This window comes from Notamacropus eugenii, chromosome 4 (assembly GCF_028372415.1).
Source record: "Notamacropus eugenii isolate mMacEug1 chromosome 4, mMacEug1.pri_v2, whole genome shotgun sequence".
NCBI lineage: Eukaryota > Metazoa > Chordata > Mammalia > Diprotodontia > Macropodidae > Notamacropus > Notamacropus eugenii.
The window spans coordinates 147,990,963-148,063,051 of record NC_092875.1 but is presented as its reverse complement, the minus strand read 5'-3'; the positions used below and the strand labels follow the sequence as shown (position 1 = coordinate 148,063,051).

The 72,089-nt window shown below is 40.6% G+C and overlaps 1 long non-coding RNA gene across 1 annotated transcript; it reads right to left on the bottom strand.

Moving 5' to 3' along the window:
* Nucleotides 1–36,149: 36,149 nt before the first annotated feature.
* Nucleotides 36,150–51,545, bottom strand: LOC140498271 (uncharacterized). Its single transcript, XR_011965046.1, has 4 exons — nucleotides 51,148–51,545; nucleotides 43,506–43,632; nucleotides 42,006–42,054; nucleotides 36,150–36,880 (listed from the first exon to the last, which is right to left on the bottom strand). It is a non-coding gene; the product is annotated as an uncharacterized lncRNA (long non-coding RNA).
* Between the last annotated feature and the right edge of the window lie 20,544 nt (nucleotides 51,546–72,089).

Here is a 72,089-nt window from a genome sequence, read left to right as displayed (position 1 = left end):
AGTAACAGGAATTTCCTACTTTGGATGGGATTATCTAATTACAGGAAACCTTTCCAAAGTTACCCACTCTAAAATGTGATTGAAAGATAACCTGATCTTATGGACATCCTCAGAAAACAACCAACATGAAATGTAGTCATCAAAATTGATTGACAAATGGGGGAGGGGAGAAAGGTCATTCAAAGCTTCAAAGCCCCTGTCGCTCTTACAAGAAATGACTTTAACCTATTTTTTTCTCCACTTTAACCAAAATCAAAGAATTTTGGAATTGAAATGGACCTCAATAGCCATCTAGTATGACTTATGCCTCTGGGGGTGAAAATCTTCATTAAAACACTAGACAAGTGGTCATTGAACAATGAATGAGGGAAAACTCACTGTCTCCCAATGCCATTCTGATCTGTCATTTAGGACGTTTTTTCCTGAGGGCAAATGAGTTTTTTATGTAACTCAAGATCATATTACACTTTTTGTGATGCCATAGCTTACTCCTCACTGATGCTTATCTTCAATCCACTGAAACTCCCAGGATATACTGCTGTCTAACCTTATATCTTCCAACTTGTTGTGAGATGAATTTCTTTTATTTTATTTTTTTTACATCTTCACCTTAGTCATGTTGCATAGAAGAATTAAAATGAATGGGAGAAACCATGAAAACAAAACATAACACAAGAGAAAATGGTCTGCTTCATTTTGCGACCTAATTCCATAGTTCTTTCTCTGCATGTGGAAGGCATTTTGCCTCAAAAGTCCTTTGGGAATTATTTAGGTCCTTGCATTGCTGTAAAGGGCTAAGTCTACCAGAAAAATTCTTCACACACTGTGGTTGTTGCTGTGTACAAAGTTCTCCTGGTTCTGTTGCTTTCACTCAGCATCAGTTCATATAGGTCCTTCCAGGTCTCTCTGAAGTTTTCCTGTTCACCATTTCTTATAGCACAATAGTATTCCATTATATTCATATACCACAACTTGTTCGGCCATTTCCCAATTGATGGGCATCCCCTCTATTTCCAGTTCTTGGCCACCACAAAGAGAGTTGCTATAAATACTTTTGTACATGTGGGACCCTTTCTTAGTTTTATGATCTTTTGAAAATACAGTCCTATTTCTGGGTCAAAGTGTATGTGCTAGGGTTGGAAGCTCAATTCCATGTGGACAGTCTCGGGCGGGTAAAGGTGGGAACTTCTAAATCTTAGAGTTCTCACGAGACCCCCCAGGAAACAGCTGGGAATCGAGGTGAACCGAGCTATCTCGTGTATTTCCGCCTCTTCCCGTGAGAAACATGATGGGAGAGAGCTCTCCCCGCCCTCGAGATTGTCCCGGATCTGGGCACACTATTGTTATCTAACAGCACGGTATTCAGATGCAAACTATGCCGCTGAAGAGTTTAAGTAGGATCAGGAAAGCCTGAAAGCTCTCTTGGAGGGAGGGGCGCGGAGCGGACAGGACACAAGGCTCTGCTTTTCCTCTCTCTTCTCTCCGCTCCCCCTCTCTCCCCGCTTGTACTTCTACTTCCAATCTCTTATTGTAAGATCTTTGCTTCCTTGGGAGATCTTTCTCTTTCCCTCCTAAGGAAGAATTCCCCTGCACTTGTAACTAGACCCTGAAATAAAGCTCAACCCTTGTTCGACTCTGGAACGTCCTTTTTCTCATACGAGCATCCGGTTTGGCCAACCGAAGACCTCGGGAGGTGAGGTAAGAAGACTCGGGTAGCCCACAGGCCTCTAGGCCTGGCAAGTATGCACATTTTTGTAGCCCTTTGGGCATAGTTCCAAACTGCTGTGCAGAATGGTTGGATCAGCAAACAGTTCCACCAACAGTAAAATAGTATTCCAACTCTCCCACATCTTCTCCAACATTTATTATCTTCCTGTTTTGTCATGTTAGTCAATCTGATAGGTGTGATGTGGTACCTCAGAGTTGTTTTGATTTGCATCTCTCTAATCAATAGTGATTTAGAGCATTTTTTCATATGACTAAAGATAGCTTTAATTTCTTCCTCTGAAAACTCCCTGTTCATAACCTTTGACCCTTTATCAATTGGGGAATGACTTGTGTTCTTGTACATTTGACTCAGTTCTCTATATATTTTAGAAATGAGGCCTTGTTCACAGACACTGGTTGCAAAAATTCTTTTCCAGTTTTCTGCCTCCCTCCTAATCTTGGTTACATTGGGTGTGAGATGAATTTCTTGAACCCAGGTAGATGACCTTGACATCTAACCTTATGGAATTTCATTTCACTAGATTTAGCCATATTCTATCCAGATCTTTTTGGCCCTTGTTCTGTTCTACAGTGTTAACTATCCTTCCAAGCTTTGTGTTACCTATAAATTTGATAAGGGTGTCATCACTCAGAAATGTTCAGTAGCACAGGACCAAGCAGAGACACTTTGGGCACACCCTGGAGATCGCAAAATTTGAAATTGAACCATTAATGACTTCAAGAGGGAGATGTAACTTGTTTTGGGAGATTTGACTTGTTAGTGAATATGGAAGTTGGGATAAGGTACCTCAATTAGAGCTCTATCTCTATGCATAATGTTCACCTTTAAATTCCAAAACATGGGTCTGTTTAACTTACTACCATATGCAAGAAATTCCAACAGCTCTCATTTGTGTCAAAGGTAAAATACAAATCATTCTGTTTGTCTTGCAATCTGGCTCTGCATAGGATTATTGCACATAATCAACATTCCAGCCATATTAGGTGCTCTCCATGCCCCAGGTAACATCTCCCAGCTCTAGCACAAATAGTCTCTTTTGTTCGGAATGAGTGGTTTCTCTGCTTCTACCTCACTGAACCTTTTACTTTCTTCAAAGCTCAACTCATCATCTCCTGCCAATTACGTATCACTCTGACCTTTTGTTGACTCTGCAACTCTAGAATTGGATTTGAGGTGTTATTCTAAAGTTGTTTGGAGAGGAATGTTGGGAGAACTTGACTTGGTGCTTCCTCCATTCTGCCATCTTTGCTCTGACCCTAAAATCCCAATCAACAAGCATTTATTGAGCATCTTCTATGTATGTTGTGCTAGGTGCTGAAGACACAAATATAAAATATGAAATAATCTTTATTCTCAAAGAAATTATTCAATTAGGCATGATAATGAATGTGTGTATGTGTATAGATAGATAGATAGATAGATAGATAGATAGATAGATAGATAGATAGATAGATAGATAGATGAACATAAGGGATAGTGACTGGACTTCTGATTTCATAACTATAAGGAATTCCTAACAAGGAACTTCCTCCAGTCTCAGACTGTGCCCTTGGGCAAGCTACTTAAAAAAACCACCTTCCAGGGTTGTTGTGAGGATCAAAAGAGGTAGTTAAGTGCTTAGCACAGTGCCTGACACATGGTAGACACTTAATAAATGCTCATTTGTTTTCTTCCTTCTTTCTTTCCTCCCTCTCTTCCTTCCTTCCTTCCTTTCTTTCAACATTCTCTGCAATTTATAGTTGTCTAAAGTTACCTAGAGTAGGGCTTCTTAAACGTTTTTCCACTGGTGACCTCTTTTCACATTTTGGCAGCATTCCTTGGCGTTGCATAATATGATGGCACACACAGTGCAAAGTGTGCATACTTTGTGTTCAGAACCACAGTGAAGTTGCACAGTATAACACGGGCGAGTACTTCCATAAACACCTTGGATTCATTATGTGTTTGATTTTTTAATTAATTTTTGGTCATTATGAATTCAAAAACTTTTTACTGTAGCCAGATTTTTCATGACCCCATATGGAGTCATGACCCACAGTTTAAGAAGCACTACCTAAAGCACTGAGAGCCTAAGTGACTTGTCCAAAGTCCTGCAGTGAATACATGTTGGAGACAAAACTTGATCCCAGGTCTTCCTGGAAGTCTCTTGAACCACTCATTCTGCCCATCCTATTAGCATAAATGGAATAAGTAGAGTCAAATTCTCAAATAGATCTGGATCTCCTCCATTCCTGAGTTCCTGCCAACAATGTAGATCAGAAATCACCCTTACCTAGACAGTCTGTGTAACTCTTGCCCATGCCTTCCCAAGTGTTTGCATGGGTTCTTGTAGCATGCTACAATATCACCCTTTCATCCAGGGGTCACTGTGGGTCACTCTGACTGTCCATCCATCCATCACCCAGGTGGCCAACCCATCAGCTGCTCTTCCTGTCACACAATTCCTTGATTATATCTTCTGCTCCTTTCGCTCTTTGGAGATCTTCCTTGGTGACAAGCTGCAGCCTACTCCCACTTGTCTATCTGGTGCCTTTGGAGCGACATTTATCTTCAGCTTCTTTAAAGACACATCTTCTGGTAAAATGTTAGTATTGAGAAAGGTGCACCTTCACTTTCGTGGAAAGCTTGGGTCAACAAGAGAACTTTACAGTTTTCTAGTAAGAATCCAGCCCGTTCTCCTCCTCTAGTTCAGCCCTGGGTTCAACTCTTAGGTGGCATAATGGATAGAGTGCCTGGAATTAAAAAGTCCTAAGTTCAAATGCTGCCTTAGACACTTACCACTTATATAAATTTGGACAAGCCATTTAACATCTGTTTACCTCAGTTTCCTCATCTGTAAAAGGTGGTTAATAGTAGCAGTTATATCCCAGGGCTGTTGCAAGCAAAAAATGATATAATATTTGTAAAATGCTTTGCAAATCATAAAGCACTATATGAATGCTAGCTCTTATTATTATGACATCTATGCTGGCTTTCCCAAATACACTCCAGGACAAGCTCTATATGTATCCATCCAAATGCAGGCTGAAATCTGAGCAGGGCATGCCAAACTTTTGGAATGACTGAATAGCCTTTCCAGGAGGTTCTGCAGTGTCTAGGGGCTTGATTCAATTAGCCTAACGTCCATAGGGAATCCCTCCTCAAACTAAACACTAAAATGAATCTCCTCTGTCATAGTGGCAAATATCTTTGTCAAGCATGCACCTTCCTGGTTTATGCTTCATTTGCTATTTGGGGTCAGAGCATCATTGAACAGGGCTATTTCAGTTGTGATATCATCCAAGGGCTCCTGAATGATCATCAGTATTGTATATATTTTTGCTGAAAAAAGTCAGTCAGGAGATTTTGTTCTATTAAATCAAATGCTTTTTTATAACCAACATGCAAGGGACATGATGAGATTTTATGTTCTCTACCTCTTTCAAGTGATTGTGAAATAGTGACGGTGTGATCTGTTGTTGAATGAATGTCCATTGTGAAAGGCAGCTTATTCCAGATTCTTCTTAATTCTAGTATCTTACCTCTATTGATTATTTCATATTTATCTTGTATATATCTAGTTTGTGCTTAGTTGTTTATTCTGTATAAAACTTGTTTGTACATAGTTGTTTGCATGTTATTCCCTCCCTCCCCATCCCCCACTGGACTGTGCTTTAAAAGCAGGAACTGTCTTTCACCTTTCTTTGTATCCTCAGTGTTTAGCACAGTGCCTGGCACATAGTTGGTGCTTAATAAATGTTATATAGAGAGATTACATTTGCTGAGGAAGAATGCCCTAATCATTTATAGATTATTCTCATAAAGGTTTTGTACAGAAGGGAGAGTAGGCTTAGGTCAACAGTTATGAATTAATATTCTCCTACTCACCCTTTTTTTTTTCATTTTTTTGATATTAATAAGGTCTGAAATTTTTTTTCCCAAGTCTTTAGTATTTTTCCCTCTTTTTGACACCTTGCATATCAGCCCTTGATGCCCTCAAAGGTATAATTACCAACAGAGATCTCCTCCACACATACTTAGTCCAGTAGGCCTGTTTTTCCTGTCTTTGTCTTGTTAGTGACATTTTTACCTCCTCTATGTGCACCTTGGGTACCCTCATATGAGACTACGTATGGTGGTTGTGCTGTCTTTGAGATAAGAGTTTGCTAAAATGGCTTTTGCAAATCTTTTCCATTTTTTCTTTTGTTGTCTTGTCCTCTTTCCATCTAAATCCTTGAATGTCCTTGGGATGATCAGCTTGGTTGATCATCTTACCACTCACTCTTGTTACACTGGCCTTATCCTCCACTGCTTCTCTCTGCCTTATGAGGAAATACTGCTCATAATCATCCATCATCTTTTTTTCATAAGATTTTACAGATGATTTTATAATATAACCCATTTTTCCTTTGTTGTCCCTCTCTCTATTTGACAACTAAGATATTTGCTAACTAAGGTACTCGCTGAGTTCTTTTGGTTTCCATCATAGCAATTTACATTAGTTAACTTTCTGTATGAAATTATTAAATAACATCAATGTAGATATTTCTTCTGTAGTCCATTGCCTAATTTTATTTTCAAAATCAAATCAATCTGTTTCCACGGTCCAAGCTGGTTAATTATGAATTAATCACTGATTCATCACTATAACACCACTCTGCTGACCACCTGGTGATAATTTTTTGTCCTTAACAACTCACAGAAAAAAAATAAAATTTAAAAAATTATCTTCAATCTTTAATGGTGTCAAAGTGACAGGAAAGGCAGGGTAAATCATTCATTTGGGAGAGCATCAGTAAATGATTACTGGAACTCTAAATGTGAGCTCTCTCTCTGTTCAGTGATCAACAAGTGCTCATATTGCTAGTGTAGCTAAATCACATCACTCGTGACTGTTTAGTTAATTACAAAGCAAATCAGAACAGAAAATTGCAGCTGAAAGAAAGACTGACTCATCGTAACCCCTTGGAGAGACAAAGAAGGGAACTGGCAAAGTGGATTTTATTAGATGCCTGGAGGCTAGAAGAAACATTTCATGGAATATTTGGTTATCATGTAGTATGATATTAATAAGTATTTGTAAACAAAAACCATGTAAATAATTACACTTCGCACTTAACTTCAGTTGCTGAGAATATCAGGGTAGAGAAATTCTTGAAAACTTAAGACCAAATCAGCATATACTGTGATGTTGTTCATTAGTTTTCAGTCATGTGCCTTACTCTTCTTGACCCTATTTGGGATTTTCTTGGCCAAGATATTGGAGTAGCTTGTTATTTCCTTCTCCAGTTCATTTTATAGATGAAGAAACTGAGGTAGATAGAGTTAAGTGACTTACGGAGGTCACACAGCTACTAAGTATTTGAGACTGTATTTGAACTCAGGAAGATGAGCGTAGTCAGTGCACCACTTAGCTGGCCCATACACTATGATAGCTGGTGACTGATGCAAAGCTGGGAAAAGATAAAAATGGAGAAAGTATGTCTCAAGAGACAGAAATGAGAAAGACCAATGACTTGTAGATTATACAGAAACTTCAAGCCTCTCTTCAAGTGTTTTAACCCCTAATTATTTTAACTAAATGATGCATATTATTACATTGACATGAAAGCAGAAATTAAAAATGGATGAGAGAAAGATGAAATTATATTTGATCCTAGAGTCAATAGTAAGCCATTAAAATTTATTGAACAGAGGAGTGACATGATCAGACCTGTATTTTAGGAAGATCTGTTGGCAGCTGTGTGAAGGATAGATTGGAATGAGGTGAGACTTGAAGCAGGAGACCAGTTAGGAGTCTCTAGGAATGATCCCTCAAGTCCCCTGTGCTGGGCTCTCCTCTCATCTCTCTGTTTACTCTCCTTCTACAATCACTTCTGCTTCCATGGTTTTAATATAAGTTCAATAATGAACAATGCATGGATGCATCTCCAATCCTAAATTTTCTTCTGAGCTTTAGTTTCACTTTTCCATGTAATCTGAAGGACATTTCTACATGAATGACCCCTCCATATATTCAAAACTGAATTCATCAACTTTCCCCCAACTCCCTTGAAAAGATATTGGAAGGCTTGGATACTTTGAACTTTCTTATTTTTATCAATGGTGTCAACCATTCTCAGTCTTTGAGGCTCAGACTCATCTTTGATCCCTCCTTATCTCTCATCTCTTACTTCCAACCAGTTGACAATCTTTTGAAAAATTCTGTTTTTGGTAGGGAAGGTGGCCTAGCCCTGCCAGATCTCAAATTGTATTATAAAGCAGCAGTGGTCAAAACCACTTGGTACTGGCTAAGAAACACAGGGGGTAGACCAGTGGAATAGGTTAGGTACTCCAGACACCAATGAATACAGCAATATACTGTTTGATAAACTCAAAGACCCCAGTTTCTGGCATAAGAACTCACTATTTTACAAAAATTGCTGGGAAAACTGGGTAACAGTGTGGCAGAAACTAGGCATAGACCAATGCCTGACACCATACATAAGAATAAAATCCAAATGGATACATGATCTAGGTATAAATACTCTTAGTATAAACAAATTAGGAGAGCAAGAAATAGTGTATTTGTCAGATTTATGAAGAAGGGAGAAATTTTTGACTAAACAAGAGATAGAGAACATTATGAAGTGCAAAATGCATAATTTTGATTACATTAAATTGAAAAGTTTTTGCACAAACACAGCCAATGCAATCAAGATTAGGAGGAAAGCAGAAAACTGGGAAAGAAGTTTTGCAACTAGCATCTGTGATAAAAGCCTTATTTCTAAAATATATAGAGAACTGAATCAAATGTACAAGAATGAAAATCATTCCCCAGTTGATAAATGGTCAAAGGATATGAACAGGGAGTTTTCAGAGGAAGAAATTAAAGTTATCTTTAGTCATATGAAAAAATGCTCCAAATCAATATGGATTAGAGAGATGCAAATCAAAACAACTCTGAGGTACCACATCACACCTATCAGAATGGCTAACATGACAAAACAGGAAGATAATAAATGTTGGAGAAGATGTGGGAGGGTTGGAACACTAATTCATTGTTGGTGGAGCTATGAGCTAATCCAACCATTCTGGACAGCAATTTGGAACTATGCCCAAAGGGCTACAAAATTGTGCATTCCCTTTGACCCAGAAATATTGTTTCTAGGACTGTATCCCAAAAAGATCATAAAAATGAGAAAGGGTCTCATCTGTACAAAAATATTTATAACTGCTCTCCTTGTGGTGGCCGAGAACTGGAAACAGAGGGGATGCCCATCAATTGGGGAATGGCTGAACAAGTTGAGGTATATGAATGTAATGGAATACTATTGTGCTATAAGAAATGATGAACAGGAAGACTTCAGAGAGACCTGGAAGGACTTATATGAACTTATGCTGAGTAAAAGGAGCAGAACCAGGAGAACTTTGTACACAGCAACAACCACTATGTGAGGAATTTTTCTGGTAGACTTAGCCCTTCACAGCAATGCAAAGATCTAAAGAATTCCCAGTGGACTCTTGAGGCAAAAATGCCTTCTATATCCAGAGAAAGAACTATGGAATTGGATCACAGAATGAAGCAGACCATTTTCTCTTGAGTTATGTTTTGTTTTGTTTTCATGGTTTCTCCCATTCATTTTAATTCTTCTATGCAACATGACTAAGCTGAAAATGTATTTAATGAGAATGTATGTGTAGAACCTATATAAGATTACAATCATCCCAGGGAGGGAGGGTGGAAGGTGGGAGAGGGAGAGGGAAAAAATCTAAGGTATGTGGAAGTGATTGTAGAAAACTGAAAACAAATAATTAATTTTTAAAAATTCTGCTTTTGCAATATCTTTCACTTCAGTCATACTTTTCATTCTCCTTGCCACCATGCTAGTTCTTGCCCTCATTGCCTTTTCCCAGAATTAAATAGTATCTTTGACTCTTATCTCTCCCGCTATATTCCTTCCTGAATACCATATAGCCATAAAAACATAGCCAGAGTAATTTTGTTGTAAAACTCTAATCCTATCATTTCCATAGGAAAAATCTTTTGCTAGTTCCACATTGCTGAAAGGACAAAGAACAAGTCTTTTCTCTTTTCACATAGCCACATCACCTTTCACCTAGATTATTACAATGACTCAGTCACTCTACCTTCTACTCCATCTTCCAGATAGCTGCCAAAGTGATTTTCCTCAAACTCAGATCTGATCATGTTACTCTTCTATTCAATCAATGAATTCCAGTGGCTCACTATTGCCTCTAGAACAAACTAAAAACTCCAGTTTAGCTTTTAAAATTTTTCAATGCCAGACCTCTTCTTAACTTCCCAGTTTATCATTATACATTATCCCTTTCTACTTCTTTCCACATTTTGAAATCCAGCCTTCTCTTCGTTATTTAAACAGGGTATTTCATCTCTAAAATCGCATCTTCTTTCTGGCTGTCCCTTACATCTGTCCTTAATTCCACCTCACTTCTGCCTCCCTTTTCCTTCAGGAAACAGCTAAAACTCAGTATTCTAGAGAAAGCTATTCTTGGTCCCCCCGACCAGTAGGGCCTACCCTCCCTCACTAGCTTGTATTTATGTATCTATATTTATTTCCCTTTATCCTTAATTAGTTCCATGAGTACTTGTCTCACTGTTAGAATGAAAGACACTTAAGAGAAAAAATTGTTTCATTTTTTTCCTTTGTATCCTAGCAATATGGCTGGCATTCAAAGTCTGCTTTTAACCTGGCTCCAATTTATCTTTCCAGTCTCGTCTCTAATTACTCTCCTCTACATACTCCGTATTCCAGCCAAACTGGACAACTCTACATTTCCCAAATTAATCCTGTCCCTCTCTTGACTGCAGGCCTTTACTCACACCACATAGAATTGATTTTGCCCAATCTTTATTAATCTTTCCCACCCTTCAGGCTCAAATCAGATACTATCTACCTCATAAAGTTTTTTAAGATCTGCACTTTCTGCTTTCAACCAGAAGTGGCTCTTCCTTCTCTTACCACTTGGTTTATATCTCTCCTATACATATTCTACTATGTACTGTAGGCCTTTTTATTTTTGTTTCTTATCTCGTCTACTTAAGGACAAGGATTGTATCTTCTTATCTTCCAGTGTCTGGCATCTAACACAGGGTCTGGAATATTGTAGGCCCTACTGCTTCATAGCTATACCCATGTTGTCCTGATTCCACTAGAGACCCTGATAAATAGAAGTCCACAGACTGTAGTCCTAGGGCACATACACACACACAAAGCCTTCTCTGTATCCCCTAAAGGGATTAGACTAGGTTCTACCCCATAGGAATTGCCTTATTCTGTTCAATGGGAGGAGACTTTCATTGCCTTTTATTTAATTTAGATTCTGATATAGATCTTTGGGAGGGACTCCATTGATTCCTCGAGAGGATTGGTCCAGGAAGAATGGGAGGGCAATTCAGTTACTCAACAAATTTGGAAATGTTAACTTGAACTGTATTTTAAAATATCTTCTCCTAGTTCAAGATTCCCTGAATCTTATGTTACCTGAAGTCTTCTTGGGGGCCCAAGTCACGTCAGAGAGTATTGGTAGCAGGTGGACAGGAGGGAGGCTATGCCAGTGTGGACATCTCCGTTTCCCAGTCAATAATGACTTGGATACAGATTAACGTTAAATGAAATAAAATTGTTTCTAGTAGACTTGGGCCAAAATCACAGAGTCCAGTATTAGTATCAAGATTTTTCCTTTGACAGTAGTATGCTACCAACTACAACGTGTGCACAAGATGTTACATAAAAGACATTAATGAAGATATTTATGATCGGAAAAGGAGATGGGCTGATCATGTAGCAACCATGAGAAACAACAGATGGTAGCCCAAGTGTTTCATTGTTACCCACAAATTAGCATTGGGTAGTGTTCAGTGGGTAGAATAACAGGTCTGTGGAGGATTTATAGACAGATACAGAAAAGAATAGCACAGCACAGGAAGACGTGGAATGTTTGTAATTGGCATTAATTAAATACCCATACTGATGAAATCACAGATCCATCCAAATACCAACTCTCTGCCTCCTTTATGTGATTAATTTATCCACTTTTCACTGTGGAATCTGATTACAAATCTTAAATCAACAACCATCATAATAATAGCTGGTATTTATACATAGCACTTTACAAATATCATCTCATCCTATCCTAAACCATTCTGGGAAATAAGTGCTATTATTATCCCCATTTTATATATGAGGAAACTGACATATAGAGCGTAAATGACTGAGCCCAGAACCCAATAGTGTCTGAGTTGGGTTTGAACTTGGGCTTTTCTGACTTCAGGTCCAGTGCTCATCCCCTGTACCACTGTGCTGCTTTTTAAACAACTGACCATCCAGACAACATGCCTTGTGCAAGGGGTACAAAGATAAAAATGAATCAATCCCTGATCTCAAGGAGCTCAACTTTTAGGGGAGACAGCATGAACATCAATAACTGTAGATGTTCACAGATATACACAGAATAAAAATCAAGTAATTTAGGGCAGAAGGGCACTAACAGTTGGGGCAGGGAAGGTCAGGAAAACTGGGGTCTTGAAAGAAGTAAGGGATTCTACGAGACAGAAGAGATGAGGAAGGAAAGCATGCTAAACATGGGAAAAAGCAGGTGCCTAAGTATGGAGATGGAGGATGGGAGATGGAAAGCTATGAACACAACAGCAAGAAGGCCATTTTAAATGGATTGTAGAATGTAGGAAGAGAAGTAACGTGTAATGAAGCTAGAAAATCAGGTTGGGGGTCAAAGGATATGAACTGGCAGTTTTCATAGAAAGAGATCCAAATGATCAGCAATCATGAAAAATGCATTAAATCATAATAATTAGAGAAATGCAAATTAAACCAATTTTGAAATACCACATCACACCTGTCAGACTGGCAAAGATAATAAAAGAGGAAAATGTGAAATATGGGAGGGGCTGTGGGAAAGCAGGTACCATAGTGAGTTGTTGGCAGAGTTGGGACTTGGTTCAGTCATTCTACAAAGAAAAACCCAGAAAGACAGCAAACTCTTCATACAGTTTGACTTAAGTATATCATGACTTAGGGCTATACCCTCAAAGAAAATAAAGAAGAAAAGACTATATTTACAAAAAATTTTGGAGCAACTCTTTTCCATGGTAACCAAAAATTGGATGCTAAGGGAGTGTCCTTTCATAGTAGAATGACCAAAGAAATTGTGGTATATGAATGTAATGGAATATTATTGTACCATAGGAAATGATGAAATGTTCAATTTCAGAAGAAGACCTTTTATGCAGAGCAAAACGAGAAGAACTAGAACAATTTAAAATGATAACTTTATAGAGAAAAAACAACTTTAAAAGACTTTAGAACTCTGATCAACATAATGATAAATTATTAGTCTAAAAGAATGAAAATGGTATGCAACACTCTTCTCCTGAGGTGAGAAAAAAGAGAGTAAATAAATTTAAAAACATACATTTTGTATGTGGCCAATGTGGGAATTTATTTTGGCAGACTATGTATTGAGGAATTTGTTTTTTAGTGTTTTTGTTTTTGTTTTTTGTTTTAATTTGCTCAATGAGGAAGTGGGAAGGGTAGTGGGAAGGACAGATTACTTTAAAAATACTCGTTGAAAAATAAATTAAGGTGTTTAAAAAAAAAACAGGTACGTTTGGTCCAGATTGTGAGGGGCTACAAAAGCCAAGTAGATTTTCATATTATTCTGGAAGCATTAAGGAGACCCTGCTGTTTATTGAGTAGGGGAGTGACATACTTAGACCTATACTTAAAGAAAACAGAAGAAAGCATGAACTTCAAACAAAGAAATCTGTGAGCCAGAGAGGTTAGTAGGAAGCTACATGAAACCTATCCTCAATTCAGCTGAATCTAGTGCTGGGAGAAAACCAAGGACACCTTGAGAATGCTACTGTTGTATGATGTGAGATCAAAGTCAGTTTGAACCAAGAAGAGCTAACCTAGGCAGGGAGGAAGTAGCCATCTGGCAGCTTCTATTTTAGCTAATCATTCTTGCTGTAACTAGATGTTAAGCTCATTATTTGCCTGCTGCAAAAAACATTGCAAAAAACGACTACCAGCACCCGTGACATTGAAACACCTTGGGACAAAGTCACAATCATCAAGCCTAATTATAGTTCTTTAATGGACGATCTAAACTGAAATGATTTATATGACTGTGGGTTGTTCCTCCTGACTGAGATCAGTGGTACGTGCAATAACAGAAAAAAACACCGGACCGGAAGTCAGGAAACCTGGGTTCTAGACACAGTTTTGTCACTAACTCCCTGTGTGATCTCCAACAAATTACTTTTCTGGACCTCAGTTTCCTGATCTGTAAAATGAGAGGTATGGATCTTTATGTACCCTTATAGCACTAACATTCTATGAACTGAAGAATGGTAAACCAAACCATGAATATAATGAAATAACTACTATGCCATAAAAAATGAATATGAAAAGTTTGTATGAGGAATAAAAAATATGACATCTGAGGTCCTTTCCAGCTCTATATCTATGGTACTATGAATTTGGAGAAGCATGATTTATAATAACTGATGCCAAGTCAAGTAACTGGAACCAGAAAATATATATGTGTATGTATGTGTGTGTGCATATGTGTATCTATGTGTATACACACACACACACACACATATATACACACACACACAGATATACCTATAGATGATAGATAGATAGATAGATACCCCAGAAGTTAAGCTATTTGCTGAGGGTCACAACAAGATGTGTGCGCGCATGTGTTTGTGTGTGTGTGTGTGTGTGTGTGTGTGTGTGTGTATGTGTTTGGTATAGACAGTTTCCCTTATATAGAACTGACTTAGGGATCAGGAAATCAGGATATCTATCTATCTAGATATAGATATATACACATGTGTGTATAAATATGAATGTTACAAATTGAAAACTTAACTTATTTTCACAGCCTGCAGCTCACTGCTGAGCAATCTACAAAAAAGAAAAAAACCCCTCTACTTTTCAACCATTTTCATCACAGTCCTGGGAAAGGGATGGTGTTTGCTTTTTTCCTTCCTGTGTGGTCCTTGATTGTGAATGTTTTGATGAAGTTGGCAGGATGTCTCCTAGAATAAGTGGAAAAGGCCTCTGGGAACAGGAACAGGAGCAGCCACATCAGCAGCAGGTCTTTGGCCTTACCAGAGTGGAGAGGGTAGTCACTTCTGAGAGCTTTTCTAGGTAAGGTATTACTGGAAAAGGAGTCTGATGTGGTATTTGTGTGATGCAGGGTGTCAAGGAGCGGTCAGTCCTGGCTTTTTGCTTGTGTCAGCTACTCCGACAGAGTCAACAATTATGCGGCTGTTGGTTCACTGGTTTTCCCCCTCCCAGCCACTGGAAAAGACAGAAGGGACAATGCCTCCTTCCTTCCTAAGCCCCTGCTTCACTACTTTCTGTACAGATAGAGCCCCATGTAGTATATGTAGTGCTATAAACAAATCAAGGAATCAAGTCAGCTGTGGAGTGGGGAAGGGGATCCAGGTTGTTGATTGTCCTTCATTCTTTTTTTTTTTTTTTTAACTTTTAACATTTATTTTCACACAATTTTGGGTTACAAATTTTCTCCCCTTTTATCCCCTCCCCCCCCAAACCCGAGCTTTCTAATTGCCCCTGTGACCTATCTGCTCTCTCCTCTATGATTGTCCTTCATTCTTGAAGAAGACCATGACATCCTGAAGGTGATGCCATGACATGCAAAGTGAATTGCATTTAAGTGAGGCAGGGCTGTGCAAAGTCACCAGCCTCACTTTTTCCTCTGGGTCCAGTGACAAGATATAGATCAAAAGGGCTGGAGATGGCGAGGGATGCTGTGGAGGGACCTTGGCTTTTTTAAGAGAAGAACTTTAACAGGTGTCAGTTTGATTGAGGAAACACCCATTCAATGACCCAGGAAGAGATAGACCTTATTCCTGGAAGATCTCAAAGATATGTCTCCAACCCCTTCTCTTGACCTTCAGACAAGTATTTTACAGCTGCCTGATATCAGATGTCTCTCCAACACTTCAAACTCAGCACTGCCCTAATCAAACTCATCATTTTGTCTGTTTTTAATTTAATATTTTATTTTTCTCCCAATTACATGTAAAAATAATCTTAGCACTCTTTTTTTTTTTCAAATTTTGAGTTCCAAATTCTCTCCTTCCCTCTCTCCTCTCCCTGCCCCATTAAGAAAGCAAGCAATTTGACATAGGTTATACATGTATAGTCATGCAAAATACATTTCCATGTAAGTCATGCTGTGAAAGAAAACACAGACAAAAAATAAAATAAAAGCAATTTTTAAACTTCTTTTTTAAGTTATGAGTTCATGCATTTTTTTTTTTTACTTCTCTTCTTCCACCTGTCTTTGCCCTTTGCTACAGGGTTCCAAATCTATTGTTCTCTCTTTAGATCTTTTAGAAAGACCAAACATGGTGGATCAAGTTTTTCTATTCTAATTTTTTCTGTTGCGTAAGCCATAAATTATATTTGTTTCATTTATTTCTTTCTAATTTCTTCTCTCAAGATTCTTATCTCTTAAATCACTCTGGAACATTCTGCTGTGGTTCTATGATTTTGGAGGAATCCACAGGGTTCATTTGTTGGTTCATTTTCCATTGTCTTGAAAAAAATGTATTTGTACAGGTTTGTAATCTTTTGATTACAATAATACAGTTTTGATTTAATTACATGATTTTCTTTGATGATTTATCTGCTTGCGTTCTAGGTTTTAAATTTAATTTTCTTCCTTTTGAAATCTTTGGTAGTTTTAATCATTCTCCCAGTCCTCAAATTCCACTGTTGCTTACTTTCTGATCCTTTCACCCAGGCTGGACCACAATCCTATTCAACCTCCCCCCATGTTGACCACTCTCAGTCCCTGACCCAAGTAGCTTTTGTATGCGTAGGACTGGCCTCAGCTAGATTCTAGAAACCCTTTTCTTTAGGCTCACTGTAGCCACCAACTGACCTCCTGTTCTTTTCATTCTTTAGTTCTCTGACTGGGCTACATCAGTATCTATGACTCTTCAGGGTTAAGGGAAGGTCAAGTGGGTGTTCTGGGCAGCTTCTGACACCTTTGGGCTTCCCTAACCTAGGAGCCACTCCAGGCAGAGGAAAACATGCCTTTGCTCCTCATCCTCCCCATAGCTGAGCAGTTAATTTCTGCTATTTCCTTGCAATAGGATAATGGGGGAAGGTCAGCAGTGGGGTGTACCAGGAGACTATCTGTGACAGCAGGGAAATCCCCAAGTGAGTCCCAAAGCACATGATGATTGGTTTGTGTACCCTGCCAGAATATAGAGACTGGAAGCAGAAGGGAAAATGAGAGCATACCTTGAAGGGCATTCTCCACTGTCAGTTCATAAGACTGATGAGTGAATAAATGAATGAAGAAGCATTTATTCAGTGCTGACTGTGTTCAAAGCACTGTGCTACATTCTGTGGATATGACAAGTAGAAGAATAAGAGAGTCCCTGCTCTCAAGGAACTCACTTTCTAATAGAGGGAGATGACACATAAGGAAAGTTTCAGCAGCAAGTCAGATGGAAAGACCCCAGGGTCCTTAGGATGCAGTAACAAAACAGATGGTAATGCACCTTCTTTAGTGTCATTGCCATGGACAAAATCACATGGAGAATGGACTAGAACAAATACTTAGCACGCGCCTAAGGGTTAAGCCTAGGGCTAAGGCTTTACAATATTATCTCATTTGAACTTCACAACAACAACCCTGCAAGGTAGGTGAAGTTATCCATCTAGAGCTCGTTGTTTGTTCTTATTTTCTGAAGAGGACCAGTGACATCGGGGGTAATGTCTTGACGAGTGCCTGAATTAGACCTAAGGGAGGCAGAGTGGCACCACTGTCCACCTCACTCTCTCTTCCAAAGTCATTGAAGTTCATGGCAGGACAAAAGTAAGATAACTGGGGATGGTCTGGGATTCAGTGGAAGATCATGGCATCTTCAATGTCTGACCAAGCACTAAATGTTCCATGGTAATGCTTCAGCTGCCTTCATAGCCTTTGGAACAAATTGCTCTCACCCACCCATTCTGTAAGGGGAAGCCTTCACATTCTTGGGGCAGACATCTCTTTATCTCATCAATGGGTGTGAGGCCTGTTGGCTACCTTCAATCTGGTTTAGCCCATCTGAAGAGATGGTTTTATTGGGGTATGGCCACTGAGCATGCTACAGCTTCTTGGAGCCACAGGTGAGAGTTAGGTAAAGGGTGGACACCAAAGGTGGATAAGCAGCCAAGGAAAGGACTTGACAAGCCCTCATACCAGAGGTCTTCCTGGAACACTCCATATACCCCAAGAAATGATAGCGATGATTTGATTCCCCTGGCATAAGGTGCCTCTGTTTCCCTCAGGCTTCCTTGTCAGACTCTTTGCTTTCTTGTAGGGTTTTTGTTGTTGTTCAACTATGTCCAACTCTTCATTACCCCATAGATCATAGCAGTTCCAGGCCCTTCAATATCTCTGTCCAAATTCATGTTCATTGTTTCCATGACATTATCTGTCCACCTCATCCTCTGCCATTTCCCTTTTCTTTTGCCTTCAATCTTTCCCAACATCAGCAGTTTTTCCATTGAGTTCTGTCTTCTCATGATGTGGCCAAAGTATTTACACTTCAGCTTCAGTATTTGACCTTCCAATGAATAGCCTGAATTAAGTTCTTTACATATTGATTGATTTGATCTCCTTCCTGTCCAAGGGACTCTCAAAAGTCTTCTCAGCACCACAATCGGAAAGTATCAGTTCTGCAGTGCTCAGCTTTCTTTGTGGTATAACTTTCACAGCCATGCACTGCTACTGGAAAAACCACAGCTTTGACTGTATAGACCTTTGTCAGCAAGGTGACATCAAAGCTGTAAGTGCCCCACCTCTGGTGCATAATTCTTCTCTTGGGGTATTTTGGAGAGTTATTCGAGGCTGTACAAAATGTCTAGTCCTAGATCTTGTTGGTCATGTGACTTGGAAGTCCACTCTCCATTTCTTAAGACCTTGTTTGCCTCTGTTTTCCTTCCTGTTGTAAAGCTGGTTTCTCTAAGATAAATCTGGCTAACCATTGCCTTGTTGCTCCAAAAGTATTGCATAACTTGAAGCAGCAGCATAGAGAGAAGCAGTAGAGGGAAATACCCAGAAGGAGAGAGATTTTTTTTTTTTACAACTACTAGGACATTTCCTGGCTGGGAGACAGAGCTGGACAAAGGAGAGTTATTGATTCATATTTAATAGCTTTCCAGAGCAGGAAGAAAAATGTGGACCCAGGAAAACAGTGTAATAGCTTTGGTGGGGGATGGAGACCAGAAGGCTGTGACTAGTATGTTAGGTGGTACTTTAGACAATTTCCTCTTTCTCTTGTTTATTCTCCCTGCCCCCAGGCTGGTTTGAAAGGAAAACCAAGTCACACATGAAGAGCAAATCTGAGGGAATCTCTGGAGAAGAAGGGGAATTGAGAAAGTGATTGGGGGAAAGAGTTGAAAGGTTGGAGCAGTGAGTCAGCATAGTGAATAGAGCAAGGGCACTGAAGTTAGGAGGACCTGGTTTCAAATTTGACCTCAGACACATGACACTTACTAGTTGTGTGACCTTGGGTAAGTCACTTAACCCTAACTGCTTGGCCTTCCACCCTCCAAAAAATAAAAAAGAGTAGAACAGATGGGAGCAGAGGAGGAAGTGAACAGCCTTTCTCCATCCTCACACTACTACCATTCAAAGACAATGACAAAAATAGCCCCTGCCCTCAAGGAACTTATATTTCATAGGGAGGAGGTAGGGGTGGGGAAGTCAACTTATGCACAGACAAATACATTAAAAATATGAACAAAATAAATTTCAAGTTAATTTTTGAGAAGAGAGTGCTAGTAATTGGGGTTATTTGGAAAGGTTTCTTATAGGAAGTAACATTTAAACTAAGCTTTGAGAGGATCTAAGGAATATAATAAATGGAGGGAGAAGAAAATTCCAAGCATTGAGGAGTAATTTGCTGAAAGACATGGAAGCAAGAGAGGGAATGTAAGCTATGGGGACAGCAAGTAGGTCAGTTTGACTAAAGCATAGAGTGTATGAGAAAAAGTAATATGTGATCAGCCTGGAAAGAGGTTACTTGTCAGACTGAAGAGCTCCTATTTTATCTCAGAGGCAATAGGGAGCCAAAGAAGACTTGAAAAGAAGAGTGCCTATACGTATATATGCATGTATATACATATATATGTAGATAAATAACAGTAAACTCTCTAATAGCTCCAAGAAAATACTGATATCTGTAAAGAAACAAAGTTGTGATAAGCAAACATTCTAGGTAAAATACAGTTTTGATAATTTTATGGGAAATGTAAATTTTTCTAAATTAAAGTAAAATGAGAGTAAAATATAATTTCATAATATCAGAATTTCAAAGTTAGAAGGGAACTTAGCAATCACTCAGCAGTACTTATTTTTTCTATTCTGTGCCATGCACTATGCCAGATACCAGGGATATAAAGACAGTGAGTATAATAAACCTTTCCCTCATATACATAATGTGCCCCCATCTACCCTAACTAGAATGTAAACTTGACAGCAGGTGTGGTTTCACCTTTGTCTTTGTATCTCCATCTTGTACACTGCCTTAGACAGAAATGATTAATAAATGCTTGATCAACAATTTAAAAAAGAAAAGAAAAAGAGAGTGCCTGTGTTTTAGGAATATTAGCTTAGTAATTAAATGTGTAGAAAATGGATTAGGAAGGGGTGAGACTGAGTACAGAAAGAGTGAATAGAAGCTCTTGCAGTTATCCAGGTGAGATGTAGAAAGGGATAGAATTAGAATGTTTATGGTGGGAAGACAGAGGAGATAACAAATGTGGGAGAGGTTCTGAAATTAAAATCTAAAAGACTTGGCAACTGATTGGTTATGAGCTACATGCCAGTCGAATGAAATTATTTGATCTTTCCTAAATGACAATATGGTTTACCACTTCTGCACATTTGCCCATGCAGTTTCCTCTATCATCCCTCCCTTTCAAAGTCCTACCCATACTTTAAGGCCCAACTCAATTGCTCCTAGAGCATTTAGGTCTTTACATGATTCTGTAACGTCACAAACCCCCAGACAGGAAGTAATCTCTCAGAACTCTAAATGCCTACATCCCTTTATACCCTCTTTATGTGATTTAAGATTCGCTATATGATATGTTAAACATTTTAAAAATGTCTATTTAGTAATAAATTTTAAATAAACCTATAATTTATTAATTAGTGTGATTTAATAAATGCTTATTGATTGATCTTATGCTTCTACTAACAAGAAAAGAATTGGAAACAAAGGTACTGTGCATACGATCCCTGGATTTGGCCTTCATCTCCTTGCTGTTCTGTTAGGAAACCTTTTAGTGCAGACAGGTAGGACAACTCAGTTTCTTCATATGTAAAGTAATGGAGATTGGACTAGAAGATCTCTAATGTACCTTATACTGTTACTCTAACAATCTACTAATCTAAAACTTGGGTCAAAAGAATTCTAATCTTGACTTCTTCCTTTGAGAGGCAGAGTGGGGACAGTGAGGTGGTAGAGTTGACAGAGCACAAGCCTGGAATCAGGAAGATCTGAGTTCAAATCTGGCAATAGATATTTACTAATTGTGTGACCCTGGGCAAGTCACTTAACCTTGATTGCCTCAAAAAAAAAAAAAAAGAGGCAGAGTGATATAGCCACAAGAGTGTTCAATTTGGAGCTGAGGTTTCAAATACTTGCTCTGCTTACAGTCTATATGACTTTGGACAAAATGTTTAACTCTCTGGACCTCAGTTTCCTAATCTTCGACTGGACAGCAGGGCCATGGGCTCTAGAGCCTCTACTCAAAGAAGAGGTTCAGCACAGTCTTCTCCCCATTTCCCACCAACAATACTGCTTTTGGACTTCTTTGGACTTTTCCATCGTACTCTTGCACTTAGCATGGTGTAGATGCATAGCAGGCTCTTAATAAGTGTATTTATTGACCAACTGATTTGTAAAATGGGTATATTGGTCTTGTAGATCCTAAGGCCGTTACAACCCTGAAGTTATGATCCTCTCAGAGATCACCACAAAGCACTGGAATATCTACAGTCACTAGGTGCTTTAAAAAGTGGAGTTTCTAAAAATAGAAAAGTGGTGTTTCTTATAAGAAAAATAGAGCCATTTAAATGGCTTTCCCAGGAACCCCCAAACTGACTCTACCAGAAATGTACCTAATGACAACTAATTCCTAAAAAATGCAACTTTTGGCTCTAAGTTACTAGTGGCTTCTGGGCTGACCTTCAGCCAGCCCTTGGATCTTTCCTAGCCAATGCAGGGCCTCCTGGGTATATGGGCAGGGAGCCCAGGACTTGTCTGGCTTCATCTTTCCCTAGCAGCAACAAGGAAACATCAGATGTCTCTGACCTAGTGAAAGCCTTTCTTTGCCTGCCCCAGGGAGAATTTTGATTGGCTCCTGCTGTAATGACCTCATCCTCCTCGAACTTTGGGCCTGTTCCCACTTCCCCTCCTTCATGCAAGGGGTTTCCTTCTGGCCTTCTTTCTCCACAAGCTCCCCTTCACGTGGTCCCCTCTGTGCTCTCCACTCAGCCTGACTTCTCTCTGCAATGCTCTAGAGGACTTCTGGATGAATGCCTACAAAATACAACTGCTTCTTGAGCTCAGCTCATACCTCTCCCACCTCCGGATTTCTGTTGTTCCTGGGGCCTCTTCAGCATTTTCCCAAGCTCCAATACTCTATGGATAATACCTGGTGATCTCTTCCAAGGACCCTGACAACCCCCACAGTTTCAGAAGGAAGGGTTTTTAATACAAAGTCTTTTTGTCTTTGAAAACTACTTCACAGGTGTTGCAGTATAACCCATCTTAACTGTGCAGGAATTGTGTGTGTGTGTGTGTGTGTGTGTGTGTGTGTGTGTGTGTGTATGTGTGTGTTTATAAAAGAATTACAGTTAACCCCACAATGCAGGTGTTAGGGACACAGAACCCACTCGAGATCTGGAAAATCCATGTAAAATTTTTTGGCCCTCTCTCCGTACCACAGAAGTCTGAAATTTTTCTTTTTCTTTTATGGGTGTTTACAGTGGCTTATTGTAAAATTTGGGTTAAGTACTTGGTCATAGGCCATGTGCCATGTGTTGGCTTTAACGTGTCATTTGCGGCTTCCACAAAACTTCCATTTTATTTCTTATGCCGACCCACAATGTATAAAAAACCACAATGGAGAAAGTTGCAAAGTGGAAAAGATAACCGTACTTGTAAGGAATGCAAAGATTCTTTTCTTGTGGAGAGCACGAGGTGGTTTGCAAGGATTCTAGAGTCTCATCTCTACTGTTTAAAGTCCTGCTTAGTCTTCAAAACCAAGAATAAGTGCTATACCCATCACAAAGTCTTCCCTTTTCCCTCAGACAAAAAGGATCTGTCCTTCCTCTGACTCTGAGTAGTATTTGAATAATAACAATTGCATTTATATAGCACTTTAAGGTTTGCAAAGGACTTTACACGTCCCTAACTTGCATTACAAATACTATCTACTATGCATCTTCTACTATTATTGTTGCTAATAATAATGTTATTACTAATATTACTATCTACTACACGCTTTTTGTATAATAGCAAATATTTTTATAGCATTTTAATCTCTGCAAAACATTTTGTATATGTTTTCTCATTTGACCCTCCCAGTAGCCCTATGAAGAAGGTGCCATTATTGTCCCCATTTTATGGATGAGAAAATTGAGGCTGAGAAAGATTAAGTGACTTGCCCAGGGTCACATAGCTAGTAAGTGCCTGAGAAAGAATTAAAGCTCATTTCTTCCTGACTCCAGATCTAGCGCTCTATCGTCCTATACCACATTGTCTCTGTTCCTTGAGACTTATTAGAGGCAGCTAGGTGGCATAGTGGATAGAATACTAGACTTGCAATCAAGCAGACCTGAGTTTTAATCCTGCCTCAGAAACTTACTAGCTATGTGATCCTGGGTAAGTCATTTAGTCTCTATTTGCCTCAGTTTTCTAAATTGTAAAATGGGGATAATAACAGTACCTACCTCCCAGAGTTGTTGTGAGAATAAAATCAGATAATTTTCATAATACCCTTTGCAAACCATAAAATGTTATATAAATGCTACCTAGTATTTCTTTCTCTGAATTATAAACTCTTTGAGGGAAGAGATTGTGTCTATGGCAGGGACATGAGTTTGTCACTGTGGCATCATCGCCAGCAGCAGCTCCTCAGAACATGGAAAGTTTTGATTGCTAGGTAGATAAGACTGGATATTTTGTGGTGGACAAGAGGGAACCAACAAAGATTTTTGAGCAGATGAATGACAAGACCATCTGTATGAATACAAAAAAAAAATTATCCTGGCAGCAGTATGAAGGAAGATGAGGGGGAAGAAGAAAGGGAACAAGTATTTATTAAGTACCTACTATGTTCCAAGAACTGTGCTAAACACTTTACAAATATTATCCTATTTAATCCTCATAACAACCCTGGAAGACAGGTGCTATTATTATCCCCATTTTAGAGCTGAGGAAACTGAGTCGGAGATTAAATTACTTGCCCAGAGTCACCCAACTAGTAAAGTCATATTTGAACTCGGGGCTTCCTAACTCCAGATCCAGTGGTCTCTCCACTGTGCCACCTTGGAATAAGGGATGTAGGAATAAAGGCCTCTATGATGGCCATGGTATGGGACACTGAAGGGAAAGGAAATGTAGGAGAGAAGTTGCAGAAGTGGAGCTGCAAACCTACAACAGTGACAGCTGATTGTATTTCAGAGGTGAAGGCCAGGTAACGCTAAGTTTATTAACTTGAAATCGATCAATAATCAAGCAATAAACATTAATTAAGAACCTATTGTATGGCAGGTACTGCTCTAAGTAAGCTCTTGGGATAAAAAAAAAAAAGAGTCAAAAGACAGTCTTTGCCTAAAGGGCATTACAATCCAATCCAATCCATTACAGGGGAGACAATGTGGAGGTCAAAAAACACAAGGCAAGCTATATATACAGAATAAATGGAAAATAAACAACAGAGGGAAGACATTAGAATTACAAGGGCTGGCAAAGGCTTCCTGTAAAACATGGGGCTTTTGTTGGGAACTAAAGGAAGCCAGGGAAGCTAATAAGGTGAGCAGAGGATGGAGAGCATTCCTGGCATGGAGGACGACCAGATAAAATGCCCATGCCTTGTTTATGGAACTTCCAGGAGGCCAGTGTCACTGGACTGAAGAGTAGGTGATGGGAAGTAAGAAGTGAGAAGAATGAAAAGGAAGGAGGGTGCTAGATTATGAAGGGCTTTGAATACCAATAGAGCAATTTATATTTGATTCTGTAGCGGACAGGGAACTGCTGGAGTTTATTGAGTGGGGAGATGACATAGTCAGACCTGTGAGTTAGGAAAATCACTTTGGTGGCTGGATGGTGTGGGAGAGGATTGGAGTGGGGAGAGATATGAGGCAGGCAGACCCAGCAACAGGCTATTCAAATAGTCCAGGCATGAGGTCACAGTATCAGAGGAGAGAAGGCGGAAAATACAAGGGAGATTGCAGAAGTAAAATCTATAGACCTTGGCAACAGCTTGGATATGGAGGCGGTAAGAGATAATGAGGAGTTCAATAAGACTCCTAAAGGAGCCTGTGGAAGGAACTTGGAGGATGGTGTTGCCTCTACAGTAATAAGGAAGGTGTATGTGTTCATCCTTCGCTGATGAAGAAGACCATGCCATCAGAGAAATGATGACATGACTTGCACTTGACTTTGTTTTGAGTGAGTGAGGGCTGTGCAGTTCCCCAGCCTCACTTCTCCTCCAGAGCCATCTGAATTCAGTGACCAGATATTCATCAGGATGACTGGAGGTGACCCAGGATGAGGCAACTGGGGTTAAGTGACTTGCCCAAGGTCACATAGCTAGTGAGTATCAAGTGTCTGAAGTGAGATTTGAACTCAGGTCCTCTTGACTCCTGCACTGGTACTCTATCCACTATACCCCCTAGCTGCCCCATAGGGAAGGTAGGAGTAGAGGGAAAGATAATGAGTTCTGTTTTGGACATGTTTAGTTTCAAAGATAGGGCTAAGGACAATGTTATCAATTCCCTCCTTTCTGCCCCAAACACCACAATCAGAAGGAGAAACAGGTTGGGACTGAATGATAATAAACTTGGTTTTGGACATATAGTATCATGGCTACCCCCTCTTGGGTCTTCAGACAAGCTACCTCAGATTTAGGGTACTTTGCTGGTCCAGGTCCACTCACAATCATAGCTTATAAGCTGTCACCTAACTGTCGGGGCTCCCTTCTCTTTTTCATTAGTTTGTCAGAGGATAAAATTATTTCTAAGCAAAGGCATCTAATGACATGGCAAAATGTAGCTGTAGATCTGTTGTCCCCCTTGTTCCCCAAAGAAAATCCTAGGAATCGCTTCCCTGCAAAAATATCGCATATCCTAAATGGGAATGGTAACATAGGGATCACATGCAGTGAACATATGTGGCCAGAACATACATGGGGGGATATTCCTGTATGGAATACATGTCAAGCAACATCTCAAACTTTTGACATTGTGGGTCTATTGACCAATACCTTCTGATAATCTCATCATGCTGCCTGTCCTATGGTGGGCCTGCTCCCTATGGTGTTCCACATTTCTACTATTCACTTCTTCTCCCTCTTAGCTAGGCTATTCTCACTGATGCCACCTTCTTAGGTTCAGTCTCTAATCCCTAGTCTTCAATCCAAAATCAGTCAATAAATATTAATAAAACATCTACTTTGTGCCAAATTCTAGAGATGAAAAGAAAGGGAAAAGACAATCCCTGCTCTCATGGAGCTCACAGACCAAAGGGGGAGAAAATGTGTAAATAACTATTTGTAAGCAAGTCATATGCAAGATAATTTGAAAATAGTCAACAGAAGGAAGGCACTGACATTAAGGGGATAAGGAAAACTCCTCTAGAAGGTAGGATTTTAGTTGAGACTTGAAAGAAGCTAGGATATCCAAGAGACAGATATGAAGGATGTGTTAAAATTTTATCTTGTTCTGGTCCCCCTGATGACCTCCCTCCCTTCTAATCAGTATACTAAGTTTATAAGCTACTGTTGGTCAGTCATTTCCAAAGTATCTCACCCTTCATGACCCCATTTGGGGTTTTCTTGGCAAAGATGCCATTTCCTTCTCCAGCTCATTTGTTGATGAGGTGACCCTTTTTCTTGCTGCAGCATCTACTTGTGCCTTTGATTTCATCCCTTTCTTTCTCCTTCAGCAGTATTTTCCTCCATCTCAGCCTTCCTGTAATCATCATCCCTCCCCCACACTAATTTTTAGCCTCTCTGTATATACTTAATTCCCCTCTGCTACCTACAAATGTATCCAAGTCTTTGAAAAGTTTTCATTTGATAACACTTTTCTTTCAAGCTATCATGTTATTTCTTTCTTCTCTTTCAAAGATACTCCTAGAAAGAGCCACCTATCTTTCTTGTCCTTGCTTCTCACTCTTCAATCCTTTGCAATATGGCTTCTGATTTCACTAAACTGAAACCACTCTCTCCAAAGTTACCAATGATCTCAGTGGCCAAATGCAGCGATCTTTTTCAGTTCTCTTCCTTCTTGACATCCCTGCTGTATTTGCTGTTGTTGATCGCCTTCTCCTCCTGGATACTATTTCCTCCCTCATTTTTTTGTGACACTACTGTCAGTTCTTCTACTTGTCCAGTCACTTCTTAAGGGTCTTTCTTGCTGAATCATCATCCATATTCCAGATCACAACTATAACTAGATCCCAACACTGTTCTTTTCTCTCTCTTGGTACTCTCATCTATTTCCAAGGATTCAATAAACTGAGACTACCCTCAGAAGTATGTAACTAATCTTCGTTTCTCCCATGAGCTTTAGCACACATCACCGCACCAACTGCTGTAAGTTATTTCCAACTGAATTACCATAGGTAACTCAAATTCACCATGTCCAAAACAGAACTCATTATCCTTCTCCCCCCATCCCTAAAACCATTCCTCTTCCTACCTTCTTTCTTTCTCTTAAGGATTCTGCCATCCTTCCAATGACCCAGGATGAAAACCCAAGTTATCTCTCCATTCACTGTATCACCTCTCAAATGGCAGCCCTCATAGACCTTATCTCTTATTTGTTCTCTCTGCATCTAGCTCCTCCTCTTTTCAATTAATCATTTACATGATAGTCAAATTAACATTCCTAAAGCTGAAATCTGATGGGTCAGTTCATTGCTAACTAAACTCCAGTAGTTCCTTATTGACTTGAGAGCAAAATATAAATCCCTGTTAGGTACTTAATGCTCTTAATCTCCCTATGTTTGCAGGCTTATTTACATTAGTCTTTCACACATACTCTACATTCCAATCAAACTGACCTGCTGGCTGGTCCTCATATGTGACGTTTTCATATCTTCATGCCTTTGCACAGCCTGTCCTTTATGTCTGCAATGTGTTGCCTTTTAGACTCCACAGAGTCAGTCGAGGGTCAAGTTAAATGTCAAGTTAAATGTCACGTCCTATACAAGGCCTCGCTTGATATTGCTACTTTTTGCTGCCCTTCTCTGCTACCTGAGAAATGACTTTCTATTTTGCTCAGTGTCTCCTTCTTTGAGCTCCTCTCCCTCTCACCCACCCCCCATCTTGGCATCCACAAGTCTGTAAATTGGTCGCGAGAAGAGTGACTGCTTCTGTACCCTTTGGGTCCACAGTCTTATGAATTATAGTTCACAGGACCCCACAGGTGAGTTTACCTTAAATAGTCAGCCAAGCAGACACAATGAACTCAAAGCAAGGACATCTACTAAGCTAGCAAAGCACAGTAGATACAAAACGTTTCCCTCTGAAAAACTTGGGATGTGCCCTCCCAGAAATACAGACAGCATCGTTCGGAAGAATGGGTGCAAGGAATAACAGTGCCACGGGAAATATTTGGGAAACACGTGACTTGGACATAGTGTGGGAGGTGGGGGGGAGGTGTGTGTGTGTGTGTGTGTGTGTGTGTGTGTGTGTGTGTGTGTGTGTGTGTGTAGGGCGTCACTTAGCTGGGATTCCTGGATTTCCTCCCTGCGGCTCAATTCTTGAAGTCATATTCAGGTCTTTTCTCTGCTGTCAGCTTATTCTTTTCTACTTGGAATACTGTTTCTCTCTAGAACTGTTTAGTTACATGTTGCCATTAGACTGTGAGCTCCTTGCAATTGGGCACTGGCTTTTTTGGCCTCTTTTTCTATTCCCTGTGCTTCACCCAGTGACTAGCAAATAGTAGGCACTTAATATTTATTGATTGACTACCCTCCAGAGACAGTGGATAGTCTTCCTGATGGATATGTCACATCCGTGTCTCAAATTCGCAAACTGGGGGTCACAGATTGAAGGGCCACCCAGGGTGTGACCTTTTTTTCTGCCCAGTCAGCAGCCAGGCTCCTTTCCAATTCTAAGTAGGAGAAAGCCTTCAAGATTCAGAAAGGGATAACAGGGCATTAACACAGTTTTGCAATTCATTAACATATTAATACCTCCTGGCCTCTTTTATCTGCCCCCCCAGCTTTTCAGGATTATCTCGATTGCCCGAGTGAGGACCAAATCCCTCCACCATCCCCACCGCCTCCATTACTTTTGTATCTATTTATGTGCTGTTCCCTTCCACTGAAAGTCTTTTCCTTAAGGGCAGAGGTTGTTTTGTTTCAGGTTTTGTATTTCCAAGGTCTAGCACTTTGCCTAAACTTAACAAATGCTTATTGGATTAATTAATGGAATACACTTCTTACCAGACTTCTTTAGGTAGGTTCCGTTCCTGCCCAACAGCCATCACAACTGCTTCTGAAGTCCTAATTCTATTTTCCAACACTATTTCTTAACTAGCTGTTCATTTTTTATATCATTTCTCTTTGGAAATTCTTATCTTTTATAGTAGAAAATGTCTTTTTCCTTAAAAAAAAATTCTAACAGCTCTTTCTCAGTTTGGTGGTACTTTTCTTCTCAGAGAAATCAATAGAAGGGAGTCCTAGCTGTCAGGCTGGACAAGTGTGGAGAGGTTGCCCATTATATTCTGGACACCTGCCTTAGGAAGATGACATACTTCCCTATTGTTCATAGCATGCTTATGTGTGGCCACCCCAGAAAGCTTCAGAAGGAGCTGCCAACCACTAGGAGTCATGTCTTCTTCCTTGGAGAAGCATTGGATATCTTCTCTCCTAAATGGGCCTAATGGATCTTCCTCCTCATTTCTTGTGGAACAATAATCTGCTTACTTCAGGAGGGTTTAGCAGCTGGGCGGTACAGTGGATAGAAAACTAGTCCTGGTGTTAAAGAGACCTGAGAGATCAAATTCTCAATACTCATTAGCTATGTGACATTAGGCAAATCATTTAATCTCTCTTGGCCTTAATCTCCTCATCTGTAAAATAACTAACTGGCCTCTCATATCCCTCCCTTCTAGCTCGAAATCTCCATTTATTGCCTACACTTCACTCTCCACTCATTCACCAATATCTTGCTATCTAGCTTCCATCCTCACCATTCTCAAAATGTACTCACCGAAAGGAGTGATCACTGGTTTGTTGATCAATCTCAAGGTTTTTTTCTGGCCTTTTCATCTGTGTGTGACCTTTGTAATACTTCAGGCCACCTATCTTGATACCTTCAACTCTCACTCTTTCTCCTGATCCCTCTCCCTCTCCTTTGCACTGAATATGGCAACTTTATCAATAGTACAGAGCATAATACTCTGTTTCTGCATTCTTTTACAGAATATGAATGGGACGTGGGATCACCAGTATAAGGGCATAGATTAGGGATATGGGCTCCCCAGTGGAGGAACTTCTTTTTTGGTTGGGGATGAAGACTCATGGCTTTTCACTTTCCTCCTAGGAGACTATGTAGACTATGAGGTCTACTACATGGTTGCTGTAACCATACCAGGAAATGAGATTGACAAAATGGTCACTAAGGGCAATAATAGTGCCAGCATCGAACACAGATGAATGGGTGTCACTGTTAAAGTCACAGAATACATCCTGGTCCTCTGTGTAGTCCAAGATACCCTTTGAGTGCCCTTCTGATAGAAATTTAACTACTTTCTTGATATCATCATATTTGGCAGATTTCTCCAGGCAGATCTACAACAGATATACTGAGAGTAGGAATATAGAAAGCCATGCTTATAAGCTTCCTGTTCTCAGGTTTGACCTTGCCTCCAACCTTAGCAGCACCAATGGAAGCATGTTTTGTGCAGCATCATGCTCATCATGTCACAGCTTGCCAGGGCCATCTACTGTCTACTGGGGAACAGTAATACCATGGATTACGGTCATGAGTCCTTTCATAATGCCAAAGTTGTTATGAATGACCTTATCCAAGGGAGCCAAACAGTTGGTAGTGCAGGAGGCATTACTGACAATCTTAAAGAAATTATCATATTTCTAGTGGTTCACTCCCATCATGAACATAGGGGCATCAGCAGAAGGGGCAGAGATAATGACTTGCTTGGCTCCACCCTTCAACTGAACCCCAGCCTTTTCCATGGTGGTAAAGACACCAGTAGACTCTACAATATACTCGGTTCTAGTATCTCCCCATTTAATATTGGTGGGATCCTGCTCCCAGAAGATGGTAATGGCTTTTCCACTGATCACTACCTTTCCATTCTCAGTCTTGAGAGTGCCCTTGAACTCGCCATGAGCAGAATCATATTAGAACACAAAAACCATGTAGTTGAGGTCAATGGATGGGTTACTGGTGGCCACAATGTCTACTCCATCTGAGTTGAATGCAGTGCTGGTAACCATGAGCCCAATATGACCAAATCTGTTGACTCTGACCTTCACCATCTTGTCTCAGGAATGCACCTGCAGCAGCAGATCCTGACATGGAGCTTGGGAGAACTGAGAGCCAACTCTCTTTCCTTCTATTACCTTCACTTATGTGGTTTTCTTTTTATCCTCTTTCTCAGTGTCCTGTGCTGTCACCTCAACCTCCAAGTCCTCTTTAAATGAGGATAACACCCAAGGTTATGCCTCAGCCTCTTCTCTTCTCTATGCTCCCTCTCCCTTCCACAATTCATCTACTCCCATGGTTTTAATTATCATGTCTATGTAAATAACTCCCACATCTTTGTTTTCATTCCCCACCTATCCCCTGAGCACCATACTATATTACCAAATATTGGCCAGCTATCTCCACCTAGATAATCTACTTATACTTAAAATTCAACATAGCTAAAACTAGGTTCATTATGTCTTTCTCAAAACCTGCCCTTCTCACTCATTTTTTCAATTTCCTTCAATGACACTACCATCTTCTCAGTCATCCAGACTTATAATACTATAGTAAACTTTGACTCTCTTCTCCCCATCACCCTACATATCTGATAGGTTGTCAATTCCTGCCCATTCTAGCTCTGCAGTATTTCTTGCATCTATCCTCACTTATTCAATCCTACACTCATTCCACTAGTTTATGTCTTCATCTCTTTTCATCAAGACAGTCATAACATCCTAACTTGACTCCCTGCCTCAGGTCTATTTGATTTCCTTCCTCCCCAGCACTGCCTGAACCTTCCTAATATACCACCTTGATCATGCTACTCTTTTATCAATAACTAATCAATTAAACATTTATTAAGTACCTTTTATGTACAATTCTACTAAAAATTTTCAGTGTTTCCCCACTGCCTGCTAAGTAAAGTATAGTGGTACTCGAGGTCTTCTACAACCTTGTTCTAACCTGCATTTCTGAACTCATCATTCATATAGTTCATGATCTAACCAAACTGGACTACTTTATGTACTTGTTCTCCTCCGTTGTTCTCTCCTGTGCTCACCCCATTGTTGTTGCTTGTCCTTTGTTTTTGAAGAGGACCAATCACAGGGCAATATCTTGCATGCATCCTGCATGAACTGGATTTAAGTGAGGCAGAGTTGCACAAAGTTGTCAGCCTCACTTTCTCTTCCAGAGTCATGGGAATCCATTGGCAGGATAGAAGTCAAGATGACTGGCAATAGCCTAGGGTGCAGTGGGTGACCTTGGCATCTTCTAAGTCTGAGCAAGCTCTAAGTGCTCTAATTTGCTAACAGGTTTCTGGCCCTTCCATTATCCTCAACCTGGTTAGTTCATCTGCCAAGATGGTTTACCTGGGTGCAGCTGCTATGCATGCTACAGCTTCTTGGAGTCACAGGGGAGCGTTGATTGAATGTGGGCAACAATGGTGGATGAACAATTCTGAAAGGGCTTGGCAAGCCCTCTCACCAGAGTCCTTCTTGCTCACCCCATACACACCATTCCTCTGGCCTGGAATGAACTCCTTCTCTACATTCCAGCCCCTGCTCCTGGCTCCTATCTCCATCTGCTAAAGCTGCTCCTCTTCTTCAAAAGTTCAACTTAGGGGTCACTCCCTCTGTGAAACCTTCCCTGACTGGCCTCCCTAACCCTAACCCTTCCAGGGTAAAGGAGATCTTTTGCTTTACAAATTTTGAATAGTAAGTAGTTTTGTTTTGCAATTATCTCACCTTTCAGAGATTCAGTTACTTAACATTTGTCCTTCACCTCACTGGATTGTAAATACTTTGTAAGAAGGTTCTGTTTCTTATCTACATTTGTATCTTCAGCATGGGGCATACTGTTTTACATGCAGGAAGCACAAAATAAATGAATTGAATCATCAACAACAAACACATATTAAGCACCTACTGTACTACAATGCTTTGAGCAGAGTCCTGAGGGTCACAGGGTGGTTTGAAATGACCCTCCTTGCTATCAGGAAATTTACCTAACAGAAAAGAAAGCCTCAGTTCAAACTTCCTTAGTCATTTTTTAAGAGTGCCATGCCATATTTTTATGGGCATGTATATACCCTCTACACCCCTGACACCTATATAATCAACATGTTTATTATCATTTTGTGGGGTTATAGAGCATAATTTTACCATTTTAAATGATTAACAATTATACAGTATTAAATTATTTAACTATTTAAAATTATCCATAAATTGCCATTGTATGTCTTAATTATCTCACTGTGAAGGTGGGCATGAGGATGACAGTGGAAGCTAGGTTGGAAAGAGAATATGGGATCACAAAATTTAAGAGATAAAAGCTTATAAATGACTTAAAAGCTTCATGCTTATACATTTTAAATACTTATGCAAGAAGAAAATTAATAATTGCTGGATGCCAGGAGTACAGAACAACAGCACCCCAAAAGTGTAATTCACTACATGTTGATAGTAAATGAATAGTCATTAATATAAAAGCCACTTCAAAATTAGTTACCAGGGTGTGTTCAGATCACCAATGTTTAGATCAGCATCAATACCAAACTGGAAGACAGGATAAAGATGAGAAAAAAAAGCTCTGTGTAATTATAGTACTCCAACCCGACCAATTTAAATCAATTGCTGATACCAAAAAATGGGAAATTAACGAAGATAAAGACACTGACTTTATCACCATTACCTGGACATATGGTGCAATGGGAAAAGTGTTCATAATAGGAACAGAGGACTTAGGTTCAGATCCCTGTTGTGGGTACAGTCCTGGACTTGGAGTCAGGAAGACTTAAGCTCCTGATCCTACCGTAGTCACTTACTAGCTGTGTAACCACGGACAAGTCAACAATCTGTCTGTGCCTCAATTTCTTCATCTGTAAAACTAGGGAATTTGACTCAGTGATATCAAAGGTCCCTTGCAAGTCTAAATTTATGATCCTACTACCTATGTGACCTTGAGCAAAACAGTTCAGCTCATTTGGCCTAATTCTCCTCACCTGTGTAAAGTTGGGCTGAAAAACCTTTAACATCTTTTTAAACTCTCCATCTATACCATCGAACTTGAAAACTTCCATTTCTGATTTATATTAGAATCACAGAATAAGAAAAATGACTTATGTCTCTACCGTAACCCTGAGAGGTAGGACAAGTATTAATATCCTCATTGTGTACATGAAAAAAATGAAATTTAGAGAGGTTGTTATGTGGCCAAGGCCACACAGCTAGTAAGCCCCAGAGCTTGAACTGACTTAATCCTGACTCTGAGGCCCACAATGACTCTCCCTACTAAGTCTAAAGAGGTCTTTGAAATAATCCAGTTCAATTCCATGATTCTGTATCTAGCAGGTGTGTCTAGAAGTAATGAGTCTAGATGAAAAAATTAAGGCCCAGAGAGAAAGTGCCTTCCTAGTCTCTTGTTCCAAATATCCAGTAAAAATCTGTTGAATGTCTCCTTTGTGAACAGGTACAGGTTATGGTCCTTGCCCCTGGGAATTTACAATCTAACTGGAGAAACAAGATACACACACATATGTATACGTGTGTGTGTATATATACATATATGGATATATGTATGTGCATATAGATGTGTATATATAGACATATACATATATGTATATGTGTGTGTGTATATATATATATATTTATGAAGTATTTAGGCAACAGTAGCTGATTAGATGCAGTAAGAGCTCACAAGAGATAAATTTATCAAAGGATCCTTCATTGGCATGGTCGTTAACCTTGAGGGATGACTGTGATTTGGACACATAGAAGATAAAAAAGAAACCATTCCAAAGGCACATGGTGGGCCATTGAGTCTGGAACCAAAGGTTTGTGAGAGCAGTAATGGATAGGACTATATAGGAAAGGGGGAACCCAAATACATAGAGGATCTTGAAAGCCAGACAAGGGCATTCGTACATGAAAAGGAAGGCAATGAAGGGTCAGTGTAGGGAATGTGGCATAAGAACAGCAACTTGCGTAAGGTTTTAAGGTTAACAAAGCACTTTCCTCACAATTCACTAGATAGGAAGGTGGCATAGTATATAGAGTGCCAGACTTAGGGTCAGGAAGTCCTGTGTTCAAGTTTGACTTCAGACTTACTGAAGCTGTGTGACTCTAGGTAAGTTATTTAATTTCTCAGACACAGTTTTCTCATCTAAAAAATGGGGATAATATTTTACCTTGCTGGATTGCTGTGAGGATCAAGTGAGCTAACACATGAGCCACTTTCCAAACCTTAAAGTACTGTATAGATTCTTCTTGGTGTTGTCCCTAGGAGATAGGTAGAAGTATTATTCCTACCATTTATAGATGAGGAAACCAAAATCCACAGGAGTAAAGTGACTTTTCCAGGACCACACAGACTAAGTAATGATCAGAACTCGGATTCAAACCCAGGTCTTCTGCTTTAAGGTTTGTTTCCTATAATCAAAGTCAGGGCATATTTGGGGAAAATTCAGCCTTTAACAATATGCAGGATGGATTAAAAGAAGGCACAGAGACCAGATGTAACCACATCCCATAGACTCTCTGTTACAACAGTCCAGACAGGAGATGAAGAGGACCTGGTACAGGGTGGTGTCAGGGGAAGTGGTAAGAAAGGGCTGACTCTGACAGACATAGAAAGAATTTAATAATAGCATTTAATAACAGCTTGGATGGAAAGGGTGAAGGAGAGGGAAAAGTCAAATTTGTGTCAGGCTTGGCTAAGTTCCCCTGCTATATAGTGGTCTACAATTAAAGGTGTGGTCATATCTCTGCCTCTGCCAACACCCTACGAGTAAACCTCTCTAAAGACAGTCAGTGCATGCCAAATGTCTCCACTAACCTAAGACTACCCTATCTCCTGGAAGAGACTTCCCTCATCTTGCCTATCAGAGAACATATGAAGATATCCTTAGTCTAAGGCATTGGGGTAGACAGGGTTCGGAGGCCTGGAGTCAAAAAAGCTGAGGTTCACATCTAACCAAGGATCACCTAGACAAGTGACCTAACCTCTGTTTGTCCCTATCATGCCTCTAAATGCTGGCGTGATAATGATATGTTTTCTAGCATGAGAGATTTCAATAATTGACAGAGACAGGAAAATTGTGAAGAATCTCTATGATGTACTTGCAAGAAGACCATTTGAGTTGGTATTCCCAAGATGTTGGTTCTTGGCTCTGTTCTACTACCAGCCAGTGAGTGGTATGACCTTCGGTAAGTTGCTTCATTTGCTTAGGCCTCAGTTTTCTTATATATGTAGCTGTCAGCTCTTCAGAGTGGAGGAAAGAAAGAAGCCTGTGTAGAACTCTCTCTTCCCTCCTTAAAAAGAAGAGAGGCTTGCTGCCTGTGAATGGGGGAAAGTGATTTTTCCCCAGGTTCTGAAGAAGCTTGCTCTGGTCCTCCATCTGGTTAAATGATGAGAAAGAGAAGTTTTTGCAAAAGGTTAGTGGAGGTTTGCATTGCCCACCCTATAAGTACACAGTTAAGAAAAGTTTTTCCCACCACAGGAGGGAAGAGTAATAGATATGAGAAATAGAAGAGGGAAAAAAAGGCCAAGGTATTATGGAAATGACAGGTTGGGTGAATATTGAGCTGTGTCTATGGCAAAATAAGCATGAGAATCTCCAGGGAGAGGCTAAAAGGAAAAGCCACATGGTGAGAGACCAGCTGTGCATAGAGTAGAGGAAAAAAGCCATCCAGGACACAGGCTCAACCGTTTAGTGAAGTCCTTGGCTCTTGGACCTTCCAGGAGTATCCTCCAGCTAGATGAAGACCAAATCTGTGTTTTTATTACCAGAGTAGTGAGTTTAAGGGAGCTCCAGGACCAATCTCATTAATGTTTCTCCTAATCTCATCCTTTTCCCTAACTCCCCTATTTCTGTGGAGGATACTACCTCCATAGAAATGGGCAGCTTTTTGGGCAGCTAGGTGGCACAGAAGATAGAACACTGGGACTGAAGTCAGGAAGATCTGAGTTTAAATCCATCCTCAAACACTTACCACCTGTGTGATCTTAGGCAAGTCATTTAACCCTGTTTACCTCACTTCCTCACCCGTAAAATGAGCTGGAGAAGGAAATGGCAAATCACTCCAGTATCTTTGCCAAGTAAACCTCAGAAAGGGGATCATGAAGAGTCAGGCATGACTGAAATTACCGTACATCAGCACCACCCTTACAGTCCTCCAGGTTTGTAATCATAGACTCATCCTTGATCCTTTTCTTTCTTTCCCCTGTTCCTGCCTCACCTCCCAATCAGTTGTCAAATCTTGGTGAATCCACCTTTATAACATCTCATGGTTGTTCTTTTCTCTTCCACTCATACAACCACTGCTTAATTCAAGCCTGTATCACCTCATCTGGACTATTATAATAGCCTCTTAATTTGTCTCCACTCTCTCATCTGCCATTCCAACACCTGCTGAGTCAGTATTCCTAAAGCATGTGTCTGATCATGGCATTCTCCTGCTCAAGAAATGTCAATGTCCCCCTAGTGCCTCAAGGATAAAATTCAAATGCCTTTTTGGGGCATTTAAAGCCCTTCACAATCTAGCTCCAATTCTTTCTAGCATGATTTTATATGATTTTGCCTTATTTACCCTCACCTTCCTCCAGGCTATTACAATACCTCGTCTATATGACGTTCCATCTCATGTTCCAGTGTCCTTCTTTACCCAGGCCTTTCCCTCTTCTTCTTCCCCTTTGCCTCTTGGAATCACTAGCTACTTTCATGAGGCTTCGCTCCCAGGTGAGACTTTTCTGGGTCCTCTAGTTGTTACTGACTCACCAAAATATTTTGTATTTGCTTAGAATTTATTTGAGTAGCTCGGTGGATAGAGCACTGTGCCTGAAGTCAGGAAGACCTGAGTTCAAATCTGGTTTCAAACACTTACTAGTTGGGTGACCCTGAGCAAGTCACTCAACCAATATTTGCCTCAGTTCCTCATTTGTAAAACAGGGGCACACTGGAGAAGGAAATGGCACACCACTCCAGTATCTTTGCTAAGAAGACACTACAGACAAGTCACAGAGAGTTGAACACAACTGAACAACAACAAAAATTTATCTTCCATTTACTTACCTGTATGCAAATAGTTTCTCTAGTTAAAATGATTGCTCTTTGAGAGATACGACTGTTTTATTTTCATTTCTGGGTACCCAACTTCTAGCACAGTGCTTAATAAATGCATGTTTATTGCATGACTTCAACTGTATGATCAATATCAAATTTTCTTGCCTTTCCAAAGGGTGGGGAAAGGGCAGGAGGGAGGGAGAGAATTTGGAACTCAAAAAAAAAATTTAATGAATGTTAAAAATAAATAAATGATTTAAAAAAAATGCATGTTGAATTTAGTTGAAATTTGCTTGTGGGAGAAAGGAAAAGAATGGGAAAGATACTGTACTCATTTGACAATATGGCTGATACATTTTTTGTTACTTTGATATTAATTTCTGTCCTGATTAAATCTTTACTTTTACAGGGTTCTTTGCCTAGGCCTGTTAGGATATTGGGCAACTAAAAATCCAGGCCTGTGTTAACTGAAGAAATTCCCAGTATAGAGACTGAATGGGGGACAAACTAACCCGTTGCCATTGAAAGTTCCTATCATTTGAGTCCAAGTCCATGGAGTTCACAGAGGAGACACCAGAGACTACACCTTAAAAAAGGGTGTGGGGGAGTTTGGGGGTAGAGTTGGACTAGTTGATATTTAAGATCTCTTCCAGCACTGGTCCCATAATAAGTTCAATTTAATATTTGTTGAACTAGAGGATAACTAGGGCATCTAAACAGAAGTATCTCCAAGGTAATTAGAACACAGGTATGAGGTCAAGGGTTAAGTAGACTTGGAGGTCATTTACATGAATAAAGATGATAGCTGAAGTTGTGAGAATGAATAATTTTCAGCTATATGGAGCAGGGGAGAGAGCACTGGCCCTAGAGTCGGGAGGATCTGAATTCAAATCTGGCCTTGGACACTTACTAGCTGTGTGAGACTATGGGTAAGTCACCTAACTCTGATTGCCAGAGAGAGAGAGAGAGAAGAGAGAGAGAGAGAGAGAGAGAGAGAGAGAGAGAGAGAGAGAGAGAGAGAGAGAGAGAATTTCTCGTTGGGCAAGAATATATAGGGAGAAGACAGTAAACCAAACACAGGGCCTTAGAGAATTCCACAGTTCTAATCCAGGGAATTGTAGCAAAGAATAAAGCAGAGTGGACAGAAATTTAAGAGGAGAACCAGTCAAGAGAGATCATGGGTGTCAAGGGAAGTGATCATTTTTAAAAAGTGGAAGGCAGTGAATATTGATAAATGCTAGGGCAAGAAGTGACCTTGGAGTTACCTGGAGGGAGATCATCACTAGTAGCATAATACAGTAAAAAGAACAGTGCTTTGGATGTAAGACTTCTGGTTCAACTCTGCTCTTTGCTATCTATGTCATCTCCTTTGGGTCTTAGTTTCTTCATCTGTAAAATGAGAAGGGTTGGACTACATAATCTCGTAAGGACCTTCCAGATTGAAATCTCATGAGCCTAATCCATTCCAATTTCAACCATGTACCAGAGGGAAAATGAATATGAATGAATGGAAAAAGAATCCTGATGAAGTCTTAGAGGGAATGACTGGAAAAAAAAAGTTATGATATTAATTCATTTTTAATGTAACTCATTTCTAAGTAAGGTTAAGTGGTTGTATTGATTTTTGATGTTAATTTTCTTAAAACATTTAAAAATACATCCTATGATGCATTTTCAATAAGAGTAGGGGGTGGGATGGGAGTAGTGGAGGCCAAAGAAGTGGAATCAAAAGCGGATTACAAGGATTTAATTAGGAAAGGCAAGCAATGCTGACTAAGTAGTCACAGAATATATATTCTAGAAGCTTGGCAATGAAAGGCTGGAGAAAGCTAGAATGTTAGCTAGTGAAATCAGCAGAGAAAACATTCTATTTAGCATAAGGCAGACCCAGGCATGGGTGAAAGCAGAGGGGAAGAAAACCCATGGCCAAATCAGATGGAGGATGCCAGAGTGGGAGGGGATAGTTGTGGGAGTGTGCCAGGTTGGGCACATGGACTTGCTTGATTAATTACCCCTCAGTATTACCTCTGTCAGAGAGAGACTGGGCATTCCATTCATCTAAAATGTGCCCTTTCCTCTAGTGCCCTACTCCTATTGAATACCTTGGCAGGGGCTTCTTGCTTAAACTTTCTTCCCTTGAAATCCACATGAGAATTATTTTGGAAAGGATCTGCTCTTATAAGCAGCAGTGTGGCTGCTACCCCGTGGCTGCTCGCTGGTTAGGAGCCATGAGGTCAATCCTTGCCTGGAGAGCTCATTTAAAGGGATTGTTGTAGGAAAAGTGCATGTATCCTTTGACCCAGTGGTGCCACTCACTATTAGATCTATATACTAAAGAAATCAAAAAAAGAAAAAAAGGACCCATACGCACAAAAATGTTAATGGTAGTTCTTTTTGTGGTGGCAAAGACCAAATTAAAGGGGTCACCCATCAGTGGGAGAATAGTTGAACAAATATGTAAATGTAATGAAATACCATTGTGTCACAAGAAATGATGGAAGGAGATGGTTTAAATGAAACCATGTATGAATTGAGGCAGAGTAAAGCAAGCAGAATGGGGCATCTAGGTGGTGCAGTGAATAGAGTATTAGGTTTGGAATCTGGAAGGCTCATCTTTAGGAGTTCAAATCTGGCTTCAGACACTTACTATCTGTGTAAGCGTAGGCTATTCGCTTCAGTTTCCTCAACTGTAAAATGTGGATAATAGTAGTACCTACCTCCCAAGATTTTTGTGAGGATCAAATGAGTAAATTCATAAAGTATTTAGCATATATCTGGCATATAGTAAGCATTATATAAATGCTAACTATTATTATGGTGAAGATTGACCCATTGGACAATGGCACATTTACCCATAACATTGTTTGTCTAAATGGGATTTTCCTGTAATCTGTGACTTCTCTGAGATTCACCAATTTCTGTTTAATAAAATAGAGGTATGTGACTCTTGGGGAAAATTTCTAGCCTAGTCATAAAATGTAACAGACAATAGACCTTAAGTCAACTGAAAATTACCAACATTACGTTCACTTTTGTTGTTCAGTCATTTCAGTCATGTCCAACTTTTTGTTACCCCATGTGGGGTTTTCTTGGCAGAGATATGGGAATAGTTTGCCATTTCCTTCTCCATCTCATTTTCCAGATGAGGAAACTGAGGCAAACAAGGATAAATGACTTGCCCAGAGTCACACAGCTAGTAAGTATCTGAGGCCAGGTTTGAACTCAGGCAGGTGAGTTTTCCTGACTCTAGGCCTGGCACTCTATCCACCATGCCACCTCGCTGCCCTAAGCCCACTTACTCTGGGGTTGTTTTTCCTCTTGAAAGGGGAGATGGGTTTGACATGCTTTAAAACCAAGTACTCTTTCATATTTACTTCTCCTCTCTACCACCTTTCAAGCGAGTGAAGATATTACAGGGTGAGGGATTCCCTTCAGTCACCTCCCCCATCACCTTTTTTACCTGTATATGTTCACATGTAGAGAGTACCTCTTGTGTGGTTTTCTTCTTCCTAGGTGAAGATATTATTTATTATAATAAGCAAAACTGACCAACACACAATTGCAATGCCAGAGTATGCAACATTAAAATGTCCCTTTCTACCAACATGGATCTCTGTTTCATTAACTGACCTCTAGATCCAAGACTTGCCTTTGCATAAATCCAAGATTAGCTATCGTTTAGTGAGGTTCCCCTCTCATCCATTCACATTATTCTAGCCTTTGCATATTTTACCCTCCTGGTTCTATTTTCTCCGCATCATAGTTCATACCTATGTATAGAGGAGCATTTTATGGAGTCTTGAAGTTCTCAATATAGCACTGATTGCCCTTCTTGAGATGCTTGGTGTCTGATGTTTGAGGTAGGGATCAGATTGGTTAGCTATTATTTGTTCTTCGTTCTCAAAGAGGGCCATGACATCAGGAAGGTGATGCCATGACATGCAAGTGAATTGGATTTAAGTGAGGGAAGGCTTGTGCAGAATCAACAGTCTCACTTTCTCCTCCTGAGTCATCTGGGTCCAGTGACCAGATATGGATTAGGACAACTGGAGATGACCCAGGATGCAGAAGGAGACCTTGGCCTTTTCAAGCAAGGCTAATGATGGAGGAAGCAATGAAAGACACAAGGAGAGCAAAAGGAAAATGACATTGTGGGAGAGAGGAAAAGTATGACTGATACCAGGTATACTAGAGCTGTGACTCCTTCCCCAAAGATGGTGGAATAGCCAGTAATCTCTCCCCTGCCCACAATGGACAGAGTAGTCTGGTGAAGCAACTTTCCACCTCAGTCCAGACCAGTAAACAGCATCTGAGATATTATCTATCCACACATATCCCAGCAGCTATGAGACTACCCCAGGCTTTGGTGGGAAAAGGAATCAGCAAGCTGGATGAGAAGCCATGTGTGTGAGGAGTGTATGTGGCAAGCTCTACAACCTGTCTTAACATTGTCCTTAGACTGAGAATTGTTCTAAGTGTTACGAGACATAGCCTAACTGGCAGTTATCTGGACTCTGAGCCACCCTGTTGTCTGAATGCCAGAGTGGGAGTAAGGAGAACCTTGACCATGATAAGGGATTGCGTCTGACACAGTTTATGCTGCCAGCATTTGCATACCTTTTGATAGGACTATTTTTCCCTAGTCTAACTAAAATGTTCTAAGTCAGGAAAAATCAAAATTTTCTGGTTGTGTTATCCTGGACAAGTCATTTAGTTTCTTCACACTCTCAGGTAACTTTCTAAGACTATAAATGCCAACTGAAATGATAGGGGGAAATGACTACCAGGAGCTACTTATATCAGTGATAGCACAGGTCCAGTCCTATCTCTCTGAGGTCAAAATGAATACTTTTTAATAGCTCAGTCTAAAACAGAAGCATTTCTTGAGACTGAGCATATTGAACCCAAATTGAATAGATTCTCAAAATAATTTGGAAACAGTCTTAAGGGGATTGCTTACCTTTGTTACAGAAGTATTTCTATATTTCTCTGAATTCCTCATACTGGTTTCTTATATCACAATAATATTTCATCTTGTTTACATACTGTATTTTGTTCATTCATCTCCCAATAAATGAGCATCCATTCTTTTTAAAAAAAAAAATTTAAATACTATTTTATTTTTTCCAATTACATATAGAGACAATTTTCAACATTCATTTTTTGAAAGGTTTTGAGTTCCAAATTTTTCTCCCTTCCTCTCTTCTCTACCCCCTCCCCAAGATGGCAAGCAATCTGTTATAGGTTGTGTGTAGAGCATCTACTTTTCTAATTTTTTGCTTCCACAAAAAGTTCTGCTATGACTATTTTGTCGTATACGGAACCTGCCTTTCTATATTTGGCATCCTGATGTAATACAAGTTGACAAACTATATTCCTAAAACCATATAAGTCCTCAGTTCATGAAGCTTATGGGATTCTTACTACCTCTACAATAAAATACAAATGTTGTAGTTTGTTATTCTACTGTGGACCTTCTAAAATCTGCTTTCTACCAATCTTTCTTATCTTATTCCACATATTCCCCTTCACACTCAGCATTTTAACAGCATAGATTATATACTCATTCTGTTGTACATTTATGATGGGGTACAGACTCTGGGAACCCCCCTGAACTCTTTCATGAATCTTCCCACTTGATTTGAGGCTGTCTTTCATTATTGCTTTGTCCAGTTGTCTTTGACTGCTTCCCATCCTTGATTCTATAAAGTACCCTTAACCCACCCTAGACCTCCATAGTCTGTTACCTCCTGCTTGTGTCCAGCTGTTTCCCACCCTTGTTCACCTCAAAATCCCACTCTCTTGGTTCTGACCTCTAGTTATCGCAGTTCCGTCAAGATCCCCCTTAGATTCCTCCTCAAGACTCTCCTTAAACCCCTCCTCTCATCACGCTAGACTACTAGACCATCCCCAGATCCCTCCCACAGCCTTTCTGTATATAAAATCCTTTTTGTCTCCATGAAGGTACTCAGATTCTATCTAACTCAGATTCAATCTGGCCCACTTGTCGATAGAAGCCTCACAAATGGTGAGGCTTCTTAAGAGTTAACCCAATATGGTGAATCTTAAATAAATTTTGTTTTTCTTTGGCTAATAGAAGACTTGAGTTGAATTCATTTGAGCAGGACCCAGGGTATTGGTATTTTGGGGTCCTAAGCACCCCAAACCATAACATATGGTTCCCTGACCTCAACACTTAGGGGTTTAGGAGAGCCTCTCCTCTCAGACATTGGCTAGAGTCCCTATCAGCTATGTTCTCCCAGTTATAGGGATCCAAATACCTTAATTCCATTAACTACTTATATCAGATTAGCTTTTGCAAAAGATTGTTTCAAAGAATAAACATAAAAATTCCCTGTAAACTACCCCCCCCCCCCCACATACTTGGTAGGGTATAATCCCTTCTATATCACCTTGATCTCTGGGGAAGGGATGGAGATTAGACTCAGAGTTTAACTTGGTTCCTGCATAGCATTAGTCCCATCAAGTTCAAGTCCAAATCTCCCCCTAGGCTTGTATCCTGGCCCTAACTTCTCAGAATCTTCTTGCTGGGCTACGTACAATGTCTGATCCATAATTCTGGGCTCTAATATCCCCCTGGCTCAAAAATCTTGATCAGTACTCTACTCTGCGCACCTAGAACCAAAAAGGACGAAGGTAGGAGACCAAAATCCCAATCCGTATTGTCCAAGTCATATGGCCAAAGGAAAGGGGAAGGTGGCCCTCAGGTCCTCCCCTGGTACATGAAGGAGTGGTCTTTCATGACCACATGAAGTGAATCCTTCACCCCAGAAGTGTGGGAGAGAGCAACTGTGTTTAGTTAGATTTTAAAATACAGACAGTTCTGGCTTTGCAACCCGTGGAAAAATGTCTGCTTTCAACCCCATGGTAGCCCAGTGAAGAATGTCCAGTCATGTACCAAAGTATTCCTGTCTCCCAGGATCATGTCTGAAGCATGTCCCACATAGGTGACACCATTTTAGGTGGTCTGGGCATGCACCAAACGTATGATTCCATGAAATGAACTCTCTAAGCCTCAGTTTTACCCTCTCTAAAACAGGAATTGGTTTATTATGGGGAAAGCGCTGGACACATGGAAGCTATTATTTTTCAGATAGTGGAAACTGAAGACCTGGGGATGGGGTTGGGGCGGGGCGGGGTGGGGGGAGTGTGGGCAGCAGTAAGTGCCTTCTGTGTTATTACAGAGGCCTCAGAAAAGCATCTGGATTTAGTTCCTCCTCAACTTCTCGGAGAACGATCACTTCCCTGTAGTTCACTGGGTTATTTGCCTCTGTTGCCCTCAGGACATTGTTTCCACCCCCAGTTTAGCTTAACTAGGGCTGAAATATCTTGGTTCTCCCCGCCCCCTCAACAAACCCGGGGGGGATTTTTTGCACATTACTATGTGTTCATGTGTAAATCAATTAACATAAATTGTTAACTTCATGCAGAGTCCTAACTTCAAGTGTGTGAGCTAAAATTACGTTTGTCACTCCTTATCGTCCCCTTCAAGGTCCCTTAGGAGAGGTATGACTCATGACCTAGCCTTGAGGGACAATTCTGAGGACACAGGAAGAAAGGAATTGTGAAATAATCACCACCATGATAATAGCTAATATTTATAGAGTACTTCAGAGTTTAGAAAGCATTTTGTATGTTGTCTCATTTGAACCTCAAGATAACTCTGTGAGGTGTGGTTCAGTCATTTTTTCAGTCATGTTTGGCTCTTTGTGATCCCATTTGGGGTTTTCCTGACAAAGCTACTGGAGTGGTTTTCCATTACTTTCTCCAGCTCATTTTACAGATGAGGAAATTGAGGCAAACAGGGTTAAGTGACTTGTCCAGGGTCACACAACTAGTAAGTATCTGAAGCTGGATTTGAACTCAGGTCTTCTGATTTCAGGCCCAGCACTCTATCCACTGAGCCTCCCAGCTACCTATCTCTGTGAGGTAGAAACCATTCTTAATCCTGTTTCCCAAATGAGAAAATTAGGATAAAGAGATTAAGTGCCCAAGGTCACACAAAAACCCTGGAAAGAAAGGTGTTGTTTTTATCCTCCTTTTGCAAATGAGGAAGCAGTCTGGGAGAGGTTAAGTAACTTGCTCAGGGTCTTAGAGCTAGTGAGCATGTGGGGCAGAACTTGACTCCAAGACCTGTCTGCTCTATCCACTGTGCCACCTTGGTAACTCTCAAAAAGGGGTCGTCCTTAGGAAGTATATTGATTTATATTTAAATTTGTATATAAAATAGATATCACAGTATATATCCATTTACATTTATATCACTATAATAGTAAACATCCATTATCTCACTTGATTCTTACAACAACAATAATAGCTAACATTTTTATAGCGCTTTCTATATGCCAGGCACTACGCTAAGCAATGGGGATACAAAAAGAAGCCAAACCCAGAAACAACATGCAGACAAACATGGCAAAGGTTTGTTCTGAATGCCAAACCTCTGCTTGCCCATGGAGAACTCACACAAAGATGGTCAAAAGAAGAGATACAAAGATACTCTCAAGGTCTCTCTTTAGAACAACTTGATTGTGTGACGTGGGAGACACTGGCACAGGACGACTCAGCATGGCATGCTTGCATCAGAGAAGATGCTGTGCTCTATGAGCAAAGCAGAATTGAAGTAGTTCAAAAGAAATGCGAGATGCACAAGTTTAGAGAATCTACCCCAAAGGTTCCCATGGATTATTTGGGCACCACCTGAGGTAGAGCGTTCTGAGCTCCTATTGGTCTGATCAGTCACAGTCCAGCACATTGTAACTTGACCTTAACAGAGTGTTGTCATTATGGTCCTCTTTGAGAATGAAACAATCAAAAGCTACATAGGAAATAATGAGCAGAGGGAAGGCACCAAATTGCAAAGGGTTGGAAAAGGCATGATCTTAGTTGAGATTCAAAGGAAGCCAGAAAGGTCAGCAGTGAGAGAGGAGGAGGGATTGGACATGAAGGTATGGAGTATAATGAGGGACACAGCATCTACTCAAGAGCTGGACTGTCTTTGTCATGGAACAGCTAGGAGTCCAGTGTCACTGGATGAAAGAGTATATGTGGGAGTACGGTAGGGGAATATTGGAAAGGTGGGAGAGAGCTAGGTTATGAAGGGCATTGAATGCCAGAGAGAGAATTTTGAATTCATTCCTGGAGGCAACAAGAGGCCATTGGCATTTATTGAGGGGAGAGGGGAACATGATGAGACCTGAGTTTTAGGAATATCACTTCAGTGGCTGAGTGGAGGATGGATTGGAGTGGGGAAAGACTTGAGGTAGGCAGACCTACCAGTAGGCTATTGTAATAATCAAGCTGTGAGGTGATAAGGGCCTGTACTCATGATAGGGGGTGGTAGTGTCAGAAGAGAGAAAGGAGCACATCTGAGAGATGTTGCAAATATTAAATCAATAGGCCTTCACAACAGCTTGGATTTGGGTTATGGGAGGTAGTGAGGCATCCATGACTCCTAGGTTGTAAGCCTGAGAAAGTAGGAGGATGGTGTTACCCTCTACAGTAATAAGGAAGGTAGGAGGAGTGGAGGGTTGGGGAAAAGATGCCTTCTGTTTTGAATATATTGAGTTTAAGATATCTAATGGACATCCAGTTTGAGCTGTCTGAAAGAGAAGTTGAAGATGTGAGACTGGAGATCAGCAGAGAGACAGGGGCAGGAAAGGTAGATTTGAGAATCATAAGCACAGAGATGGTAATTAAATTCACAAGAGCTGATGAGATCACCAAGTGAAGTATGGGGTTGGAGAAGAGAACAGGGTCAAGGAGAGAATCCTGAGGGATACCTATAGTTAGAGGGTGTGATCTGAAAGAGGATCCAGCAAAGGAGACAGGGAAGGAGCAGTGAGATAATTAGGAGAACAAGGAAAGAGTTAGGGTCCTGATAATTTAGACGGAAAGGAATATCAGGGCAGTGAGGTGGCACAGTGAATAGAGCACTGACCCTGGAGTCAGGAGGACCCGAGTTCAAATTCAGTCCCAGACACTTGACACTTACTAGCTGTGTGACCTTGGGCAAGTTGCTTAACCCCAATTGTTTTGCCTTCCCCCCTCCAAAAAAAATGGGGAATATCAAAGAGGAAAGGGTGATCAATAGTGTTAAAGGCTGCAAAGAAGTCAAGGAAAATGAGGATTGAGAAAAGGTCATTCGATTGGGCAACTAAGAGATCTTTGGTAATTTTTGAAAGAGTAACTTTGATGTAATGATAAAGGTCTCATTTTACAGATTTGAGACAGAGGTTAAGTGACTTGCCTAGGGTCACACAGTTGGTTAGCAACTGTGACTGAATTTAAACTCAGCTCTTTGTGACTCCAGACCTAGAGATCTATCTACTGTGCCACTTAGATGCCTCATAACCCTGGGTCCTCCATGTATCATAATCTTTCATTTATAGTTAAAGAAACTGAGGCTTAGGCAGTAAAAAGCTTCATGGAGCTTAGTATAGTGGGCACTATCAATGAGAAAAGTCCCCAGGCCTTAATTCCCCATTATTCTTAGGGTTAACAGAATGTCAGTTATTGGGAGAAGCTCCTTAGACTACATTTCCCAGAAGACTGACTGGCAGGCTGCCTAGTGGTGATATCACTAGGCAGACAGATTGAAGGGCGGTATCTAATGAGTGCCAAGTTTAAGCTGGCTATGGCTGGGGAAGGGGGAAGGGCAGACTGATGAGGGGCCCCATAGAGCACCACTGCAGTGGTGTCCCTGATCCAAGAGACACAATCTTGACAACCCTAGATAAAAGCTTCATAGATCTCCAGCTCGCCCTGAGACTCTGGCAGTTCTCCAACCTGCCCTAAGAGACTCCCATATAATTCCATGAAAGACGTGTCACTGAACCCTGGGCCTTTATTCCGAGGGCCATGAGCTCTGAAAGCAGAAGCCAACTGCAGGGCCAATTTCTGCTGTCCTGGGATTATTAGTGGGGATTGGAGTGCATTTGATTATACTCTCCCTAGAGACTGCCAGGGGATTGTACCCATTTGTGTAGGAAGTAGGGCACAGAAAGATTCTCTCTTGCTCTCCACATTCCTTATATATCCTAATTAAATGATTTTGCTGTTGGATTTGTGACTCTTATGGTCTGGTAATAGTGCTTTATTGGGCAACGATTTACATAATTGATTATTCAAAACAATGGCCCTAGACCTAGGAAAAATAGTAAGGGGTTCCAGAACCAGAGTTCTCAGGGGTCCAAGTCCTTACAGAAATAAACATCAGAGGCAACATTCAAATCTATGTCTTTCTTGAGTCCAAATTCAGCTCTTCATGATCCAGCGGATGGAGCACGGGGCCTGAAGTCAGAAGACCTGAGTTCCAATAAAAGCCTCAGGCGGGTATTAACTTTGGGACCCTGGGTAAGCTAATTAACCTCTCTCGGCCACAGTTTCCTCATCTGTAAAACGACTGTGATAATAATAGCACATTAGTCCCCCTGCCCACAATTGTTGTGAGGATCCAATGAGATTTGAAAACCACTTTGCAAGCCTTAAAGAAATAAATGCTAGCAATGATCATCATTATTACACCAGATTCTTCTCTAATATTAAAACATTCCCTGCAGTCTATAATGAAACACTTGGGTCGAATCTTTCATAGCCAAAGGAAATTACCATGAAGAAATTGTCTCCATATCTTGAAAAAACAAAAACTAAGCAATATCTGTCCAAAAGCTAGAAGTTCCATTTTTTTGCGATTCATCTTTTTTAAAAAGCTGAACAACTTCTGCCTTCCAACCTCATCCCTCAAACTGAAACGGCCCTCTCCAAAATTACCAATGATAGCTTATTTGTTGATTTTTAAAATTGTATTTGATCTCCCTCTTCAATTATATGTTAAAACAATGTCGAAACTTTTTAAAAAAAAGTTTTGAGTTCCAAATTTTATCCCTCCCCTCTTCTTTCCTCCTCCCTTCCTTTCCTTATCCCTGAGACTGTAAGCAATTTGATATAGATTATACATGTGAAATCAATGATGCCTCAGTTGCTAAAACCAAGTGCCTTTTCTCAGACTTTATCCTTCTGGACTTCTTTGCAGTTGACACCATGAACACCTCCCCTCCTGGATACTCTCTCTGATCCTCAGTTTTCATGACACTGTTCTCTTGGGTCTTTTCCTACCTGCTTGGCTGTTCCTTCTATCAGTCAGTCAGTAAACATTTATTAAGCACCTACTGTGTGCCAGACCCTGTGTACTTCTCCATCTCCTTTGTTAAATACTCTTCCATGAGTCACCAATACCTGTGGGTGTTGGCCAACACTCTATCCTGGGCCCTTTTCTCTTCTTTCTATACTCTGTTCTCTATACTTTCTATACTATACTTATTATCTGCCAGAGTTTAATGATCATCTCTCTGCAGATTATTTCCATATCTATTTATCTAACCCAAACTTTCTCCTGAGCCCCACTACAATATCACCAATTCCCTGCTGGATACTTTGAACAAGGTATCCCATAAGCATCTCAAATTCAGCATGTCCAAAACAGAATTCATTAGCTTTCCCTCAAAACCCAGGCCTCTTTTGAACTTCCTTATTTCTATTGAGAGTATTATATTTCCAGTCAGCCTGGATTTCTCACTCACCTGACATGTCCTGTCAGTTATCAAGTCTTCTCCATCACACCTCCCCAACATCTCTGTCATTTTCTCTTCATTAACATGGCCACCACCTCAGTCAAAAACCTATATCACTTTTTGTTTAAACTATTCCAATTATCTCATAATTGGACTCCTGCTTTCAAATTTTCCCCCTTCTACAAACCATCCATTCACACTGCTTCCAAAGTGATGGTCCTGAATTACAACCATGTCACTACCCAGCTCCAGAATCTGCCATGACTCCCTGTTACTGCTAGGAGCAAATACAAACTCTGCTTTTGTATTTAAGTCCTTCACAACCTGGCTTCAACCTGTATCTTTGGATTTATTACATGATATTCTCCTTTAGATACTCTAATCTGTAGCCAAACTGGCCTTCTAACTGTTCTTCATACATAGAATTCCATTTCCTTTCCCAGACTGTTCCCCACCCCCTCCCCACGCCTGGAATGCATTTCTCCTCACCTCTGCCACTAGAAATCCCTCACTGCCTTAAAAGATCAGCTCAGTTGCTAACTCCTACGTGAGGTCTTTCCTGATCCTCCCAGCTGCTAGTACCTTCCCATCCCCACTCACCCCAAATAGCCTAGTATTTAACTCTGTATATATTGCACATATTTGTATGATGACATGCTGCCTCTGTGGATAGAAGGTAAAGTTCTTAAGATCAAGAACTGTTTATTTTTTATGTTTGTATCCCCAGGGCCTGGCATAATGTCGAGCACATAGTAAGAGTTTAACAGATGAATGCTGCTTGATTGCACTGAATCTCTGGCCATGGGAACCCAACTCTGATTCAATGTCTCTGGTGAAGTTTCTAGAAGGGAAACCTTCCATTAGCAAAAATTTCAGAGGCCATAGTTCTTCTTGGATGGCCAAGAAGAACTGGGAATAAATCTATCAGCCAGCTGGCTGTCTGCCCAAAAGGAACCTAAAACCCAGCTTTAGATAGCTGGAGTTCCCAGACAGGGGGGACAGAATCCCTTTACTTTCAGGTGCCGCTTGGGAATCATGAGAAACCCAGGCTGCTATACCTGGGTCCCATCAATTTGAGTTTTGGAAAGGGCATTGGTTTCCTGCTTTCGGCCCAAGTCAGATATATGGCCCTGTATCACCCTCAGCCTTAGGACGGGCTGAAAAGAGCAAAGCTAGGTTTTCCTTCCCTGTCTTGCTCACCAGCATAATCACACCCTGATTGACCCACTATTTGTGAATATGCTAACAGGAATGTTAATGGAGGATTGTGCTGTTGGATCTCAGGACAGTCTGATCTAGAGCTGACCGAGAAAGTGGGAAGCAGGACAGATTCTATCTAAGGAAGGGAAGGGAAAGAGGCCCAGACAGGGGTGGTCTAGGTAACTGGCCAAGGAGAGCTTAAATTTCAAGAAGATTGAGAATGTCTGATAATTTGGGGAAAGGGGAGGGGGGGGGGAGATACCAACCAATACCAATGAAGCACCTACTAGTATGTGTGCTTCCACACTAGTGGTACGGTTCCAGTCCTGGGGGTGGGGGCGGAATACAAAGACTATAGCCAGACTGTTGATCCCCAAGGAGTGGGCCTTGTACTGGGTTGATACAACATGTGCATAGATAAGTAAATGTTAAGGTAGGTGGAGCTGGAAGTTGTCACTAAGGAGGGGAAGGATAGGAAAAAGCTTCATTTAGTTAAGTTTTGAAGGAGGATGAGGATTCTAAGAGGCCCAAGAGGGGATATGGTGAGAAAGGAAGGGAACAAGAATTTATTAATCACCTATTATGTTCCTGGCACTGTACCAAGTATTTGACAAATATTGTATGAAGGGATTCATTCCAGTCATGGTGATAGGGTATCAGCTCTCCTGAAATCTTCCCACTTAATCTGGTTTTTCATACCCAAATCTGTTACCCTTAACCCAGCCTGACCCTCCATTGTCCATAGCCTCCAGATTGCCTCTGGCTGTTTCCCATCCTTGATTCTATAAAGTAACCTTAACCCACCCCAGCCCTCCATTGTCTGTTACCTCCCAATTGTCTCCAGCTATTTCCCACCCTGGATCCCATGAAAATCTCTCTCTCTTGGTTCTGCCCTCTAGTCATCCCAGTTCCATCAAGACCCTTCTTAGACTCCTCGTTGAGACCCTCCCTAAACCCCTCCTCCCATTACCCCAGACTACTTGGTCAACCCTAGATCCCTTCCAAATCCTTCTGTATATAAATTCCTTCTTGCCTCCATGAAGGCATTCATATTCAATCCAGCTCAGATTCAATCTAGCTGAGATTCAGTCTGGCCTGCTAGTCAAATACTAGAGTCACAAATGCTTTGGCTCCTTAAGAGTCTACCCAATATGGCGAATCTTTAATAAACTGTTTTACTTTGGCTATAAGAAGACTTGGGTCGAATTCATTCAGGCAGGACCTGGGGGGGTTGGTATTTTGAGGTCTCAAGCACGTCAAATCTCAACATTATGGTTCCCTGACCTCAACATAGTGACAAAAACAAATATGGATAATGGACTGGCAAGTTAGTTCAAGGAGCTGCAAATGGGTCAGGAGGGCTACAACATAGCAATATATTAAAAGGTAATAATATAAAGGGAGTCTGGAATCTCAGTCCTGGCTTTGAACAATGGCTAGCAGATAGTAGAGAGCCAGTTAGGTGGCACAATGAATACAGTGCTGAACCTGGAGTTAGGAAGACTCAACTTCCTGAGTTCAAATCCAGCCTCAGACACTTACTAACTGTGACTTTGGACAAGTCACTTAACTGTTTGCCGCAGTTTCCTCATCTGTAAAATGAGCTGGAGAAGGGAATAGCAAACCACTCCAGTATCTTTGCCAAAAAAACCCCAAATGGGATCACAGAGAGTTGCACACAACTGAAAAATGACTGAACAACAAAACATAGTTTTTGTTTGTTTTCTTCCCATTAGACTGTGAAGGAAGCAGGGACTATCTCCCTTTTCTTTGTATCTCTAACACTTAGCAGGGTGCCTGGCACATAGCTGTCACTTAATACATGTTCTTGAGCGGTGATAAGACCTGAAGGAGGGCAGAGGCCATTTGGATGGAGACAATGGGAGGAATATACACCTCATTTTGGAGGATTCCCTTGAAGGCTTTACTCCCACTGCTGAGTCAAGGAAGGCCAGAATAGAATGGGCCATACCTGGAGTCCTCATAAAAAATACTCTTTGTGGAAGTTGATAATGTTTAATATAAAATTTTAGAATAATCTCTTTGTTCTCTCTGAAGTAAACTCAGAGAGTGCCTCTTCCTATGTCAGCAAAAGCCAGCCAAGGCCGACTCTACACTCCTTAAGGAGACCTTTAACCTAAGACACTATATCTTGAATAATAAGACTTTCCTTTGATGAATAATGAGACTTTCCTTTGATGAATCTTATTATCTATAGACACATACTATGTTATGAATAATGGGACTTTCCTTTGATCTATAGACATATACTATGTTATGGCGTATTAATGATAAAGAAAATATAGACATCTTAGATCATAATTTCTATTGAACATTGTTTACCCTTTCCTATGTCAATTATCTGTTTAAGGGAGGAAGCCTACCACTTACTAGTGGTGGGGTTTCTTTCCTTATCACCGAGACATATGCTTACCCAGCTGGAATCCCAAGGCCTGACCAACATTACTTTGTTAATTGTCTTGTCTTACTAAATTTATGATTTGTTCAACTAGGAGAGTTCCTTTCTCACGGCAAAATGTATATAAGCCAGAAGATTTCTGCACTGGGTAGCCAGAACATTTCTGGCTCCATAATGCATTATGTTACCGTTGTCTTTAATAGGGAATTGATTAATTAATTAAATCATAAAATGTATGCATTAGCCTGTTGCCTTTCTTTAACCAAGTTTTCAGGTCAACAAAGTGAAACTACAAAAGGCACATCATTTTGGATTTAGGCCCTAAATACTGTCTCCCAAATGATGGTGCATTTGGAATAAGCAGGCAGGCAGACAAGACTGCCTCAGTCCTATCTTAAACAGGCAGAAAGGAGGCAGACTCTATTCAAAGTTTTTATCTCTGTGACATGAGAAGAGGGGAAAAGGTAGTCAGCAAGTATTTAAAAACTGAAAGGATACACACTCTCATATTAAATGCTTCGGCCTAAGTGCTTGTGTAACACAGAGGAAAGATAAGGCCCAACTGTCCTTGCACGTGATGGGGTGATGGGACCTGGACCCCTAAAAGGAAAAGACCATGTCCTTGAAAACAACCCAGTCCCTGAATTTTCCTATACATTTTGGCAGTCCAGATCACTGGTGCCTCCTCCCAAGGCAACTGGTCCACCCCAGCCCACCTAGATCACCTAATTAGCTTACTTAACATTCCTTTCACTGTAGCTCTTGGCCCACCCTAGACTACTTACTATTCCTTACTCCCATCCAGATCCTTTCACTTTCCTTTTTGTATATAAGCATCTGGCTCACCCCCATTAAGTTACAGATTCACAAGCAACCCTGTCTACTTCTATTGGCATTATAATAAATCTTGTCATTTGACTAGAAGAAGGTTTGAATTTGTGAATTCTTTCCAGGCAGATGCTACCCTATACCCTGACATTTCTGGGTTTCTAACAACCCCAAACCACATCAGAGGAGCTTCCAAATGGAGTAGACAAGAGGAACACTAGTCCTGATTTAGACAAGTGTGTGGAAAGGGAAGGATAATTCAGAGATTATGTTTGCAAATTAGAGATTAATCTTACTCCTGAAAGGGTTTCTGACAGTGACAGACCTTGGATTATGATTTAAAGGAGGAGAAGGTGGATGGCATGGCAAACAATGGAAGGGAGATAATTCTATGAAAATGGGAAAAGGCTTATAAGCAAGAGAATGAGAACCTAAAAGAAAAGCTTTTTTAGTACCTACCACCAAGAGGAAAAAAGACTAATAACCAATAATTATGTAGTGCTTTAAAATTTGCAAAATCCTTTATATATATTATCTCATTTCATTCTCACAACAACCCTGGGAAATAGGTTAAATTACTATCCTCATTTTACAAATGAGGGAAACTGAGGCTAAGAAAATTTAAGTGACTTGCCTGGAGTCACACAGTTAGTAATTGTGTGGGGGAAGGATTCAATATCAGTCTTCTGACTCCAAGACCAATATTCTATACCACCTAGCTGTACCCCAGAATCTCTGTGGCAGACAGATCATCTCACCGTATGCATCTTTAGGCCAGGGGTTTGTCCTCTGCTTCTTTATAAGTTTCTGACATTTACGTTAGACAGTTGAATCATTTGCTGGGCACACAAGAGACCTGAGTTTGACTCTTGCCTCTCTGGGCCTCAGCTTCCTCATCAATAAAACGAGGTTGCTAGACTCAGTGACCTCTAAGATTCTTTTCATCTCTAAGTCTATTATCCTCTGACCTCTTACAAACAACTTGTTCTGAAGACAGCCACCTGCCACGATCCTCTCTCCATCCTTTCTGGAAGCTATACAACACCAGCTGAGTACCACAATTTTGGCACTCAATCACTGGGCTCTAGTGGTTTCATATGCATATCTCTTGGCTCCTAGAAATTAAGAACTATATCTCATACTTCTCTGGATTCCAACTCTGTGGAACCACAGGCAGGGCTAAACTGTGGAGTTAAGAGTGGAGAGTGAGGACCAGGAACACCAAGGTGATGATGGAAATAAAAAGCAGTCACAGTGACAGGATCAAGCAGGAATTGGGGTGTCCCCAGAAGTTGGCAACTGAGACAGAGCTGGGGGGTAAGAAGTTAGACAAGCAGTTGGTAAGGAGAATGGCACAAAGTCAGTAGACCTGAATTCGAGTTCTGTCTTCAATGCACACTACCTGTGTGACTGGTAGACAGAACACTGGGGCTGGGATCAGGAAGACCTGAGTTCAAATCCAACCTCTGACACTCACTATGTGACCCTAGACAGATAACTCTTGTTTTCCTCAATTTCCTCATCTGTAAAGTGGAGATAATAACAACTATAACAGAACCTGCCTTCCAGGGTTATTGTCAGGTCAAATAATAACATATAATAATTATATAATCATTGTAAAGTGCTCAGCACAATGCCTGGTGCGTAGTTAAGTGCTATATAAATATTAGCTATTATTATTATTGCTATTTTTGTGGTTGTTTAACCTCCTTTAGTTTCCATGTTGTAAAATGAGACATAGCTGGACTACATGGCCTCCTGAGGTTGCTTCCCGTGAGCTAAGGAAAGATCGGGTAGAGGGTATCGTTTATCCTTCATTCTTGAAGAGGGCCATGACATCAGGAAGATAATGAAATGATGTGTAAGTAATTGGATTTAAGTGAGGGAGGACTGTGCAAAGCCACCAGCCTCACTTTCTTCTCCAGAGCTATCTGGGTCCAGTGGCAAGATATAGATCAGGACAACTGGAGACAACCCCTGGAAGAGGATGTGAAATGAGACAGAAGAGTGCTATGGTCAAAGAGAGGCATCTCGTTGCAGTGGGAGAGTGTGACCATGGTGTCCTTTCCTTTTTAAAAAATTGGGCAGTGAGGATGATGGGGTGATGGGACCTGGACCCTGAGTTTTCCCACACAACCCAGTCCCTGGTATCTCACTGGAGGTATCTGGCCTATCCCAACCCACCTAGATGGCCAATAGTCCTTTCACTGTGGTTCTCTGACCTAGCCCAGACCACTTAATTCCTTTCACCCCGGGCTATTTATCACTCCTTAATCCCATACATATCATCTCACTTTCTTTTTTGTAAATGAGTTTCAATCTCACCCTCATCTAGCTACGGATTCTTTAGGAATCTAGCCCACTCTTATCCTTACAATAAATTTTAACTGAAAGAAGACTTGAGTGCTTGAATTCTTTCCAGACAGACTCACCCTGTAGCTTTACATTTCCCAGCAACCCCAAATCACATCAGAGAGAGAAGGAAAGGAGATCATGGGAACTCTAAGGTTTCTTCTAGCTCTAAATCTCTGAAACTATGAAACCTTGGAAAGGACACAAGGACTTCTTCAGATAGGAAGGCTCACATGCTTTCTCCTGGGGCAGGGTCCAATCTCAAGGCATGAGCAGGTCAGAGCTCTGTGTATGCACAGAGCAGCAGCTGGGAGACCTCCTGGAGATCAGGCCTGCTGAAAGGGCCCTGGTAGTTACCATACTAGCTCTCACTCCTGCTTTGGGGAAGCCAATCAGCTTTGGTCATAGACCCAGGTTCTTCTTCTATGCTCTTCTGATTGGGCCCTGGGTGCAAGTCTCTTGGTTTTGAGTTTCTAGTTCCCCACCTCAAACCACATACATGCTCCTACGTGGACCCTGGATCTGTTACCTTCCATTTCTGACTTTGACCTTTGGACTAGTTCACCAGCTGTTCATTTAGTCTTTGCAATGTGGGATATTGAATCTATATCACCCCTCCTCCTACTTTTTCAGACTTGATCGCTGCCTCATCTCTTAATCAGTCACTAATACCTGGTACCAGCAGGGCCCCAACCAAGTGAACCAAATTAGAAAATGGAAAGGAAACTACCTTGACTCAATGGGGAAGATAAGGTCGAACCCTGGAATATCTCTCACAGGGCCCAGCCCCATGATATACATATTAATATTAGTTGTTCAGTCACACTCTCAAGTTCTCTCTCAAGAACCTTGGATTTGACTGTGCATCATAGGAGACACTAGCACAGGACCGCTCAGCATGTCTCAGAAATGCAGCGCAGTCCTGTCTTCCTCCTATTCTATTTTGAGTCCGTTTCATTTTATGTCTAAGGAGTTGTTCCAACACATACTGTGGAAATAATTGCTATTTCTACCTTCACAACATGCTTTGCTTCTGATCCCTCCTCTCTATCCACATAGCAACCATCCTAACTCAGACCCTCATCACCTTTTGCTTAGATTATTGCAACAGTTTCTTAATTGGTCTCTGCCTCCAGTCTCTCCCCACTCCAGGCCATCTTACACAATACTGCCAAAGTGATTTTCCTTAAACTACCTTTTTGTGTTCTAGGTGCCTCTAGCAGTCTGGTGAAGTCTATGGGCTCCTCAGAATAAGATTTTAAAATGCATAAAAATACATAGGTCTACAAAGGAAAGCAATTAGTTATATTGAAATATGGTTATCAAAAAAATTTTTTTAAGTTGCACAGACCCCAGGTTAAGAAACCCTTCCTTAAGAGCAAATATGACCATGGTCACTCACCTTCTCAATAAATTACTGTTGTTCCTTATTACTTCAAGAATAAAATATGAACTCCTCTACTTAGCTTTTAAAGCTCTTCTCAATGTGGCCATAACTTATATGGACACTAGAATTTACTCAATCCTCCTGAACTTGTGATCTGATCAAACTTCTTTCTCTTCCCCACATATGACATTCATTCTCCCATCTCCATGCTTTTGATTGGAATACATTCCTTCCTCCCCTCTGCTTCATTGAATCCCTTTCTTTCTTCAAGATCTAGCTCAAGTCATGTTCTATATGAAGCCTTTCCTGATAATCCTAAATACTAGGACCCTTCTTCCCTATCTACCTTGTATTTAACTACTTTGAATTTGTTTGTATTTATTCTTTATATTATTACATATGTATTTTTCTCCCCTCATTAGAATTCTTGAGGGTTGTTTTTATTTGTATCTCCAGCCCCTAGCACATAGTAAATACTTAGCAAATTCTTGTTTATTGATTGATGAAGCAGCTAGGTGATTGTTTAGCTACCTGCATATCATATTCTGAATAGGCATTCTCATCCACTTGGTTTTTCCTGTGTGAATTGTTAGTCTGAATTCTTCAAAGTAATTGAGCATGTCATTTACGAAGGTCTACTGTATTCTGGAATGAGATGCAATGAGCACCATGTCATCTGAAAACAGAAGCCTCTGGAAGACTTTATCCTCTATAAAGAGCCCCTCTTTCATTTGAATTCTGATCTGAACATCTTCCATGACAGTAACAAAGATCTTTAGGTAGAATATGTCTCCTTGTTTTATTTTATTTTATTTTGCCATACAAATAGGACTCTAAGGATGCATCTGTCAAGAGCTTTTGTTCAGTTTTAAAGCATGCATGGGATACATGTTGGTAGAGGAGACCTTTTAAGGTAGTGTTTGCTCTCCTGATTCGAATATTCTTTCATGGTCAACAAATAAACACAGTGGGACCTTGTGTTCCTTGTTCCTTTCTGTCAATTATGTGATTATAAAGAGGTAGCCCACTCTAACATATCAGAGGGTTTTATGCAGCCTATGATCACTTGACAACTAGACCTGAAGACTGTGTTTCTCTTTTAGTGGTGACCAGTGATGAAATAACCTTTCCAACATAATGATGGACTTCAGTTTTTGAAACTGAGACATCCAGGACACTACTCACAATCATTGTTCCTGGGAATTTGTAAGGTTGTCTTTTCCCATGGCTATCACCTTTTACAGATCATAAGATCATAGAATTCAGAACAGGAAGATGAGTCATCTAGTCTAACCCATTTATTTTACAGATGAAGAAACTGAGGACCACAGAGGGGAAATAATTTGATCAGGACAAGCTCTAGTCCTCTAATTCCAAATGTGGAATCATATACACACTCATATATTTTTCCAGTGGGGTAAATCAGATGAATGTTCATTTCATGGGGGATTATATAATCGAAGGGTAACTTTGGAGCTCTTAAAAGCCAGGAACCATAGTAGCTTCCCCCCCATAGATTTTTTTTTCACATTTACTTATTTTATGTTTAATTTATGGAACAAACATTTACATAACATAGTATAATAAAAATAGATGATTGGACATAAAACTTCAAATCTATCAGGTACAACTTGTTATTCATTTTACATATATATCAAAGTTATCAAGTAAATTCTTTTTTTCTTCCCTCTCTCCCATCCTGATGACTGATATTAGATACAAATAGGTATATGTATACATACATATGTGTGTGCATGTGTATATGTGTATATATGTATACACACATATATGTAAAATTATTCTATACATAACTTCTATTTATCATTTTTTTACTGGCTGCAGATAACATCTTTCTTCATATGTCCTTTATAGTTAAGGATATTGGTAACAAAATAATTTTTGTGCAAACTCATTCTTCTAACAACATTGTTGTTACTGTATACAGTGTTCTCTTGGTTCTATTAATTTCACTTTTCATTATTTCATGCAAGTCTTTTCATGTTTTTTCTAAAATCACTGAGTTCATAATTTCTTGTAGTATTCCATCACAATCAGAAAACACAACTTGTTCAGCCTTTCTCCCATAGATTTAAGGTTTAAGGGTCACTAAGAACAGTTCCCTTATTTTACAGAAAAAGAAATGATCCAAAGTGACTCATCCAGAATTTCACAGCTAATAAGTATCTGTGGTGAGATTCAGACCCAAGTCTTCCTGAACCTAGGTCAAATAATCTATCTACTATACCTTACTGCCTCTGGGATCATAATTGAAACCATTTTGCCTTTAAACAGGAATACCCAGGTATTTTCCATGTTGTCAGTGTTTTTCCTTTTTAGCTGTCACATTCCAAGCAGTTTAGGCTACAGAAATGTGAGCTGGAGGTCTTAGGGAGCAAGTTCTTGTTGCTAGGGAAGCAACAAGACCCCCTAGCCTCATGAAGCATTGCTTGAAATAATCTCAGTAGAGAAATGACAGCTGCTTGTACAGGTGCAGATAGAGGTATTCATGGAGCATACTTTTTTTTTTTAAATTTAACTTTTAACATTTATTTTCACAAAATTTTGGGTTACAAATTTCTCCCCTTTTATCCCCTCCCCCCCCAAACCCAAGCATTCTAATTGCCCCTGTGACCAATCTGCTCTCTCTTCTATCCTCCCTCTCTGCCCTTGTCTCCGTCTTCTCTTTTGTCCTGTAGGGCCAGATAGCTTTCTTTACCCCTTAACCTGTATTTCTTATTTCCTAGTGGTAAGAACATTACAGTTGATCCTAACACTTTGAGTTCCAACTTCTTTAGCTCCCTCCCTCTCCACCCCTTCCCTTTGGAAGAAAAGCAATTCAATATAGGCCAAATCTGTGTAGTTTTGCAAATGATTTCCATACTAGTTGTGTTGTATAGGACTAACTATATTTCCCTCCATCCTATCCTGTCCCCCATTACTTCTATTCTCTTATGATCCTTTCCCTCCCCATGAGTGTCAACCTTGGATTGCATTCTCCTCCCCATGCCCTCCCCTCTATCCTCCCCCCCACCCTGCTTGTGCCCTTGTCCCCCACTCTCCTGTATTGTGAGATAGGTTTTCCTATAAAAATGAGTGTGCATTTTGTTCTTTCCTTTAGTGGAATGTGATGAGAGTAGACCTCATGTTTTTCTCTCGCCACCCCTCTTTATCCCTCCACTAATAAGTCTTTTGCTTGCCTCTTTTATGAGAGATAATTTGCCCCATTCAATTTCTCCCTTTCTCCTCCCAATATTTCTCTCTCACTGCTTGATTTCATTTTTTTTTTAAGATATGATCCCATCCTCTTCAATTCACTCTGTGCACTCTGTCTCTATGTATGTGTGCATGTGTGCATGTGTGTGTGTGTACTCCCACCCAGTACCCAGATACTGAAATGTTTCAAGAGTTACAAATATTGTCTTTCCATGTAGGAATGTAAACAGTTCAACTTTAGTAAGTCCCTTATGACTTCTCTTTGCTGTTCACCTTTTCATGGTTCTCTTCATTCTTGTGTTTGAAAGTCAAATTTTCTTTTCAGCTCTGCTCTTTTCATCAAGAAAATTTGAAAATCCTCTATTTCATTGAAAGACCATTTTTTCTCCTGAAGTATTATACTCAGTTTTGCTGCGTAGGTGATTCTTGGCTTCAGTCCTAGTTCCTTTGACTTCTGGAATATCCTATTCCATTGCCTTCGATCCCTTAATGTAGAGGCTGCTAGATCTTGTGTTATCCTGATTGTATTTCCACAATATTTGAATTGTTTCTTTCTAGCTGCTTGCAATATTTTCTCTTTCAACTGGGAATTCTGGAATTTGGCCACAATGTTCCTAGGAGTTTCTCTTTTTGGATCTCTTTCATGCGGTGTTCTGTGGATTCCTTGAATATTTATTTTGCCCTCTGGTTCTAGAATCTCAGGGCAGTTTTCCTTGATAATTTCATGGAAGATGATGTCTAGGCTCTTCTTTTGATCATGGTTTTCAGGTAGTCCCAGAATTTTTACATTGTCTCTCCTGAATCTATTTTCCAGGTCAGTTGTTTTTCCAATAAGATATTTCACGTTATCTTCCATTTTTCCAATCTTCTCGCCATGTTCTGTGATATCTGTCTTTCTCACAAAGTCCTTAGCATCCATCTGTGCCATTCTAGTTTTGAAAGAACTATTTTCTTCAGTGAGCTTTTGAATCTCCTTTTCCATCTGGCTAATTCTGCTTTTGAAAGCATTCTTCTCCTCATTGGCTTTTTGAACCTCTTTTGCCAATTGAGTTAGGCTAGTTTTCAAGGTGTTAATTTCTTCAACATTTTTTTGGTTCTCCTTTAGCAGGGAGCTGATCTGCTTTTCATGCTTCTCTTTCATCCCTCTCATTTCTCTTCCCAGTTTTTCCTCCACCTCTCTAACTTGATTTTCAAAATTCTTTTTGAGCTCTTCCGTGGCCTGAGCCCATTGGGTGGGCTGGGACACAGAATCCTTGATTTCTGTGTCTTTGCCTAATGGTAAGCATTGTTCTTCCTCATCAGAAAGGAAGGGAGGAAATGTCTGTTCTCCAAGAAAGTAGCCTTCAATAGTTTTATTTCTTTTCCCTTTTGTGGGCATTCTCCCCAGCCAGTGACTTGACCTCTGAATATTCTCCTCACACCCACCTCGCCTCCTGGTCCTCCCAGCCAGCGTTTGGGGACTGAGATTCAAATGCTGCTTCCTGCCTTAGGGCTTTTGGAGGGGGCAGGGCTGCTATTCAGTGTGAGAATTAAGTTCAGGTGGTCAGGTCGGGGCAGGGCCGCCTCTCAGGCTCAGTTCCCTCAGGGGGTTTATGTACAGACCTTCCACAATGGATCCAGGCTCCCGCCCGCTTGGGGAGCCCCTGTCTGCAGCCGCCTCTCAGCTTCTATCTCCTGGGGGGGCCCGAGCCATGGGGGCATCCCACTCCCCTCTCGACCCTCCAAAGAGACTCTCTCACCGACCCCCGTCACCTGTGGGTAGAGGGGCTTGTGCCGCCGCTGGAGATCCTGTCCCTGAAGCCTGCTCGGATCTGTACCTCTCGGAGCCGCGGCTGCCGCAGGTCTGGGCTGGGCTCCGCGTCTGCAGCGCGACGGACCTTTTGTGAGAGGTTTGCAGGCCCCTCTGTGGGTGGAGGGACCCGCGTGGCCGCTGGAGATCCCGTCCCCGTAGCCAGCTCGGATCTTTTCCTCATGGTGTCGCAGCCGCTGCAGGGCTGCCCTCTGCTCCCAGTCCCAGCTCCCAGTCCGCAGCGCGAAGGACCCCCCGCGAGAGGTTTGCAGGTCTCTCCGGAACAGAAATCTCCCTCGCTCCAATATTCCATGGCCTCTGGGTGCAGAATTCACCATGAGTTGGTCCCCTCTAGCCATTCTGTGGATTGTGGGTTCGGAGCTATGTGTATGTGCGTCTTTCTACTCCGCCATCTTGGCTCCGCCCCGGAGCATACTTCTTAAGAGAGTTCAAAGTCGCCAAATAAATTCACTGGAGAGCAGGCATTAATTCTACTTTGGCAAAATCAACTTTTGGAATAGGCAATGCATTTCCTTCAGTCACCACTGCTTAATCAATAGAATTAGTGTTGCTTGGTGGACTGATTTCTCCTTGGGTGGGGACAGGGACAAGGAGGCTAATTTACAACCCATTTTGGTACAAATCCTCTTTCATTCACCCCCTTCATGAGAAGCAGCTCTTACCTGGTCCCTCTTGGTTAAAGAACATAGGAGACAGAGATCCAAAGGCTTTAAACAATTATCCAAGGTCACTTGGAAAAGACAAGGTCTGAACTCAGGAGCTGAGATCTCCTGCCTTCTTTCTATTTCAATCCTTTGTGATTGGCATTATCCCTACTAATTTTTCTTATGCAATAGGAACCCAGTTCCAATATCCTAGTGGGAAAGAAGATGGTAGTTCACCAATAGCTTCAAGCTCTGGCTCTCAGATGCTGCTTAGTCTCTGAGGAAATTGTAGATATGCTGATGTATGTCTCAACAGAAAGACAGCATATTTAAGTGGGGGGAACATGCTGAGGGTGGGGTGCTTAATACTCTAGTGCCAGCAGCAAAAGGGTGGGGAACTTTTTATTCTTGAAAGATCACTGACCTATAGGAAAAATATAACAAACCTGGGGCACAAATACAGAGAAGGCATTAAATTAAAAGTATTTTAAAGATTGTTTTTAGAGTAATACCTATTCAATTCACCCAGGGGACAGACAGAGCAGATGTCAATAAGTATTGATTGACTGAATGACTGTGATCCTGGAATGGGCTTGTAATTTTACTGATGTGGGCAGTGCAGACGGAACACCATTCACATGTGCTCTCCTGCATCACTCTATCTAGACTCACTCATAAATCTGCCATCAGTGGCCACTCCCAGATGGACAATCATGGTCAATGGACATATTTGATTGAATAAGTATCATAAATAAAATGCATGTATAGGTTTATAAATTTTTGTAGTTCCATATTACAGTCAACTAAAGGAGAGAGAAAAAGAGACTTCTTTGATTCTGTTTTCCTAACTGTGATTTGAAGGTCTCTCCTGGATGTCTTGTTGGCTTCCAAGATTCTTTTTTCTAACTTTTTACATTTAATTTTAAAAAATTTATTTATTTAGTTTTAGTTTTCAACATTCACTTCCACAAGATTTTGAATTCCAAATTTTCTCCCCATCTCTCTCCTCCACCCACCCCAAGACATTGTGCATTCCAATTACCCCTTCCCCCAACTCCCTTCTCTCATTCCCTTGCCCTCCATTTTCCCATAGGGTAAGATGGATTTCTATACCTCATTGCCTGTATGTCTTATTTGCCAGTTGCATGTAAAAACAATTTTTAACATTCATCTTTAAAACCTTGAGTTCCAACTTCTCTTCCTTCCTCCTCCTTACCAATCCCCACGGAGAAAGCAAGCAATTCAATATAGGTTATACATGTCATGCAAAACACCTCCATAACAATCATGATGTGAAAGACTAAGTGTATTTCCCTCCATCCTATCCTGCCCCTCATTTATTTTACTCTCTCTCCTGACTGTATCTCTCCTCAAAAGTTGTTGTTGTGTTCATCCTTCATTGTTGAAGAAGATGATGCCATCAGAGAATGATGACATGACTTGCACTTGACTTTGTTTTGAGTGAGGGAGGGCTATGCAAGGTCACTAGCCTCACTTTCTCCTTGTGAGCCATCTGGATCCAGTGAACAGATTTTCATCAGGATGACTGGAGATGACCCAAGATGCAATGGGCCCAGGAGACCTGGGCCCCTTAGGGCAAGGCCTATTCAGGTATTCACTTAGGATGAGGTAACATCCATTCAGTGAATAGGCACATTTTAGAAATAATCAGGGGATGGCCCCTTTAATGAGCCTAAGAAAAAATAACTAAATCAAGTTGGGAGGGAAGCAGCAGCAGTTACTATTGATAATCACTCTTAAGTCAGGAGGGTCCAGAAAACAGCCCTTAACTGAATCTTGGGCAGGGGCCTAGTGTTGTCCATTCTATGGGGAAAGGGAAGGGAAGAAATCTAGCCAGTAAACCCCAAGTTAACTGGGTAACCTCTGGCCATTCTAATTTACCTTCCTTTGGATAGGAAAAGGAAGGGGAGGGGGAGACAGACAGGAGAGGAGGAGTTGAGTTATCTAGCTAACTGGGTTTCCATTCAGGCAGCTGCGTCTACTCACAGATTGTTGTGTTCTTCTCTTGTTGCTAAAGAAGACCATGCCATCAGAAATGATGACATGACTTGTACTTGACTTTGACCCCTAAATATCCCCTCCTCCCATTCTCTACCATCATCCCCCTTACCCTTCGGTTATCCCTTTCCCGTCTACTTTCCTGTAGTGTAAGATAGATTTCCATACCAAATTTAGTGTGCATATTATTCCCTCCTTAAGGCAAATCTGATGAGAGTAAGGTTCACTCTTCCCCTCCACTGAAAAAGATTTTTTCTTGCCTCTTTTATGGGAGAGATAATTTACCCCATTCTATTTCTCCTTTTCTTCTTCTCCCAATATATTCCTCTCTCACCCCTTAATTTTACTTTATTTTAGATATCACTTGTTTATATTCAACTTACCCTGTGCCCTCTGTGTATATGTAAATAATCTCTCCAACTACTCTAATACTGAGAAAATTCTCAATAGTTGCAAATAATACTTTTCCATGTAGGAATGTAAACAGTTCAAATTTAGTAAGTCCGTTATGATTTCTCTTTCCTGTTTACCTTTTCATTCTTCTCTTGATTCATGTGTTTGAAAGTCAAATTTTCTATTCAGCTCTGGTCTTTTCATCAAAAGTGCTTGAAAGTCCTCTATTTCATAGAATTACCATTTTCCCCCTGAAGTATTGTACATAGTTTTGCTGGGTAGGTGATCCTTAGTTTTCATCCTTGCTCCTTTGACCTCTGGAATATCATATTCCAAGCCCTTTGATCCCTTAATGTAGAAGTTGCTAGATCTTATGTTATTCTGATTGTGTTTTCACAATACTTAAATTGTTTCTATCTGGCTGTTTGCAATATTTCCTCCTTGACCAGGGAGCTCTGGAATTTGACTACAATATCCCTAGGAGTTTTCCTTTTGGGATCTCTTTCAGGAGGTGATGGGTGGATTCTTTCAATATCTATTTTACCCTCTGGTTCTAGAATATCAGGGCAGTTTTTCCTTAATAATTTCTTTAAAAATGGTGTCTAGGCTCTTTTTATATCGTATCTTTTAGGTAGTCCCATAATTTTTGAATTGTCTCTCCTGGATCTATTATTTTCCAGGTCAGTTGTTTTTCCAATGAGATATTTCACATTGTCTTCTATTTTTTTCATTCCTTTGGTTTTGTTTTGTGATTTCTTTATTTTTCATAAAGTCTTTAGCTTCCATGTGCTCCACTTTAGTATTTAAGGAATTATTTTCTTCAGTGAGTTTTTGGACCTCCTTTTCCATCTGACCAATTCTGCTTTTTAAGGCCTGCTTCTCCTCACTGGCTTTTTGGATCTCTTTTGCCATTTGGGTTAGTCTATTTTTAAGGTATTATTTTCCTCAGCATTTTGGGGGTCCCTTTTAGCAAGCAGCTGACTTATTTTTCATGATTTTCTTGCATCATTCTCATTTCTCTTCCCAATTTTTGCTCTGCTTCTCTTACTTGATTTTCAAAATCCTTTTTGAGCTCTTCTACAGCCTGAAACCAATTCATATTTTTCTTGGAGGTTTGGATGGAGGAGCTTTGATTTGATATATTCTGTTCACATATTTTGATCTTCCTTGTCACCAAAGTATGATTCTATAGTCTGATTCTTTTTCTGGTTTTTACTCATTTTCTCATTCATTTATTTGATTTTTGAGCTCTTTTTCAAGGTAGTTCTCTGCCTCCAGTGAGGGTGAGGGGGTATACTGTCAGCAGCTCAATCCCCTCACAATCTGTGAACCTAGAGCTCCAGAAACAGCCACTGCTACTGTCCCTGCTGCTGCTGTGGCTGCCACAGGCTCCCCTACCCCTTCTGTCACCCTGAGGCTGAGGTTGGACCATTCTACTCTCTCACACAGGTCTGACAGTTTTTTTCCACTGACCTTCCAATTTGTCCTCCACATTTTGGAGTTGTAAAGTCTGGAAATCACCATAAGTTTCAGTGATTTAGTCCCCCTGAGGCCTGCTCAGGTCCTGTCTGTGCCTGTGCAGCCCACATTGGACTGTGCTCTGCTCCCACCTAGTGTGATAGAGGCTTCTTTTCGACCTTCCAGGATGTCTTGGGCTGGAGATTTGCTTGACTCCATCATTCTGTGGGTTCGCATCTCCAGAATTTGTTTAGAGTCATTTTTTATAGGTATTTGGCTAGGCTTGGGGGGAGAACTCTAGCAAGTCTCTACTTCTACTCCACTATCTTAGCTATTCCCCTAACTTTTTACATTTTATAAAAATCATCCTGGATTCTGTGTGTGTTTTCTTTATTTTTTCTTTAGTTTAGAAAAGAAGGAGGGGAAGGAAAAAAAGAAGGAAGGAAGGAAGGAAGGAAGGAAGGAAGGAAGGAAGGAAGGGAGGGAGGAAGGAAGGAAGGGAGGAAGGGAGGGAGGGAGGGAGGAAAAGAAAAGAAAGGATGGGAGGAAATGAGAGAGGTGGAGGGCAAAGAAGAAGTCAGAAATGGAGGAAAGAAGGAGGGAAAAGTGAAAGGAGGAGAGGCAAAGAGAGAAAAAAAATCTAGCAAATGCTAACATTTTTCTTTTGACCCCTATAACAACCCTTTAAGGTCTATATTATAAATATTATCCCTATTTAACAAATGAGGAAACAGGTTTCTATAGGTTTAAAAGACTTTCTCACAGTCATGCAGCTACTCACCAAGGAAGGATTGTTTTTTCTGTATTTTTTTCTCTTTTATTATGAACTTAACAATCATCAACAAATTTCAATATACAAAGGACAAAACAAGAGTATTATATGTGAAATGGTGAACTTATGTAAGTTGGGGCTTTTATGAGTGTGTATTAATGTAAAATTTTTTATTTGTTTTGTTTTTGAAACTGATCCTTCCTATCTTGTTGGAGCTGAAAGAGCAGAGACTACTCACTGACCAGCTAAATTTTCCCCACTTGAGTCGGTTTTCTCCTCCTTAGGCAGCATGGTGGACCCCCATTTTCTTGGCTTCATAATTTTGGTGACTTAGCCAGGATATTTGATCAGCTTTAACCCTACTGCAGCTCAAAGCTCCTGAATTCAATGGGGACAGCAGCCTCAGCCTATCCAATAGTGGGGATTACAGGCATATATTACAGACACTCTCCTCCCCCCCTCCACTGTATATTCAGTTTAACACCAATAGCCATAAAATTGCTTTTTTGAGTGTCCACTTCTGAACTTTTTTTTGCTTTCTTCTAATTTCTTAGGTGTTTTATCTATTAATACTTTTTTATTTTTTATATCTCTATCACTATCCACTAACTGAGCCCCAGTCTTACCATTCCAAAATTAAAACCCCTCCCTGCTAACAAGTAATTAAAGTCAAACAAGACAATTCAACACAGTGGTCAAGTCTGAAAATGGATCTCTCATGCTCCACTTGTAGCTTACCACCTCTCCAAAAGTGCCTAGCACTGTGTGCAACACTCCTTCCACTAAAACACACTGTCTCTAGAATAGAGAGATTGAGGGAGAGGTCATAGTCCATCTCAGAAGTTTCTGAATTGAATATAATCAAGTGAATATGTTTTTGTCTATTTGCCATCCCATATTTGCTCTGTGGGTCAGCAACTTAAACTATCACTATCCTTTAAAATTCTGATGAGGGTTAGTGTTCTTAGTAAACATTCATTTAGTGTTGAATGAGGGAGGGAGAGTCATGGGAGAGTCACTAGAGACTGAAAAGTTGTGAAGTGAACAAATCATATCTCATGCCTGTTTGCCTGAATTCTGGTCCCAGCAGGGAGTATTCCACCCATCAGATCAATTCTCCAATCCCAGTTTGTAACTGGTACAGTTGGATTTAGCTGATCATTCCTCATCTATCCCCCCTCCCAAAAAATTACTTTATATCCATCTTTTTTTTTTCACTCAACTTTCTATATGTTTTGTGTTGACATTGTTTTCTTCCCAGTAGAATGTGATCTCCAGAGGGCAGAAACTACTTTTTGGTCGTATCTGATTCTCTGAAAGCTATTTATGGACCAAAAATCTATGGTGCATCACAACTACTCAGTGCTGATGGAGCCACATTGATTAGTGATAAGGACATGATCCTAGAGAGATGGGCTGAACACTTCCATGGTGTTCTCAACAGACCATCATCAATCAATGCGGAGGCCATGGACCGTTGAGCTCAGGTTGAAGTCAATCCCGCCTTAGCTGAACTTTTGATCGAAGAAGAGGTTTTGAGGGTCATGAGGCTCCTTTCATGTGGCAAAGTATGTGGTGCTGATTCTATTCCAGCTGAATTTACAAGGTAGGGGGACCATTGCTCATACAAAAGTTAACTGAAATTTTGCAGGTTATATGGCAAGAGGAAGTTATCCCCTAGAAGTTCAAGGATGCCACCATTGTCCATCTCTATAAAGGTAAAGGGAATAGATTGTCCTGCAACAATCACAGGGGAGTCTCTCTCTCAGTCACTGCTGGCAAAATTCTTGCTAGAGCCCTCTTTAATAGGCTGTTCCTTTACCTGGAAGATGGTCATCTACCTGAGAGACAGTGTGGCTTCAGAAAGGGTTGAGGAACAGTCGATATGGTGTTTGTTGCCCAACAAATCCAGGAGAAATGCCAGGAGCAGAACAGAGGTCTGTACACAACATTTGTAGATCTGACCAAGGCCTTTGACACTGTTATCCATGAGGGCTTATGGAAAATTATGTCAAAATTTGGCTGCCCAGAGAAATTCATCAATATTGTACATCAATTTCATGATGGCATGTTTGCCCGGGTTTTAGATAATGGACAATGCTCTCATGTCTTCCCAGTCACCAATGGAGTGAAACAGGGCTGTGTGCTTGTTTACCATGATGTTTTCAGCCATGTGGTCAAATGCTTTCAATGAGGATGAACACAGCATCAAGGTCAACTACTGTACTAATGGTAAGTTCTTCAATTTGAAAAGGCTACAAGCTAAGAGTAAAGTGGAGGGAGTGTTGGTGCATGATTTTCTGTTTGCAGATTATTATGCACTCAATGCAGCCTCTGAAGCTGAGATGCAACAAAGTATAGATCAATTCTCTGCTGCCTGTGCTAATTTTGGCCTAATAATTAACACCAAGAAAACACAGGTGCTCCATCAACCACCACCACACCAACCATACATG